Source organism: Lethenteron reissneri, chromosome 13 (assembly GCF_015708825.2).
Source record: "Lethenteron reissneri isolate LAM-NWPU_2019-01 chromosome 13, ASM1570882v1, whole genome shotgun sequence".
Classification (NCBI taxonomy): Eukaryota; Metazoa; Chordata; class Hyperoartia; order Petromyzontiformes; family Petromyzontidae; genus Lethenteron; species Lethenteron reissneri.
This window is the reverse complement of record NC_083791.1, coordinates 352,654-424,223: the sequence shown is the minus strand read 5'-3', so window position 1 is coordinate 424,223 and position 71,570 is coordinate 352,654. Positions and strand designations below refer to the sequence as shown.

The following is a 71,570-nucleotide window of genomic DNA, read 5'->3' as shown; positions in this document are numbered from 1 at the left end:
ATAGCACGTGACTCTCTCCAACCATGGACCGTATGACCGGCCACGTCTCTGATCCTTCTCTTCCATTAGCTGGTCGTAGAGCCATGGCAAGGAGTCGGTTAAGTCGCGGGCACACTCCGTGCTCTGGGATTTAAGAGGGCGCCTCTCAATCGCCACCGTTACAACACCCGCAGCGGAATGTTTCTAGCGTGTATATGTGCAAACCATTAGACGAATTCTTTCACTCAGCGCGCGTGTTACCTCATTAGCGTTGCACAGGCCAAGAATGCGCTCGACCTCGTCCGAACTGGGAAGCTAAGCAGTTTGAGCCTGCCTAGCGCTCTCCAGATTATTGCCATGGCTCAGCTCAAGCAGCCCGCCCCGATCGCTTCTCTTCTCCTGAGATGTTAACTATCTCGCCTGGTATACACGGGGTCGTGTGTTCGAGCCGGACCCTGACGCCTGCTGCTGTATATTTGTAGTGTGAATGTCTCTCTCTCTCTCTTTCCCCGTGGTCGCGTGGATTGTTTTGTCTGCGGGTCCTCCGGTTTTTTTCGCTCCACATTGAGAATCAACTTCACGCGTTTCGGGTATTTGGCTGCCAGAATTTTACAAAAGATGATAAGCCACTTCGTTGAGCCATTATTTGTGGCCATGTCGTTTCTGAAAAAGAGCGATACAGCTCTAAACAAAAACTAAACACATGTTTTTATTTTAAGAGCTAAGCCCTACGACACTGCCGAGCTCTTTGCCAGAAGCGACCTGGTTATCACAAATGATGGCATATCACGTGGAGATTTATAGCAGCAGCCAAACACTCCAAACGCGTGACGTTCATTCTAAATGTGGAGGGGGAAAACAGGAGGACCCGGAGAAAAATCCACGCGACCACGGAGAGAGAAAAAAAGACACCGTAAACTCCAAGTATACAGCGGGACTTACCTGGTCAAATAAAACAAAATGCAGCCTGGGCACTGGACTCGAGTTGCGCTCGGCCCCCGCCCCCGTTCGTGCGTCTGTCACCGCCGGCTGCGACTCGTTGCGCAGCCGTCGTGAGCGGGGAGCGTCGGAGCGATTCACACGACGCCGCACTGCTAACCCGGCGACCCGAGTTCGATTCCCGCTTAAAGGCCAACACCAGAGGCGATGATCTGAACCGGTTCTGTGCCTCCCCCTAGGTCGGCGCAGCCTCAAATGAGTACCTGGTGCAGTGTGTAAACATTGCCACTGGGAAGACAAATGCGGCCGGGCGTGGTGCTGGCCACCCACCCCCTCGGTGTGCCATGCCGGCCTTCATCGGTGCTTGCAAACAGAACGTGCCCCAACAGTCTTCTAAGGCTACAAGGGGGGTCTTTGTGTTTTCTCACAGCGCGATCTTTACACGGGGACATCTAATCATCCATGTGCGTATCATCTTCTTCCTGTAGTTGGACTTCACGTGCAAATAGAGAAGTTGCTTCAAACTCGTACGGCTGCAGATTGTTCAACACGAACAATCCTGGCACACGAGTCCCAGTGGCGTAGCGAGCGTGGGGGCAGGGAAGGCAGGGGTACCTTCCCCATCCCCCCCCCCCCCGTGGCCAAAGCTACGAATTTGGGCCCCCATGACCACCACCATGAGATTTGTTTTCAAACTGCTGTGGCAGAAAAGCAACAACTTATTTAAGACGCCGTCTAAATTATTTTGTTTTTACGAATGCTTTCACATAGAACTCTGTTTCTGGGATAGTTATTCCATTAGATACGCGTCAATTATATTGCAAAAGAGGTAATGACGGAACTGGAGTGGCTGCATTTTGCGAAGTCGGAGCGCCCCTACAGCGTTACATGTTCGAGACCGTGAGCTTAACGACGACGCGATGAGGCAAGAGGAGCCGCGATGTGTAACAGCCTCAATGTGTGACCGTGCGAGACAAATCAAATATTGGGGCCGCACTTGACCAATCTCCGCATCCCCTGAGCTGATAGTGCAGCCACTGCGCCACTGCACGAGTCACCTAAGTGTCGCGGACTCTTCTTCTGCGGAAGGATCTCATTTCGAAGGCAGTGATTCTCCTTTCCGCGTCGCCTCGACCAAGAGTCCGTGACTCGGTCGGGTGGAGCGAGCGGCTCGCAGACGGAAGGGTTGCGAGTTCAAACCCGAGATGGGGCTTCACTACGCACATCATCTCTCCGGAGTCGATACAAAAAAAAAGAAGTGCCGCTTTGTCGATAAATCTAACGAATATGCTCGCCCCCGTCGTAAGAATGTGGAAGTTCCATCACTGGCTCGGGGCTGTAAACGGGCCATGTGCGCCGACTCACTGCTCGCTTGAGCCGGGTGAATCACTCTTCTTGCGCGCGCGAGTGCGTAGCTTGGCGCCGCGGACGATGCCGCTGCCGCCGCAGCCGCCGACGCCGCTGACGCCGCGTGCTTTGACCCTGGCGCAGGGCTCCCGCTGCCGGGGCTGTTCGCGCACCCGGGGGAGCTGCCCGGGCGGCAGTGCCGGCGCCGGAAAGCCCGCACCGTCTTCTCCGACTCGCAGCTCTCGGGCCTGGAGAAGCGCTTCGAGGTGCAGCGCTACCTCTCCACGCCCGAGCGCGTCGAGCTCGCGGCCGCCCTCAGCCTCTCCGAGACCCAGGTGGGCGCCGCCGCCGCCGCTCCCCGCTCACCATCGCGATTCATCACCGTCATCATCATCGTCACCGTCATCATCATCATCACCGTCAAGATAATCGTCACCATCACCTTCATCATCACCGTCATCATCAACAACGTCACCATCATCATCACCGCTATAATCTTCATCGCCACCGTCATCGCTACCGTCATCATCATCATCACCATCATCATCGTCACCATCATCATTATCACCATCATAATTAGCGTCATCGTTATCAACGTCATCATCACCACCATCATCATCATCATCACCTTCATCATCACCGTCATTATTACCGTCATCATTATCATCACCGTCATCACCATCAGCAGCAGCCGTGGTCAATCCACTGCTGGATGAAGGCGTCCCCCCAAGCCGGAGACGTCTCTCACACCGCGGGGTGCAATGCTGTGTAATACATTTTTGTCCGTGCTCCGATCCGCGTGTAATGCGATTCCAAGCGATACCCAGCCAGGGGAGGCAGAGCCTCACTTGGCAAACTCCAATGAAAATAGCTGTTACGAAAAGTAAAAAAAAAGTTTTAAAAATATCATTTTTACACTGATCTGTATTATAAATGTCATTTATGTACGATTCCAATAATTTTTATAGTAAAAATCGCCAAATTTGCGGAGCTCCGCTGCAGATACAGGAAAATACGAGAGGTGAGGCAGCGACGAGCTCAGCCTCCCCTATGATTGCGCAACCCCTCAGTAACTGGATGGAGCGCGGGCAATAAGTGCGTGCCTGTTACTATCTCAGTATGTCACCAATGTAATGTTTGTAGACCCCTTCATTTCATGTCCTCGCCTTCCATACTCCAGGTAACTTATTTCACGTATGTGTATACAGATATTTAGGCTCGCTGGTCCCGTCATGAAACTGCAATGAAAAAGCACCAGGGGAGGCAGCTATCACATCTGCCTCACCGAGGGGGTGTGTCTAATACGCCCGCTCCGTGAGGCCACGCCCCCCGTGAGGCCACGCCCCCCTCCGTGTGGGAATCTGGCTCTGACACGAGCCAGTGCCTCCCCAGCCATTTACCTCACCGCACGTCGCTGTACCCAGCAAAGCGTCTCCCTCTCCCACAGCCAGGGGGTCGCCACCCTGCGGCTCCGGAGCCGCATGTGGCTCTTTAAGGACTGACTCGTGGCGTTATTCACGTGCATTGCGGCTCTTGGAATATTGAAATACATTCGAAAAGAAGTTACTCTTCTTGCTTTTGTGATTGCCTACCCCTGCCCATAGCGATTTGTCTCACACTTTGGTTTTTGTTCAAATTTATTTGTTCGTTAATGAGCCACTTCCAGCGATCCAGGATGGAACAATCCACCTGCGCACGAGCTGGATTGTATCGCTCCGTCTCCTCTGTCCGACGACATCCACACGACCCAAACAGCAGGCGTGCCGCGGAGCTGCGATGCTACAACGCGTGTGGCACAATTCATCTGTGTGTAGGTCGGCCCCACAGCAGGAAGGACCTGAGTTCCATTCCCGATTCGGGTGCCTCTCTGCATTGATGTATTGACTCCCCCTGTTCTGCATGGGTTTCCTCTGGGTTCTCCAGTTTCCTCCCATAGCAAAAAAAAAACCATTGGCAAAATATCAAAGAAGTGACTTATCATTACGTTTAAATGTATAGCAGCCAAATACTAAATGCGTGATTTTGATTCTAAATGTGGAGGGAAAAATTGGAGGAAGACCCGGAGAAAAATCCACGACACCACTGGGAGAAAGAGAGAACACGGAAATTCCCAAAATACAGCAGGCGTCAGGGTCGGGGTTGAACTGACAACCTCCTGCATACCAGGCGAGGTAGTTAACATCTCGCCACCGGGAGTGAGACATTCACACTCCAAATGATTAACAGGCGTCAGCGTCGGGCTGTAACCCACGACTTCGTGTATGCCAGGCGAGACTGGGTGGAATGCTGTACCGGTGTTCTCCGGCAGGTGAAGACCTGGTTCCAAAATCGGCGCATGAAGCACAAGAAGCAGATGAGGAAAGGCTCCGACGAGAAGGGCAGCAAGGAGGAGGCGGCGGCCGAAGGCAGCAGCCCCGAGCCGAGCGGCAGAGACGGCGCTGCCCCGGGCAGGGCCGAGGACGACGGCTCGCGGCTCGCGTCGGGAGCCGCGCAGAGCGAGAGGGGACCTCGGAAAGAACAGGGGGCGGAGGATGATGATGACGAGGATGAGGAGATCGAGATCGTCGAAGATGGAGAGTTCTATTCGCTACAGCATCATCCGCCCGTCCAGGGCAGTCACTAGCGCTGCTGACCGCTTGACTGCCCCGTGCAGGGGAGCCCCGCAGCCGCGTTCCACACAGCCACGGGGAAGCGGCTCGTTCTAGCAGAGATTGTCTTGACACGTCGGCTTTCGCGACCAACATCATCCATAATAGAGGTTTACAATCTGAGGTGGTAAATGTTGTTGCTTGGCTCTCCAACACACCGGTGTGCTGTACTAATAACGAATTGGCACGTTCTCTTTACTTGACAAACCTTACTAATTGGCTGTGTCGGGTGGTGGCGGGTTTAACGACACATTTATATATTTACGTGACCTAACCCCAAAAAAACTGTATTATAGAGATTGTTTTGCTTTAGTTCTAATATATTTTAACGTTATAGTTCTGCTTTGTATAACCATTGTAGTATATGGAGGCATTGTTAGTATTTATATTCTATGTGCGCGCGCGTGTGTGTGTTGTACGTTATAGGGAGCGGTGGCACAGCGATTAGCGCACTGCGCCTACGAACCTGGCGACTCTAGTTCGATTCCCGCTCACAGCCAGCATCACTGGCGATTATTTGAACGAATCCTGGGTCTCCCCTAGGTCGACTCGGCCTCAAATAAGTACCTGGTCCGGTGTGTAAAAGTCAGCACTGGGAAAAGAAAGGCGGCCGTGCGTATTACTGACCACCCACCCCCTCGTGCGCCGTGCCGGCCTTCATAGGTGCTCGCTAACAGCACTTGCTCCAACAGTCTCTTAAGGCTACACGGAGGACCTTTGTCTTTATACATGGATCTACCCGCTCCGTGTGTGGGGCGCTCGGTGGCACTTGCAGCTGAGTTTCTTGAGCGCTTGGAATGGTGGCTGGGAGAGCTTCGTGAGTCTGTGAGCATTCCTTCCACCCACACGAAACCATCATCACCAGTCATCAGCAGTCATCATTATTAACCTGTGAGTTTCATCGTGGTAACAATAGTCATGATAATTAAGCGTATTTGCTATTTTGCCGCTGTTGTTATTCTAGCGCACGGCGATCATCACGCAGCAAGGGCGCTGCTGTGTCTCACAAACACAGCCTGTGGCAGTTCCACAGTAGGGGGCGATGTTTATGCTGTGTGGTCTTGCCTAGGGCACCCCCAGTGGCAGCTGTCCCTGCGTGGCACAATGCTATCATCATGCAGCATGGGTCCTGCTGTGTCTCACAGACACAGACTGCCGTAGTTTGACAAAAGGGGGCGATGTAGTTCCTGTGTGTAATCCCAATTGAGTAATTTGCGGTGTACTTTTTTTTTGACCGGCACACAACGACCTGCTGGTTTTGAATGACGTGAGGGGGAAGGGGGGGTGTAAAACGTCTATTGTGAAGCAGACGCCGCGTATTGGTATCTTTAACACGCCCGCAGTATTAACCAGGGCGCCCTGCTAGATTCAAGCCACGAAACCTCTGCAAACAAGCGGTGAACGCGCAGCAGCTGTGGGCCGAGCCTCCGCTCAGATATCCATTCCCGCCGTCACGTGGCAGGGGGCCCCGGGTGGCCAGTGGGTGGTCACGTGGCACACCAGTTGCCCCCCACCACCACCCACCTCGTCACGGCGAAGAGGAGTCCTCTCTTCCTCCCCTGGTGCGCTTGTTCGGGTTGGACCACCACGTGTCGTTCGATCAGTTCCTGAAGAAGCTCGCAGACACGTGGAGCGCAACGTCGGACAGCGTGCAGAATAAAAGACACGGCAGCACAGCCTGGAATTCCCGTGAGTGAGAGATCGAGAGAGAGAGCGAGAGAGAGCAAGAGAGAGAGCGAGCAAGAGAGCGAGAGAGAGCAAGAGAAAGCGAGCGAGCTGTGCGGCATAACCGCGATAACCGACCAAGTCCACTCCCCTGCACTGTGGTGCCAGCAACTTCGGCCGCGATGACCTCTTGACCTTTGCGCTGCCACCACTGCGGATTCTGCGCTCCTCCTGACTCCCGTCTCAGGCACGGAGCCGGCTGTTGTTGCACTGCCACATAACGGACTGGCTCCCATCATCGACGTCGCGCGACTTTGTTGTTGGACTGGGACTCACGCGGACTCACGCGATGTTGTGGGCGTCTGGACACCCACGGTGGACTGTGCCCAGCCATGCCACGTGGCCGGGCCGAGTCGGAGGTCACCACCTCCACGGGGATTCCAGCGCACCACGTCCTATCAGATGTCGGAAACTAAGCAGACTTGAATCCGGATAGTGATTGGATGGGCGACCGCTACAATGCGTGCCAGGGTGTCAAAGGCTGCCTGCGGGCTACGTGCGGGGGCTGCGGGGGGCCGTGCAGTTAAATCCACGGCTGTGTTCTGTACTTTAACGCTCTCGAATATGCTGCCCGCCTTCACCAACTCGCACTGACCGGCGCGGGGAAGTATGGTCGAATAACCACCACGACCGCACGGTGTGGGCCAGGCCCCTCATTCAGCAGTGGATGTGGCTAAGCGGCAGTGACGGGAAATTATTATCGAGGATGATTCTTCAAAATTAGTTTTTTCTAACCCACACACACACACAGTGACCCCCCCCCCCACACACACACAGTGACCCCCCCCCCCCCCACACACAGTGACCCCCCCCCCACACACAGTAACCCCCCCCACCCACAGTGACCACCCCCACAGTGACCACCCCCCCCCACAGTGACCACCCCCCCCACAGTGACCACCCCCCCCACAGTGACCACCCCCCCCCCACAGTGACCATCCCCCCCAGTGACCACCCCCCCCCCACAGTGACCCCCCCCCCACAGTGACCACCCCCCCACAGTGACCACCCCCACAGTGACCACCCCCCCCCCACAGTGACCACCCCCACAGTGACCACCCCCAACAGTGACCACCCCACCCCCCACAGTGACCACCCCCACAGTGACCACCCCCCCCAGTGACCACCCCCCCCCACAGTGACCACCCCCCCCCCCACAGTGACCCCCCCCCCACAGTGACCACCCCCACAGTGACCACCCCCACAATGACCACCCCCCCCCCACAGTGACCACCCCCACAGTGACCACCCCCCCCCCCCACAGTGACCCCCCCCTACAGTGACGACCCCCCCACAGTGACCACCCCCACAGTGACCACCCCCCCCCACAGTGACCACCCCCCCCCCCACAGTGACCCCCCCCCCCACAGTGACCCCCCCCCACAATGACCACCCCCAACAGTGACCACCCCCAACAGTGACCACCCCCCCACACAGTGACCACCCCCCCCCACAGTGACCCCCCCCACAGTGACCCCCCCCTTACAGTGACCACCCCCCCCCCCACAGTGACCACCCCCCCCCCCACAGTGACCCCCCCCCCACAGTGACCCCCCCCCACAGTGACCCCCCCCCACAGTGACCACCCCCAACAGTGACCACCCCCAACAGTGACCACCCCCACAGTGACCACCCCCCCCCCACAGTGACCACCCCCCCCACAGTGACCCCCCCTCCCACAGTGACCCCCCCCCCCACAGTGACCACCCCTCCCCACAGTGACCCCCCCCCACAGTGACCCCCCCCCCCACAGTGACCCCCCCCCCACAGTGACCACCCCCAACAGTGACCACCCCCCCTCCACAGTGACCACCCCCCCCCACAGTGACCACCCCCAACAGTGACCACCCCCCCCACAGTGACCCCCCCCCCACAGTGACCCCCCCCCCACAGTGACCCCCCCCCACAGTGACCACCCCCCCCCCCCACAGTGACCCCCCCTCCCACAGTGACCCCCCCCCACAGTGACCACCCCCCCCCCACAGTGCCCCCCCCCCCACAGTGACCCCCCCCCACAGTGACCCCCCCCCCACAGTGACCACCCCCAACAGTGACCACCCCCAACAGTGACCACCCCCCCCCCCCACAGTGACCACCCCCCCCCCACAGTGACCCCCCCCCTACAGTGACGACCCCCCCACAGTGACCACCCCCACAGTGACCCCCCCCCCCACAGTGACCCCCCCCTACAGTGACGACCCCCCCACAGTGACCACCCCCCCCACAGTGACCACCCCCCCCCCCACAGTGACCACCCCCAACAGTGACCACCCCCAACAGTGACCACCCCCCCCCACAGTGACCACCCCCACAGTGACCACCCCCCCCCCCCACAGTGACCCCCCCCCCCACAGTGACCACCCCCACAGTGACCACCCCCACAGTGGCCACCCCCACAGTGACCCCCCCCACAGTGACCACCCCCCCCCCACAGTGACCACCCCCACAGTGACCACCCCCCCCCCCACAGTGACCCCCCCCACAGTGACCCCCCCCCCCCACAGTGACCACCCCCCCACAGTGACCACCCCCACAGTGACCACCCCCACAGTGACCCCCCCCCCCCCACAGTGACCACCCCCACAGTGACCACCCCCCCCACAGTAACCACCCCCAGTGACCACCCCCCCCCCACAGTGACCCCCCCCCCACAGTGACCACCCCCCCACAGTGACCACCCCCACAGTGGGCAGCTGTCCCCCGTGAGCGTCAAAACCAGGCCTGAGTCTGCTAGGAGGGGGACGTGGGGCTGCTGCTTCGTGTTCATCCCCGATTGAGTCATTAGCGCGGTACGTGTCGAGTTGCGGCACAGGCGCATCAAAGGCCTGCACCATTCTAATGACGTCACTGGATCTTTACCGTCCATCGTGCAGCCTACGGCGCGTATTCTACCGTCAATACCCCCGCGGTAGTGACCAGGGTGGCCGCCAGGATATAATTACGTTGACCGTTGAAAACAAAACAAAAATCTCTGCCACTGCCGAGTGAACCGCGTTCTACCCGCGTGGCGTGGCTCCGCCTGGCGTGGCTCCGCTTGGTGAGGCTCCGTCTGGCGTATGTTTGTTCAACTTCTTTCGCACCTTACGTAGCCAACCGTGCTAATCAGAGGTGCGGGAGGACAACAAACTAAACACTAAAAGCAGTTCTGAAGAAATGAGTTTTCAATCGAGATTATTAAAAAGTGCAAAGTTCCCAGTGGTGCTGCTCTCTATCCACCCACGTGGTCGTCGTGCGTGGTGACGGGCTGCTGACGTCACAGTCCGCGTGTCCGTGTTTATGCAATGGTACGAACACAACCGCGTCGCTCCACCGCTCTCCGCTGCACTTTCGGGTCTCACCGCGTGTTGTTATTGTTCGACGTTCCGCTCCACGCGGGACTCAAACCCAGAAGAAGCTCCTGGCTCGTAGAACGAAACGTCGTGGACACCATCGACGAACAGCACGCGGTGCGATGCGAAAACACGGCGGAGAACGATTTTTTTAAAGTGCTGTCGGTGATCTCGCGCTCTGGCTGACTTCCCATATGATCGCGTTCTTGACGTTCTCCGCTACTGACGACGCAATGTCCCCCATGCACGCTCGACACACGGCCGTGTCCGGCACTCGCCATGCCTTTTCATGAGCGCCAAGACGCCGGCCGCCGCGATGTCTCCACGCGAGGAGGATGACTCAATAAATCCGCGAGCTGGCTGCGAGTCACCGACGCCTCTGACGATGTCTCTGGCGATGTCTGTGTATTTCAAGGGTCACGAGTGGCGGTGAGTGCCAGATGAGCCTCAGCGTTTAACGAGAGCACTCGCCCTGCCCGTAGGGCGGGCTTGCCCTGGGTTACGGATGGAGCTCGTGGCATTCATTTAAACAAAGACAAAGATCCTCCGTGTAGCCTTAACAGACTGTTGAGGCAAGTGCTGTTAGCGAGCACATATGAAGGCCGGCACGGCACACGAGGGGGTGGGTGGCCAGCACCACGCCCGGCCGCCTTTGTCTCCCCAATCTTTGTCTGTGTCTCTCTGTGTGTGTCTCTGTGTGTGTCTGTGTGTGTCTGTGTGTGTCTCTGTGTGTGTCTCTGTGTGTGTATCTGTGTGTCTGTGTGTGTGTGTGATCCCAATGGATTGATGAGTAGGTGGTTTTGCCAATTTGGCAAAATTGGACCATGGCGCCGGGGTATTCAACCTTACTGTGCAGCGAACGGCCCCTGTTTGTGGTTCTTACACCCGCGATGATTAACCAGGGCGGCCTCTCCGAGTTCGAACCACGCATCTCTGCATCGAGCAGAGGGAACGCGCTGCCGCTGGGCCACATGACTCGACACAGACAGCGACGCGTCACGCGCGACCGCAGTAGCCCCACGTGACTCATCACCAACATCGCCTTCAGATTCAGAATCTTTATTTAGACTGGAGGAGGAATTTCATGAGCTGTCAAAAATTGTTGTCGGACTCGGCGTGGCTATCAAAATCATAATATTTATTTATACTGGAGCAATCCGAAGAGTTATAAAGCTATTTTTTTACAGATGTCCAGTAAGGAGCAGGTCGGAACGTTCCAACAACAAAAAATAAAAAATAAAACACGATAGGAGTGCAAAGTATAGGAAAGGTAAACAAATCACTTAAAATATGAAAATAAAACTGAGGTCCACTGAGCTATTAGCCTATTTTTCAGAAGCGACATGGCCACAAATGATAGCTCAACAAAGTGGCTTATCACGTGAAAATTAATAGAACATTTATCTACGTAACCTAAATGCATAAATGTGAAGGAATAAACCGGAGGACCCGGAGAGAGACGTGCAAACTCCAAATATACAGGGTCGGGATCGAATCCCTTAGGTGAATACCAGGCGAGAAAGACGATTACCTCTCCTTTTAAACCCAGATTGAACACTCATTTCCTTAGAGCTGCTCTCTTGTCTTTCATTTGTTGTCCTTCCCCTGCCCCTTCGATTAGCACGGTTGGCTACGTACGGTGCGAATGAAGTTGAACATACTGTACATACAATAGAGAAATGGACACCGCGGCTCCGATGCACTGCATCTGGAGGCGCATCGCGATGCGAATCTCCACAGCGGCAACTATCGACGGCTGTCTCCACCGGGCGCTCGACGTAACTGGGAGTGTTTGGACGGGTCGCTGGGACGACCGCGAAAGCGCTCGAAGGGAAACGCGAGGGGCGATTGGGAGCGCGTCCTGGATCCGGGGGGGGGGGCGGGTGGGGGAGAAAAGGATGGGGGGCGGGAAGAGATGGGCTCTGTTGTCTGCGTGGAGATTTTGGGAAATGACCCCGAGATTGTGTTCACCGCTCAGTGCAACACAGGGCCCTGAACGTCAAACGTGGGATGTCCCCGAAGGACGTTTCAAAGAAGCCACCACCCGATGTTGAATTCAGGCGGGAAAAGTCTCAAGGCATCGGCGCGGAGGCGGAGGAAGACAAGGAGGGGGAGGAGGAGGAGGAGGTGGGGGAGGAGGAGGAGGGGGGAGGAGGGGTGGGGGAGGAGGGGAAGGGAGCTGTATCGGTCAGAATTTGATCGGTACAATTGCCATGTGTAAACGATATCTTTTTTACACGCGGCAATCTCGTTGGGTGGTGGAGGGTTCACGACAGGCATAAAACTACCAAGTGGAAGAACCCAAAGGCAAGTTGAACCCTGCTCTGTAATATAACCAAATAATAACGTGTAATCCTTTGTCAATCCACTGCTGCATGGCCTCCCAGCGCTGTGGGGTTGTCTGACCAAGCTTCACCGCGTTGGTCAGTGTGGGTTGGCCGCGTTCCTAGCGCAGCGCGCTAACTGCAGCGCCACCGTTCCCCCCGACTTTAAAAAAAGATGCACAGTCGTAAAATGCTCGGAGAGTCGAGGTTATTTACATTTCGCAGTGAAATTTAATCTGGCGACGCGGCGGTGCCGTAGGAGACGCGAGGGCCGCCCGCCTGTGTGTCGTATCGCAGTCCCAGGGCAAAAGCAGCGTCCACGCACCCAGCCAATCTCTCTCCCGGCAATTAAACGCGTCTCGTTAATGTCGTCATTTACGGGCAATTTCCACGGCGCAAAAAAAACCTGATAAACATGGCGTAATTGGCGAATTACAGTGCAGTTATTGCGTTAATGCTGTTCACGCAGAGTAATGACGGACGGGGTGTTTGGCGGCACACACACATACACACGCACGCACGCGCGCGCGGGTGATTGAGTGAATGGCCGTGTCTGCCCGGGCATCAATAGCGAGCGGGGCTGGCCGCTCGTGTCGCAGATGGCCACAAAACCGCGCCGCCTCCTCTGATGGGGCTCAATTGCTTCCCCTTTCGCACAAAGCGCCGGCAGAAACAAAGCGAAGGGAAATTATGTTTATATGAGAAAAACACTGCAGCGGCGCTTTGAAGCTCACCCTTTCACTGGCGACATCATTGAATGCGGCTGATTATACACATTATAGACATTATGCCCGTGTGCTCCAACGAGAGATGAAATGCATAAAGGCCCTGTTGCTTTGATGGGGGGGTTCTCTCTCTCCCGTCTTTTTTCTATGTCAGCAGTGTATGCGACAATGCGGACAGAGATACAAACACTCGTCGTCGTCGTTGCTGCCTTAATGGTGAGGACCTGCCCACGGAGGCTTGTGCACGTACGTTTGACATGGACACAATTCAGGCGAGGCTAATAAGATGTATCTTTGTTCAATTGTTTTAATTCACAAAAAAAAAACATAAATATGCCTAATGCGATCCTGCGACCTGGGCGGGGGCGGGTGGGCTCAGAAAGCCGCTCTTTTTATTTCATCATCATCACCACCATCAGAATCATCACCATCCGCCCTGCTTCACGCCGCTCTACTCTCGCTGACCGTCGCCTAACGTTTTAATTTGCACACTTGTCATTTATTCAAGAAATTGCAGAAAGCGGCGAAGGGATAAATAGCCAGGGCATTTACAATTCGGGTGGAGTGCGGACTGTGTCGAGTGCGGCGCGCACGTGCCGGACGTGATCGCGGGGCGCGCCGCTGCGGGCAGTCCGCGCCCCTCCCGCCAGGGGTGCAACACGCGGCGCGACCCCAGGCGCCTCCCTGCAGCGTCGACTCAACCGAGTTCATCCGCGACGCATGGCGCCACCACGGAACGAGGCATCATCGATTAGTTAACGCGAACCTTTTTTTTTTACAAAAAAAAATTCTCCCTGAACTTTGTCAATCCGCTGCCGGATGAAGGTCTCAATAACGCCGTGCGTTTAATCACAAATCACTCGCCACTCACTGATGGTGGCCGTGGCCGAGTATATAACTCAGGTTGTCGCGTTCATAGCACAGAGCGCTTAACCACCGCGCCCCAGACAAACACCATTCCCCGTTGCGCCGCCGAGGTCGTCCATCGGGGTTAGTGTTCTCCTCCTTGAGCGGTTCTCCACGTAGCGGCCGTTCCGCGCACGTGTTCTCATTGACGGTTCAGGCGATGGCCCTTTTCCATGGCATTAACATCGAGAGGAGAGAAAGACGGAGTGCATGGTCGTCTTCAATATCAGCCGCAAACACACACGCACGTTCGTGTAAGCACTCGCACACCGTGAATACGTGCGGCTGTTGTACACTGGAATGGAACCTGTGGCCTAATCAGAGCTCTCAAAACTCAGATGCTAAGCTGGGTTGCGTCTGGATAGCGCTTGGATGGCGCTTGGATGTGTGACAACCGTGCATGAGACGTGTTGTGGGCTGCTGCTGGTGTGGTGCCGGCGAGACTACGTTGTCAGCAGAGGGCAGTGCAGATTGTTTTTGTTTCTCTCCCTCCCCATGTCTCCGAGCTCTCCCCGTGTCTGCCCGTTTCTCAGTGTTCTTCCCGTGTCTTTCAGTGTCTCCGTACTATCTGCGTGCCTTCGCGTTCTCTCCGTGTCCCCCGTGTCTCCGCACTCTCCCCGTGTCTCCGCGCCCCCTCCACGCGTGGGTGACTTTCCGAGCCTGTGTCGGGCAAAAGCACGGCACGCGGCCACCGCGAGTCTGAGTCGACAAGAAGCGATTTCTCGCCGAAAACCCTTCCGTCAATACATCCGATTGGCAATTGTGCAATACAAAGGAACGAGATCGGGGTTTTAATATCGGTGCTCATCAGCACGCCCTAATTGGCTGCGCGATTATTGACTTGGCGCGTGAAGAAGAGGCCGCCGCCATCCACCGTGCCGAGGCAGCGCGAATACCTCCACCCGGCTCGCCACTCGGCCCACGCGGACTCCCTCGCGTGTTTCTCTCCGCGTCAACAACTCGAACGTGTTAAGAACATCGATTTCGCGAGCCCGTCGCTTCTGCGATCGCGATGCTGCTCTTCACCGTCATCCGATAATCTCACCCTGATCCGGAAGAACGCGGACACTTAGAATAAACACCTCATTCGAGATCCAAACATTATCGCACCACCTCCTGGCTTTGGCATTCCTCCTCGTAGACCATCAGCCGCATCAGAACATCACCAGGCCGATGCGCAGCCATCTCCTTCATGAATGGAAAGTTCAAGACAAGGTCCAGCAGTGCGATTGTGGCCATGCAAGCCACACTATGGACCGCACAGTAAACCCACTGTGGTTAGCGCTCCTTCAACGGAGGAAAATCAAAACGACACGAACTCCCTCTCTCTCTCTGCTCATTAACATATTGCTGCTGCTGTCATCGTGCGCAAGAACAGAAGAGTCAAGCGGAGCACGGGCTTGCCGAGAGCAGCGCGGGAGTCGTGGCTATCCGGACCGCCCCCGACTCGCCACGGCCCAGGGACGCCCACAACAACTGTGCATGGAGAGAACTCCCGGTATTCGCGAGTCCGCGTGAATCCCAACATAACAAAGGCGACGTCGATGCTGGAGCCATTCATTACACAGCAACGCAATCACAGCAGGCTCCGTACCGAGTCAGCAGCCAGGAGATGCGCAGACTTCAAAATGAGTTTAAAATAAGTCATCTACTCTACATATATCTGGCCCTTCACATCGAAAATTGAACATTATTTTTGCACATCCCATCAGCCACGCGGCCATCAACGCAAGAAAACTCTGGACGGGTTCCATCAGCAGTCAGGCTCGCTTGGATCAATGCTGCAGGTAAACTTCCAGACGTTGATTATAGGCGAGGCCCCTTTCTATTAGATATGGGTACTAGTTGTACGCAAACATCTATAACTCATGACTGGCAGACTGTAATCAATCTTGGGCACGACTCGGCTCTGGGAGCTCTGGAGTTCTGGCTCAATCTAGCCGGATTAAAGCCACGCGCTTAACTTGAGCCGACTCTGAGCTCAAGATTTCCATGAGCCGAGCCATGGCCGAGCCGCTCACTCGCGCGTCTTTGGAAGAAGCGGCCGAGGTGTGGCTCCAGCCTGAGCCGCGCCGTGGGAATGCGGCCCCCCCCGAGTGGTTGCACGGCGGGAGGCGCGGGGCCGGAGAGCGTCCGGCGCCACCTGGCGGGAGAGCGGCCGCATCGCCGCCTCCGCGTGGTCGTCCCAGCAAAAATGTCTCGGGCCAGACTGCTTGCGGCTCACGCAGTGAGCAACGAGGCACCCGGCGCTCAACTTCTGTCTAGTGCTCTGCGCCAGTGACGGAAAATCTACATTGCTATGACAGGCATGAGTCTATCCGTAGGACAACCACCACTGACCTCCCCGATTAGCGCAGTTGGCTACGTACGGTGCGAACAAGGTTCAACATATATAAACAGATCACGGGCTGAGCCAACCCACTCACCAAGGAGTTGAACTCGCAACTTTCCGATTGCGATTTGCTCGCTCGACCGCTGAGCTCCCTGGCCGGGTCAATGAACACAAACTCATCGTCATCATCACGATCCGTGGGGCAGACAGCACGTAGGTATCCACTGCACATCGTGTAAGTTGTTTCCACTTTCTTCTGTCTTGTGCCAATATGCTCAAGCAGTGCTACATTTTTCTGGCACCAATCTCGTATGGCGTCAAACGCAACACATTCGTAAATAGCCCTGCCCTGGAGAGAAGGGTTTGTGTAATAGGCGACGCTTCGGGCAACGGCCCTGTTATCACGAGTTACAGAAAAGATGGTTTTACGTGAGCCGCCGCATCCAGCGTTCGCTCTCAATGTCTCGCTCGGGCCAACTGCCAAACGCAGTGAACCTCCACGGCTTCGGGACCCGAGGCTCGCTGCGAGGCCGGGGCGTTGAGATGCGCATGGGAAGGGGCCAAGACGCGACCCAATTCTGCGTCTTCATGGCTCCGACATCACTCACCCGTCTCCTCCCATAACAACAACAGCCGCCGTTCGCCACTAAGTGGCGGTGACGTCACCACGGCGCTTGTGCCAGGCCAGGTGCACTTTTAGGCCGCGTGAAGTGTCGAAGGCTCGCTGACAAGAGGTCACGGGATAGACCCAGGTGCCACGGGTTGACTGAGGTGACTGGCTGATGCACCAGCAGTGCCCTCTACTGTGCCGACTCGCTGTGTTTTATCTGCCCGTGCTCCGCTTGTTGATGTGAGCGTCGCTCCTCTACCCTCCGTTGTCGCTGGAAGGCGACTGCCTCCAACTGCCCAGTAGCAGCAGCGTCCTTCACGAGCCTCCTCCACAGAGGCCGATCTTGACACCGCTGGCACCAGCACACCGGTGGAACCATCCACCGCATCAGAACATCAACAACGGGCCGATGCGCAAATCCCATCTCCGTAATGAATCGTAAATTAAAGAAACCCCAAACCAGAGGAGTGCGATTGTGGCCATGCCACCAAAATGACTGACCACATAGTAAACTACTGTAGTCTGTGCTCCTTTAACGGAGGAGAAACAGCAAGACGAACTTTAACTCCTTAAGCCTTGTCGTCGTGACCAGCAGACCCTGGGCATTGTAGTCTAGCTCGTGAACGCATTGCTGCTGCCAACGTGGGCTACACCACGGTGACGAGATGTTAACTACCTCCCCTGGTACACAGGAGGTCGTGGGATATATCCCGACCCTGACTGCTGTATATTTGGAGCCTGTTTGTTCTCCCCGTGGTCGCGTGAATTTTCTCCAGGTTTACCCTCCACATTTAGAATCAACATCACGCGTCTAGAGTATTTGGCTGCTCTAAAAAAAATCAGCATGATAAGCCACTCTGTTGAGCGAGGCAGCTTCGGAAAAAGAGCTACACAGAGCTCAGTGGGCCTCACCTGGTAAAATAAAAACGTGATATGGAACTCGACAGAGACGCGGAATGTCGCATGGGCAGCAAAGCGCAGTGAGCGGCGGTCGTGGTGGAGGGAGGCGCTCGGAGAGGACGCGTTCAGCTACAACCATCTCTAAACTCGCAACTAGATTTATTCTAAACAGTAAGGCCCACTGAGCGATATAGCTCTTCTTCAGAAGCGACCTGGCCACAATTTACAAATGATAGCTCAACGATGTGGCTCGTCATGTGGACATTTATAGCACCAACATAATCTAAATGCGGAGGAAAAAAACCAGAAGACCCGGAGGAAAATCCACGCGGCCACTGGGGGAGCGACGCTGCAAACTCCAAATATACCGAAGACGTCAGGGTCGGGGTCGAACCCACGACCTCTTGTATACCAGGCAAGGGATTGAACATCTCGCCACGGCAGCGACCCATTGCACTTAGATGAGCTCCTTCATTATAGAACACACGCAGAGTCATGACATTACAACTCAAAGCGGGTGTATTGTATATGTACAATACATATAATAGGCGACGTTTCGTGCAATGGCCCTATTTCATTGACACGTGATGTTCGTGGTGCGTGGCGTTATGTATCCATCAGCGAGCGGGGACGTCACGTACCCGGTTGTTAGCGGTGACGTCACCGCGCCAGCTGTAAGAGTGACGTCAGGCGACCAGTTGCGAGTGGTGACGTCGCCGCACTAGCTGCAAACGTGACGTCATACTCCCAGCTGTGAGTGATGTCACCACGCCAGCTGAACAGCGACGTCATAGTACCGGTTGCGAGGTATGACGTCTCGCGCTCGGTTACCATGACGACTCCGCGTCCCCCGGTCGCGTCCGCCCAGCGTTAAGGAGCGGCGACCGAGAAGACGTCGGAGACGTGAGGAGACGTGAGGAGACGTGAGGAGACGTGAGGAGAAGTGGGAGACGTGAGGAGACGTGAGGAGACGTGAGGAGACGTGAGGAGAAGTGGGAGACGTGAGTAGAAGTGGGAGACGTGAGGAGACGTGGGGGACGTGGGAGACGTGAGAAGTGGGAGACGTGAGGAGACGTGGGAGACGTGAGGAGACGTGAGGAGAAGTGGGAGACGTGAGGAGACGTGAGAAGTGGGAGACGTGAGGAGACGTGGGGGACGTGGGAGACGTGAGAAGTGGGAGACGTGAGAAGTGGGAGACGTGAGGAGACGTGGGAGACGTGAGGAGACGTGAGGAGAAGTGGGAGACGTGAGGAGACGTGGGAGACGTGGGAGACGTGAGGAGACGTGAGGAGACGTGAGGAGACGTGGGAGACGTGAGGAGACGTGGGAGACGTGGGAGACGTGAGGAGACGTGAGGAGAAGTGGGAGACGTGAGGAGACGTGAGGAGAAGTGGGAGACGTGAGGAGACGTGAGGAGAAGTGGGAGACGTGAGGAGAAGTGGGAGACGTGAGGAGACGTGAGGAGAAGTGGGAGACGTGAGGAGACGTGAGGAGAAGTGGGAGACGTGAGGAGACGTGGGGGACGTGGGAGACGTGAGGAGAAGTGGGAGACGTGAGGAGAAGTGGGAGACGTGAGGAGACGTGGGAGACGTGAGGAGACGTGAGGAGACGTGAGGAGAAGTGGGAGACGTGAGGAGAAGTGGGAGACGTGAGGAGACGTGAGGAGAAGTGGGAGACGTGAGGAGAAGTGGGAGACGTGAGGAGACGTGGGAGACGTGGGAGACGTGAGGAGACGTGAGGAGAAGTGGGAGACGTGAGGAGAAGTGGGAGACGTGAGGAGACGTGAGGAGAAGTGGGAGACGTGAGGAGACGTGAGGAGAAGTGGGAGACGTGAGGAGAAGTGGGAGACGTGAGGAGACGTGAGGAGACGTGAGGAGACGTGGGAGACGTGAGGAGACGTGGGAGACGTGAGGAGACGTGAGGAGACGTGAGGAGAAGTGGGAGACGTGAGGAGACGTGGGAGACGTGGGAGACGTGAGGAGACGTGAGGAGAAGTGGGAGACGTGAGGAGAAGTAGGAGACGTGAGGAGACGTGAGGAGACGTGAGGAGAAGTGGGAGACGTGAGGAGACGTGAGGAGAAGTGGGAGACGTGAGGAGACGTGAGGAGACGTGAGGAGAAGTGGGAGACGTGAGGAGACGTGAGGAGAAGTGGGAGACGTGAGGAGACGTGAGGAGAAGTGGGAGACGTGAGGAGACGTGAGGAGACGTTGGGAGACGTGAGGAGACGTGAGGAGACGTGGGGGACGTGGGAGACGTGAGGAGACGTGAGGAGACGTGAGGAGAAGTGGGAGACGTGAGGAGACGTGAGGAGAAGTGGGAGACGTGAGGAGACGTGAGGAGACGTGAGGAGACGTGGGGGACGTGAGGAGAAGTGGGAGACGTGAGGAGAAGTGGGAGACGTGAGGAGACGTGAGGAGAAGTGGGAGACGTGAGGAGACGTGAGGAGACGTGAGGAGACGTGGGGGACGTGAGGAGACGTGAGGAGACGTGAGGAGACGTGAGGAGACGTGGGGGACGTGGGAGACGTGAGGAGACGTGAGGAGACGTGGGGGACGTGGGAGACGTGAGGAGACGTGAGGAGACGTGAGGAGACGTGAGGAGACGTGAGGAGAAGTGGGAGACGTGAGGAGACGTGAGGAGACGTGGGAGACGTGAGGAGACGTGGGAGACGTGGGAGACGTGAGGAGACGTGAGGAGACGTGGGAGACGTGAGGAGAAGTGGGAGACGTGAGGAGACGTGAGGAGACGTGGGGGACGTGGGAGACGTGAGGAGAAGTGGGAGACGTGGGGGACGTGGGAGACGTGAGGAGAAGTGGGAGACGTGAGGAGACGTGAGGAGAAGTGGGGGACGTGAGGAGACGTGAGGAGACGTGAGGAGAAGTGGGAGACGTGAGGAGAAGTGGGAGACGTGAGGAGACGTGAGGAGACGTGAGGAGAAGTGGGAGACGTGAGGAGACGTGGGGGACGTGGGAGACGTGAGGAGACGTGAGGAGACGTGAGGAGACGTGAGGAGAAGTGGGAGACGTGAGGAGAAGTGGGAGACGTGAGGAGAAGTGGGAGACGTGAGGAGACGTGGGGGACGTGGGAGACGTGAGGAGAAGTGGGAGACGTGGGAGACGTGAGGAGACGTGAGGAGACGTGAGGAGAAGTGGGAGACGTGAGGAGACGTGAGGAGACGGAGGAGAAGTGGGAGACGTGAGGAGACGTGAGGAGAAGTGGGAGACGTGAGGAGACGTGAGGAGAAGTGGGAGACGTGAGGAGACGTGAGGAGACGTGAGGAGACGTGGGGGACGTGAGGAGAAGTGGGAGACGTGAGGAGAAGTGGGAGACGTGAGGAGACGTGAGGAGAAGTGGGAGACGTGAGGAGACGTGAGGAGACGTGAGGAGACGTGGGGGACGTGAGGAGACGTGAGGAGACGTGAGGAGACGTGAGGAGACGTGGGGGACGTGGGAGACGTGAGGAGACGTGAGGAGACGTGGGGGACGTGGGAGACGTGAGGAGACGTGAGGAGACGTGAGGAGACGTGAGGAGAAGTGGGAGACGTGAGGAGACGTGAGGAGACGTGGGAGATGTGAGGAGACGTGGGAGACGTGGGAGACGTGAGGAGACGTGAGGAGACGTGGGAGACGTGAGGAGAAGTGGGAGACGTGAGGAGACGTGAGGAGACGTGGGGGACGTGGGAGACGTGAGGAGAAGTGGGAGACGTGGGGGACGTGGGAGACGTGAGGAGAAGTGGGAGACGTGAGGAGACGTGAGGAGAAGTGGGGGACGTGAGGAGACGTGAGGAGACGTGAGGAGAAGTGGGAGACGTGAGGAGACGTGAGGAGAAGTGGGAGACGTGAGGAGACGTGAGGAGACGTGAGGAGAAGTGGGAGACGTGAGGAGACGTGGGGGACGTGGGAGACGTGAGGAGACGTGAGGAGACGTGAGGAGACGTGAGGAGAAGTGGGAGACGTGAGGAGAAGTGGGAGACGTGAGGAGAAGTGGGAGACGTGAGGAGACGTGGGGGACGTGGGAGACGTGAGGAGAAGTGGGAGACGTGAGGAGACGTGGGAGACGTGGGAGACGTGAGGAGACGTGAGGAGACGTGAGGAGAAGTGGGAGACGTGAGGAGACGTGAGGAGACGTGAGGAGAAGTGGGAGACGTGAGGAGACGTGAGGAGAAGTGGGAGACGTGAGGAGAAGTGGGAGACGTGAGGAGACGTGAGGAGAAGTGGAGACGTGAGGAGACGTGAGGAGACGTGAGGAGAAGTGGGAGACGTGAGGAGACGTGAGGAGAAGTGGGAGACGTGAGGAGAAGTGGGAGACGTGAGGAGACGTGAGGAGACGTGAGGAGACGTGGGGGACGTGGGAGACGTGAGGAGACGTGAGGAGACGTGAGGAGACGTGAGGAGACGTGGGGGACGTGGGAGACGTGAGGAGACGTGAGGAGACGTGGGGGACGTGAGGAGACGTGAGGAGACGTGAGGAGACGTGGGGGACGTGGGAGACGTGAGGAGACGTGAGGAGACGTGAGGAGACGTGGGGGGACGTGGGGGACGTGGGAGACGTGAGGAGACGTGGGAGACGTGAGGGACGTGGGAGACGTGAGGAGAAGTGGGAGACGTGGGGGACGTGGGAGACGTGAGGAGAAGTGGGAGACGTGAGGAGACGTGAGGAGAAGTGGGGGACGTGAGGAGACGTGAGGAGACGTGAGGAGACGTGAGGAGACGTGAGGAGACGTGGGGGGACGTGGGAGACGTGAGGAGACGTGAGGAGACGTGAGGAGACGTGGGAGACGTGAGGAGACGTGAGGAGACGTGGGGGACGTGGGAGACGTGAGGAGACGTGAGAAGACGTGGGGGACGTGAGGAGACGTGAGGAGACGTGAGGAGACGTGGGGGACGTGGGAGACGTGAGGAGACGTGAGGAGACGTGAGGAGACGTGGGGGGACGTGGGGGACGTGGGAGACGTGAGGAGACGTGGGAGACGTGAGGGACGTGGGAGACGTGAGGAGAAGTGGGAGACGTGGGGGACGTGGGAGACGTGAGGAGAAGTGGGAGACGTGAGGAGACGTGAGGAGAAGTGGGGGACGTGAGGAGACGTGAGGAGACGTGAGGAGACGTGAGGAGACGTGAGGAGACGTGGGGGGACGTGGGAGACGTGAGGAGACGTGAGGAGACGTGAGGAGACGTGGGAGACGTGAGGAGACGTGAGGAGACGTGGGGGGACGTGGGGGACGTGGGAGACGTGAGGAGACGTGGGAGACGTGGGGGACGTGAGGAGACGTGAGGAGACGTGGGGGGACGTGAGGAGACGTGGGGGACGTGAGGAGACGTGGGGGACGTGGGGGACGTGGGAGACGTGAGGAGACGTGAGGAGACGTGAGGAGACGTGGGAGACGTGAGGAGACGTGAGGAGACGTGGGAGACGTGAGGAGACGTGAGGAGACGTGGGAGACGTGAGGAGACGTGAGGAGAAGTGGGAGACGTGAGGAGACGTGAGGAGAAGTGGGAGACGTGAGGAGACGTGAGGAGACGTGGGGAACGTGGGAGACGTGAGGAGACGTGAGGAGACGTGAGGAGACGTGGGGGACGTGGGAGACGTGAGGAGACGTGAGGAGACGTGAGGGGACGTGGGAGACGTGGGAGACGTGAGGAGACGTGAGGAGACGTGAGGAGACGTGGGGGACGTGAGGAGACGTGGGAGACGTGAGGAGACGTGAGGAGACGTGGGGGACGTGAGGAGACGTGAGGAGACGTGAGGAGACGTGGGGGACGTGAGGAGACGTGGGAGACGTGAGGAGACGTGAGGAGACGTGGGGGACGTGAGGAGACGTGAGGAGACGTGAGGAGACGTGGGGGACGTGGGGGGACGTGGGGGGACGTGGGAGACGTGAGGATACGTGAGGAGACGTGGGAGACGTGGGGGATGTGAGGAGACATGAGGAGACGTGAGGAGACGTGGGAGACGTGGGAGACGTGGGGGATGTGAGGAGACGTGAGGAGACGTGAGGAGACGTGAGGAGACGTGAGGAGACGTGAGGAGAAGTGGGAGACGTGAGGAGACGTGGGAGACGTGAGGAGACGTGAGGAGACGTGGGAGACGTGAGGAGACGTTAGGAGACGTGGGAGACGTGGGGGATGTGAGGAGACGTGAGGAGACGTGAGGAGACGTGAGGAGACGTGGGGGACGTGGGGGGACGTGGGGGGACGTGGGGGACGTGGGAGACGTGAGGAGACGTGAGGAGACGTGGGAGACGTGGGAGACGTGGGGGATGTGAGGAGACGTGAGGAGACGTGGGAGACGTGGGGGACGTGAGGGACGTGAGGAGACGTGAGGAGACGTGAGGAGACGTGGGGGACGTGAGGAGACGTGGGAGACGTGAGGGGACGTGAGGAGACGTGAGGAGACGTGAGGAGACGTGAGGAGACGTGAGGAGACGTGAGGAGACGTGGAAGACGTGAGGGGACGTGAGGAGACGTGGGAGACGTGAGGAGACGTGGGGGACGTGGGAGACGTGAGGGGACGTGGGGGACGTGGGAGACGTGAGGAGACGTGGGAGACGTGAGGAGACGTGGGAGACGTGAGGAGACGTGGGGGACGTGGGAGACGTGAGGGGACGTGGGAGACGTGGGGGACGTGGGGGACGTGAGGAGACGTGGGGGACGTGGGAGACGTGGGGGACGTGGGGGACGTGGGAGACGTGGGAGACGTGGGGGACGTGGGGGACGTGGGAGACGTGAGGGGACGTGGGAGACGTGGGGAGACGTGAGGGGACGTGGGAGACGTGAGGGGACGTGAGGAGACGTGGGAGACGTGGGGGACGTGGGGGACGTGGGGGACGTGGGGGGACGTGGGGGACGTGTGGGACGTGGGAGACGTGAGGGACGTGGGGGACGTGGGAGACGTGAGGGACGTGGGGGACGTGGGGGACGTGGGGGACGTGGGGGACGTGGGGGACGTGAGGGACGTGGGGACGTGGGGGACGTGGGGACGTGGGGGGACGTGGGGGACGAGAGGGACGTGGGAGACGTGAGGGGATGTGAGGGACGTGGGGAGACGTGAGGGGACGTGGGAGACGTGAGGGGACGTGGGAGACGTGAGGGGACGTGGGAGACGTGAGGGGACGTGGGAGACGTGAGGGGACGTGGGAGACGTGGGGAGACGTGAGGGGACGTGGGAGACGTGAGGGGACGTGGGAGACGTGAGGGGACGTGGGAGACGTGAGGGGACGTGGGAGACGTGGGGAGACGTGGGGGACGTGGGAGACGTGAGGGGACATGGGAGACGTGGGGGACGTGGGAGACGTGAGGGGACGTGGGAGACGTGGGGGACGTGGGAGACGTGGGGGACGTGAGGAGACGTGAGGAGACGTGGGGGACGTGGGAGACGTGGGGGACGTGGGGGGACGTGAGGAGACGTGAGGAGACGTGAGGGACGTGAGGGACGTGAGGGGACGTGAGGAGACGTGGGGGACGTGGGAGACGTGGGGGACGTGAGGAGACGTGAGGAGACGTGAGGGACGTGAGGGACGTGAGGGACGTGAGGGACGTGAGGGACGTGAGGGACGTGAGGGACGTGAGGGACGTGAGGGACGTGAGGGACGTGAGGGACGTGAGGGACGTGAGGGACGTGAGGGGACGTGAGGGGACGTGGGGGATGTGAGGGGACGTGGGGGACGTGGGAGACGTGGGAGACGTGGGGGACGTGAGGAGACGTGAGGAGACGTGAGGAGACGTGAGGAGACGTGGGGGATGTGAGGGGACGTGGGGGACGTGGGAGACGTGGGGGACGTGAGAGTGGTGTGAGAGGGAGTGCGAGCGGAGTCGGGAGAGAGGAGAGAGTGGAGTGAGTGAGTGAATGGGAGAGAGGAGAGAGTGAGTGAGTGGAGTGAGTGAATGGTAGAGAGGAGAGAGTGAGTGAATGGGAGAGAGAGAGAGTGAGTGAGTGGAGTGAGTGAATGGGAGAGAGGAGAGAGAGAGAGTGAGTGAGTGGAGTGAGTGAATGGGAGAGAGGAGAGAGTGAGTGAATGGGAGAGAGAGAGAGAGTGAGTGGAGTGAGTGAATGGGAGAGAGGAGAGAGAGAGTGAGTGAGTGAGAGAGTGGGTGAGTGAATGGGAGAGAGGAGAGAGTGAGTGAATGGGAGAGAGAGAAAGTGAGTGAGTGGAGTGAGTGAATGGGAGAGAGGAGAGAGAGAGAGAGTGAGTGAGTGGAGTGAGTGAATGGGAGAGAGGAGAGAGTGAGTGAATGGGAGAGAGAGAGAGTGAGTGGAGTGAGTGAATGGGAGAGAGGAGAGAGAGAGTGAGTGAGTGAGAGAGTGGGTGAGTGAATGGGAGAGAGGAGAGAGTGAGTGAATGGGAGAGAGAAAAAGTGAGTGAGTGGAGTGAGTGAATGGGAGAGAGGAGAGAGTGAGTGAATGGGAGAGAGGAGAGAGTGAGTGAGTGGAGTGAGTGAATGGGAGAGAGGAGAGAGTGAGTGAGTGGAGTGAGTGAGTGATTGGGAGAGAGGAGAGAGAGAGTGAGTGAGTGGAGTGAGTGAATGGGAGAGAGGAGAGAGTGAGTGAGAGGAGTGAGTGAGTGATTGGGAGAGAGGAGAGAGTAAGTGGAGTGAGTGAGCGAGTGACGGGCGAGGGTGAGGAGTGGTAGGTGAGTGTGAGTAGAGCGGTGAGGAGGAGGTGTGGGGTGGAGTGAGACGCTCCCTCCAGTCTATCATCAACGTATTCGACCAGGATATTTATCAGTTAAACATGTCGGCTTTTGCGACCAATATTATTCATAAGGGTTTTTGGGTTAGATCGCGTAAGTATAAATGTGTCGTAACCCTCCACAACATTTATCATTTACTCTCCAACACACCGGTGGGCTGAAGTAGTAACTAATTGGCGCGTTGTTTTCGTGACAAACCTCACTGGCTGTGTCGGGTGGTGGAGGGTTACGACACATTTATACTTACGCGATCTAACCCAAAAACCTTTATTGTGAACAGGATATTTATCTCCACCGCCGTATCATCTGTCAGGAGATCTTCCAGAATTATCTATCGGATCCACCTGGAGGAGATCAGTGAGGCGCCCTCGAGCCGGGAGCCATGGGAGCCATGGTGAGCGCTGTCTCGACGCCTCCCCGGGGAGGGCCCTCGTGTCAAGAGCCGAGTGGCCACGCCGTCTGCAGTATGACGAAATCGGCGTTCAGCGCTCCCGTGGTTACCGTGGTGGCGAGATGTTAACTCCCTCGCCTGGTATGCAGGGGGTCGTGGATTCGATCCCGACCCTGACGCCTGCTCAGTGGCGGCTCCTGCAAAATCTCTCAGAGGGGGCAAATGTCTGGATGATTGATAAGGATAAGGTCCACCCATGCAATGGATAAATTAACAGCTTAAGCATTTAAAGGCAACTTCACTTCTTTAATATTAATGCAAAATAAAGTGACTCTTACAATACATCTTGTTTGTTTCTATACTCACTATTATTACAATCCACTCAGTTTCTTTTATTAAAGATTCCACTAGGTGGCGACAAATAATATTGTTGGATGAAACGTGCTTACGTATGATAACGTAAGCACGTTAGTGCGAGCCCTCCCGGAAGCCATAGAGAATACATTGCAGCGCCCGCCGTTCGAAAAAAAAACATCTTTGAATGTAAGTCTATGGGAACACTCTGGGCGATTCTCAGCCGGAGTGAAATCGCCCAAAAAGAGGCGGTACTTCACAGAACGTAGCATGACGCTGATTGGACTATATCCAGAGGCACAGTAACGGCTCGCGAAACTCTGTGGTTGAATGACATTGGTGGTGCGTCGCCCAATCGCCCTAATGAAGAAACCGCCCCTGCGCCTGCTGTATATTTGGTGTTTGCGTGTCTTTCTCCCCGTGGTCGTGTGGATTTTTCTCCGGATCCTGCGGTTTTTTTCCCTCCACATTTAGAATGAACATCATGCTTTTAGAGTATTTGTGGCCAGGTCACTTCTGAAAAATAGCTATACAGCTCAGTGGGCCTTACCTGGTAAAATGTAAATAGGTAGTTATTCTGCATTGTCCCAGCCTGTGGTAAATCTTCTGAGGACAGAGACGTTTCTCTCGATCTGGGTTTCAAACGTCTCCATGTCTTCTCCATGTTCACCTTGTCATCGACATTCTCATCTGTTCTCCCTTTCGCACCCTTTACTCACTCTGTTACACAATGAGCAACTTTATAAAATTAACTTCACAGATGTGGGGACATTTTATACCTTGGGCCGGGATAAATGAGTTGGTGAGCCGATTTATACCAACATTTCCTAATTAGGAACTGTTGGTATAAACATTGTGGAGAAGTGACAGCACTTGCCTTGTGTGTGTGTGTGGTGACTGTGCAGGATAATGAAGAATTGAGGCTGACGACTGAGGAAGAGCTGTTGTTGAGCACGGCATTCGACGAAGATTTGCACATTAGCCTGTCGCGGTCTTACGAGTCGGACGTGGAGAACCTTCAAGAAAGGAAATACCAAGAGGAGCTCCTCAAGAGAATTAACTTCAACCAGCGGCAGCTCAACCACAAACGCATCGCGGGCTCGAGCCAGTCTCGCGAGTCGGCGAGCAGCACTGACTCGGGCAGCAATGCCCTCCCTCCGCTACCGTACGTGGAACACATGCACGGCGACGACCCGGGGAGCGGGCGCGCAGCGTGTGGAGGGCACGGAGTTCGTGGGGGACATGGAGCTCATGGTGGGGGGCACGGAGCTCGTGTAGACGTAAACGCGCTGCTCCAGAGGGATAGCTTGGATTACGCGTCTGGCGAGGAGGAATCCACCACGGACACCGACGCAGAGGAGCAAGCCGTGGTGGGATTCGTGGATGGCGGCGCTGATGACATTTCCGAAGACGGCTTGGGATTTGAAAACGACTTCATCAGAGACGCCTCGACGCCCTTGCAGAGAAATCACGATTCTGTGCACCTGAGCGAGTCCCAAGGAGACACGTCGGAGTTCGGCTCCAGTGATGAGATTATGCCGCGCAGCGCGAATCCCGATGGGCAAAACGAACACGCAAGAAAAATGCGCGGTGCACATTTGGGACCAACTGAGAAAGTGGCCAGTTTTAGTAAAGTTAAGTTTGCGGAGTCCGAGTTAAAATATAGTTTATCCGTGGACGAGAACCAGCAGCAGCAGGTGGCTCAGAGGCTGGGCACCCCATACCACGCAGAGCACAAGGAGGAGGCACGGGTAATCGAGCGTCACGAAGGACCGGAAGATCCGAGAGATCGTCGACATCAGAAGAGAGAGGTCGCAAGGAACTCGAGGAATAAGCTGCCTGAGATCGTACGTGACGGGGAACCCCGCAGGGAGAAGGAGCATTTGCTTGTGGAAGAACACACGGCAGAGGAGAGCGATGAATATTATCTCAACGGAGTGAAGCAAGATCCCTTGCCCAGTGCTCCGAGACGGAAAAGGAATCGATCCAAACCGCCGGAGCGTATGGCCGTGACAGATCAAGGGAGGCATGACAAGTCAGTGGAATTCCCGTCCAGGACAGGCATCGCAGCAAGGGATGTAGAGAGCTCGAGACGGGTCACACTTAAGCATCGTTCAAAAATACCCGTACTGATGCCTGAACATCGGGATCACAGTGAAGGAGAAGAATATGAATCCCTTCATTCTGCAATGCAAGAAGAGTACAACAATATGCTGCTACGTGCAGCAGCGCAGAAGCCACCAGGTGATGGTTTTGCAGAGCATCCTAAACAAATCCATTCCTTACACAGAAACAATGAGGCCACTGCACAATCAGCAGTGCACGACAAAGAGCAGACAGACGATCGTGACCAGGTTACAATTAGAGATAAGACGGTGAACCCAGCACCACCTCATTTTTCGGAACAAAGGAAGGACATCTTGGAGGCGAACAAACAGAATCTTGGGAGGAGGCCTCAGAAGCAGTCCTCGTACCTGCAGATGCACCGGAGACAGTGCGGAGACCCCGCAAAGCGTGTAAGCCTCTGAGCCGCGAGCTCGTTGCATTTACGGTTTTTGTTCTCTTACTCATACTCTTAGGAGTATGAATCCTTGCAGTCACGAAAGCTTCAAATCTAGAATTTTGTTCTCTTGTTAGAATCCAGGCATCTGCCCGCAATGGAAGTCGAGTTTTTTTTTTAGTTCGGTGAATGGATGGCCTCAGCGTAGAAACCAAAACCGTCATATGCCGAGTACTGTAACTTCCAGTGCTAAGATATAGAGTATAAGTACTTACATATATAACACGTAGGCTTTTGCGACAAATATCCATAATAAAGGTTTTTTGGGTTAGACCACGTAAATATACATGTTATGGGTTTAATCTCAAACACACCGGTGTGCTGAAGTAACTAATTGGCACATTTTGTTTATGTGACAAACCTTACTGATTGGCCGTGTTGAGTGATGGTGGGAAGAGGAGTACCTTTAAATACTCTTTGGTTCTTTAAATACACATTTGTCGTTAACCCACCACCACAACCTTTTGCAGATTGTGGTGGTGGGTTTACGACATTTATATTTACGCGTTCTAACCCAAAAACCTTTATTATGGACTTAGATATATATATATTTTATTAATCGTACCAGGTGGCTGAACGGCAGAGTGAGTGGTTCGCACTCGGAAGGTACAGTATATGAATCCCTGTAAGTAAAAATCCTGGAGGGACGATGTCAACCCCCAACCACTCTGTGGGAAAGTTCACAGTAATTGTCCTATGGACAATCTTGCCCCTGCCATAGGAATGGCTCAGAGTTGTTTACAGAAGATAAGCACCAATGCCACAATGCTCATTTGAGCAGCAGGAAACCACTCTGACTTTTAAGAACGGCTTCTATATCACAGTAGTGATATTCATCGTTGCATCGTATGTATTATTTAATTTAATTTGAGTGGGTCAGTCATTCCGGTGAATGCTTGTCCTTCGAGATGTTAACTCCCTCGCCTGGCATACAGGAGGGCGTGGGTTCAATCCCGACCCTGACGCCTGTATATTTGGAGTTTGTGTGTCTCTTCCCGTGGTCGCATGGATTTTTATCCGGGTCCTCTGGTTTTTCGCTCTACATTTTTAATCAACATGCGTTTAGAGAATTTGGACACTATACATTTTCATGTGATAAGCCACTTCGTTTGGATATCGTTTGTGGGCCTTACCTGGTAAAATAAAAGTAGTTTTAAGTAGTTTCGTTTTCACGTTCTAATTTTTCTTTGAAATTGGACCAAACAGAAACTTCTGTGGAAAAGGCAGGAGGAGCAAAGCGCCGCCACCACCACGGCGCTTCGTAGCATCCACAGCGATGCCCAGGAGGAGGCCGAGTTCCCATCTCCCGGCGCCTTCCCCGTGCACAGGTGAGGAGGCAGTCTCCGTGAGGGCACAGAGAGTGGACGCCGTGCGGCTCCTACGGCTGCGCTTGTTTGTTTATACATTTTTAATTATTGTAAATTTCCACATGATAAGCAACTTCGTTGAGCTATCATTTGTGGCCAGGTCGCTTCTGAAAAAGAAGCTAATAGCTCAGTGGGCGTGACCTGGTAAACAAAAAAATAGTTTACTTAAATTTTTGAGTGATTTGTTTACCTTTCCTATACCCTGCGCTCCTATCGTGTTTTTGTATTGTTTGTTGTTGTAACGTTCTAACCTGCCCCTAGCGACGGCCCAAGCACTCCCAGTTTCCTTCGAGCGCCCGGTGGAGAAAGCCGTCGTTAGTTACCGATTTGGAGATTCGCATCGCGATGCGCCTCCAGATGCAGTGCATCGGAGCCGCGGTGTCCATTTCTATATTGTATGTACAGTATGTTCAACTTCATTCGCACCGTACGTAGCCAACCGTGCTAATCGAAGGGGCGGGGGAAGGACAACAAATGAAAGACAAAAGAGCAGCTCTAAGGAAATGAGTGTTCAATCTGGGCTTAAAAGGAGAGGTAATCGTCTTTCTCGCCTGGTATTCACCTAAGGGATTCGATCCCGACCCTGTATATTTGGAGTTTGCACGTCTCTCTCCGGGTCCTCCGGTTTATTCCTCCACATTTATGCATTTAGGTTACGTAGATAAATTTGCTATTAATTTTCACGTGATAAGCCACTTTGTTGAGCTATCATTTGTGGCCATGTCGCTTCTGAAAAATAGCTAATAGCTCAGTGGACCTCAGTTTTATTTTCATATTTTAAGTGATTTGTTTACCTTTCCTATACTTTGCACTCCTATCGTGTTTTTGTATTGTTTGTTGTTGGAACGTTCCGACTTGCTACTACTGGACATCTGTGAAAAATAGCTTTATAGCTCTTCGGATTGCTCCAGTATAAATAAATATTATGATTCTGATAGCCACGCCGAGTCCGAGAACAATTTTTCAGAACGATCCTGCATTGGGTTTTTCTTGTAAGATATCAGCCACCAATTAATGATGAGTTGTGTTTATTATACATGTGGTGAGGAAACCGGAGCACCCGATTAATCCGGATGCTGTACCGCCTTCTCCTGGCGAGCCATGGCATGGCACCTCCTCGACGCGCACGGGAAGGGAGTTTCACAACGTCTATGTGTGTGGTGATCCACCAACCCTCACTGCTGCTTCCGCACAGCGCTGGATCACAGCAGCCATGTGCAGCAGCATCGCCACCACTGATGCCCCCCGCCCTGAGTGACAAAGCAGGAGAAATTAAAAACAAGGCGTGGACCAATCACTTTCAAAGACAATGCATAAATTATCAGAGTATGTTTTTTGTTTGCATTCTGACCACAAGTATTTTGGTTAATGCAGACATGATTCCTTGTAAAAGGTTTCATTTTGGTGTTTTAACGTCTTAACACCTGTTTTGTTGCCAGGAAAAAGGGGAAAATTATTCTCAATGTGGCTAAAGTCGTGTCTTGTATATACAGTTTGTTGAACTTATTTCACACCGTACGTAGCCAACCGTGCTAATCAGAGGTGCAGGGAAAGGACAACAAACTAAACACAAGAAGCAGTTCTAAAGAAATTAGTTTTCAATCGAGATTTCTTGGGTGACATTCAAGCAACGTCCGCGTCCTACTGCGGGTATTTTAAAAGTTAACCCCCGCTTAACAAGTGTTGCGTTACTTTTAAATTATCAAAGCACCACATAATCTGTATTTGAAATGCTGTTATTTGAATACAATAATATTGTACATATCGTGTTCTGTTATAAACGTAGTGGGGAATTCCTCCAATCCAGATCAGCAAATTTTGTATTAAGTGCATTTTAATCATATTATCTGCAAATTCCATTTCCTCTTATCCGCGTGTTATTTTCGCTAAAAACACCAACGAGAGGATGAATTTGCCGATCACCTCTTGTTATCGGTGAAACATCGGATGAATTTGGCTGTGAATAACAGTACTGTTGGTGAACTGCTTGAGGAATGGAGATAATATGGGATGTGGCTCGGATGGCTGCACGAGAGAGGATCTCAACTGCACTTGTCCAATGGAAGGTTATGAGTTCAAATCTCGGTTGGCATTTGACTCAAATTATCATCTCTTCTAGGAGCACCTGTGGTTGTTGTATGTGGGAGATAACTTTGCCTTGCGATGTTGTTCTTACAAACAGGAAGCCGGAGAGTACGAACCAACATTACAACTTCTCCCAACTTCTCCCAAGCAACGCCGATGGAAGACACCAGTTTCCAGGACAGCTTCCTGCTCAGAGCCACCGCGCAGTGGCCACACGTTCCTCGCCGGCCGACGAAATCCATGCCGGTATGAACCCCGCGCTGCAGTATCGCCAGTGGGGCGACGCGAGCGCCGAACTTGGGCAAATCCCCATCGGTTTGCAGCACCGTCCTCTCTACGGGCCCATGCAAGGGGTGTTTCTGGACAATGCCGGTCACGCTTATACCTACTCGCAAGTTCCTGGCTACGTACCTGGGCAACCCGTGTTCCCGTTTGTAGCGCACGACGAGACGTGGCCGTCGAACCCGTCGAGGGACGTTCAGCCTCGGGGAACAGCGTTAGACGCCGGAGGGGAACTGTGGACACACGGCACCACAGGGGGCGCGTGGCCAGGTAGAGCAAGAATCTTGCATCCTGTGCCGTACGATGCCCTCCCCGACTGGGACGCGCCCTGCCTGGCTGAGCAGCAGCAGCATGAGGATCTGGCTCTCCACGCGCGGACGTCGCCGCTCGTAACGCGCTGCAACTCGGACGGATGTTTGGACAGACTGCAGACGCAGCTGAAAAACTATAAGGTAAGTGCGCCGTGTTACGATTGTATCGAAGTTACAATTTGGTTGATTTTTGGCTTAGGCCACGTAATGATCTGGCAAAATTTTGTTGTGAGACCCTCCGCTGCCAAATATATTAAATTGTCACGTACACAAGCGTTTAGTGCCCCTATTATTGTTTCAGCTCACAACCAAATTTTGCAAATAGATACGATGTCTTGCTCAAAACTGTGTCAAGCAGAATAACCGTGTGACCTGACTGGACTTGTGTTTTTCATAAAAGTTTTGTTTTTCTACAACACTTGCATTATCAAAAACAATATACATCTCGGCAACAAAACAGGTGTTAAGATGTTAAAACACCAAACTGAAACCTTTTACAAGGAATCATGTCTGCATTAACCACAATGCTTGTGGTCAGAATGCAAACAAAAAACATGCTCTGTTAATATATGCATTGTCCTTGAAACTGATTGATCCACACCAGAGACAGCTTTCTTTTGAGCCTCATCTCAAACGGTGTTAGACCAGAGGACGTGTTTTAACATCTTAACACCTGTTTTGTTGCCAAAAAAAGGGGGAAAACCCTATTATCATATTTTGGTACTGGCAAAGGAGGTCCCATGAAATATACATCTCACTAATCCCATCTATAGTCAGTGTTCAATATATTCCATAGGTTGCTGCTCAATTCGTGTATTTTTATAACCAGTACTGAGGCAGGAAGGTTAAAAAGGGGTGGGGGTGGTTAGGTAGGGGGGGTGGTTAAAGTATAAACTTTGTTACCAGGTAAGACGTACTGAGCTGTAATGCTCTTTTTCAGAAACGACCTGGCCACAAATGATAGCTCAACTAAGTGGTTTATCATGTGAAAATGAATAGCAGCTAAATACTCTTAAACGCATGTTTCTAAATGTGGAGGGAAAAACCGGAAGACGCGAAGAAAAATCCACTCGACCGCAGAGAGAGAGACATGCAAACTCCAAATTTACAGGTGTCAGGGGCGGGATCAAACCCAGACCTCCTGTATACTAAGCGAGGTAGTTAACATATCACCACCGCGGCAGTTAGGTATGGGGGGTGGTTAGGTATGGGGGGGTGTTGAGTATGGGGGGTGGGGGTGGTTGAGTATGGCTAGGGGATAAGCTGCGTGAGGAGGGCATCAGGCTAGGAGCTAATTGTCTCTGCGGTCCAGCCATCATACACTTCCAACGTGCCGGTCAAGCCACCAGACGCAATCTCAAATGTGGAGTTCCCACTGCAAGAGATTCTCAACGTCACTGGGAGATAAACGAGCTGTTTATTGAGTTTGTCTCAGGTCGTCCAACAGCGCCTGATATAGCAATGTAATGGGGTATAAAGACTATCAGCTTGTATTATATCAAAATGTTCGTGACAGGAATGGAATAAAATGCTATGTCCATGACTCACACATCTGATGTTTGCTTTCAGGAATATACACTTCAGGATTATAAAAACCTCAATCAAGACATTAAACTGGGAGGCCTTGGGCCAGATTGCACCTCTGTTAAAAAAAAGGTTTGTTTATCAAATAATTTATTTTGGCACTTCCATATCATCACCGTCCATCTAACATTGGTATAGAGTCTCTAGACCCACATCCCGCAAGCTTACCAAGCGGCCAAACAGCCTAATGTAGAACCACAGAGCTTGGGCAATAGTTGATAGCTCCGGTTCTGTGCGCATTACAATGTCCATGATTGACGCCACTATATATAATTAAACATAATATTAATTGCATGTAACTTTACAGTGAATGCGAAATGAATATCACTGTGTACACACTATTTTGGAGATGTAAAAGGGATTTGTATTAAGTTCTGATAATTTCCACTGGCTGTTCTAATCACTGAGATGATTGATATTTTCTCCACTGATTGTTATGCTTTTATGTTCAATCCAACGGTTTAATGTCCTTACAATTATATTTTATCAGATTAAGGTGGGCTGTCTGGGGGCTGTCGGGGGGTCCGACACAGGTGCCATGGTGGCACGATGTTAACTACCTCGCCTGGTATACAGGAGATTGTGGGTTCGATCCCAACCATGACGCCTGCTGTAAATTTGGAGTTTGCGTGTTCTCCCCGTGGTCACGTTGATTTTTCTCCGGGTCCTCTGGTTTTTTTCCTTCACATTTAGAATCAACATGCGTTTAGAGTAATTGGTTATCAATTTGCACGTGATAATCCACTCCGTTGAGCTATCATTTGTGGGTAGGTCGCTTCTAAAAAAAGAGCTATACAGCTTAGTGGGCCTTACCTGGTAAAATAAGAAAAAAGTTAATATATGCTCCGATAAATATGTAGTGAGTTAAACTGAGTCGCAGACGTACTCTTGGAGGCAACACATTTATTTACCACCAACACACGGGGTAACTGCCCCTTAACAGGATAACAACCTATGGTGGTGACCACCAGGCTAACTACACTAATTACAACGTAACTGCTACAACGGACCAGGTCCAACAGCTCGGCTCCAGGTCCATGTGTGTGAGACTTGTAGAACGTAGGACATAGACGAAGGTTTCTTCAGGATGAACAACAGAGCCTGTCCCTCTGGAGGACCCGGCTTATATTCTCTGCAGCGTGGCCGGCTCCGCCCTTGGCCACGACTACCTTCCAGAATCCTCGAGCAGGATCTGGACCTCAACACGTGACCTACCCCGAGCCCCACTTGGGGCCCCTTTGTAGACTTAACCGGTCACGTGTCCTCTGGGGTCAACTAGAGTGTCACGGCCTTTAGTAATCCCATTTCCATGGCCGGCACTCCCACACCCTATCCTGTAGGGGCCGGCACTGCACGCCAAGCGTGGTGACATCCAGCGCTATCGATCAGCGCTCACCGAGCCCCTCTAGGGCCAGTACTGCACCCACATCCTAGTGGTGTCCGCGATGTGAATACACCGCACGCCATGCCTCTCTAGGGCCGGCATTATTACAAATACAAGGCTTGATAGTTAAAAAATATATCACAATGTACATTTTTATCCAGGAAAGCCTTCAGGGGCCACATGCCCAGCCACGTCTCGGCTCTGGCTTGGCTGTGAACTCAGCTCGGTAATAATTGGCGTGTGAATTTCCATTTAAAGCTTTCGTGACTGCAGGGATTCATCTTCTTGGTTCTTTTGGTAAAGTCACGTAGAAGGGAAATAATAAAATAATAAAAATAAAACATAATAAAATACAATTCTCACGACGTTTCGGCCACAACGCAAGCAGCCGTCCTCACATCTGGCCACATGGCCGGCCTGCTCTAGACCAATTCCTCGACCACATCAATTCCATACACCCAGCCATCAGATTCACTATGGAAGTCGAAAAAGGTGGCAAGCTACCTTTTTTGGATGTCCTAATTAAAAGGAGACCTGATGGCTCAATGAGCCACTCTGTCTACAAGAAAGCTACCCATACGGATGCTTACCTAAAACCGGATTCCCACCACCATCCATCCCAGAAGAATTCCCTCATCAAGACTCTACACCATGAAGCCCAATGCATCTCTGACCAGGAACACATTGCCAGTGAACTCAAGCACGTACGCCAAGCTCTTAAGGCTAATGGTTACTCCAACTACACAATCCGCAAAGCCATCACTCCAACCATCAAGAAGGATCCGGTTGAGGAGCCATTCAAAACCATCACCTTACCCTACATTGCGGGCGTCACAAAAAAGATCTCCAAAATCCTGAATAAACACAAGATCCAGGTCCGATTCAACACAGTACATAAAATCCGTGATCTGGTCCCGCCTGTAAAAGATGTGGTTCCAGACATACAGTACCCTGGCATCTACAAACTAAGTTGCCTATGTGGTAGCAGTTACATTGGAGAAACCAAACGACATGTCTCGGACCGCATCCGTGAACATAAAGCAGACCTGAAACACAGTAGGACAAACACCTCAGCCGTGGCAGATCACTGTTACAATTCAGTGGGCTCACATGACATTGACTTCTCCAAGACAGAGGTTCTCTGCAAGCCATCTGGCTACCATGAGAGATTCGTTCATGAGGCGATCCAAATATACAAACACAGAGACAATTTCAACCGAGAAGATAGATTCTGGCTCAGCAATCATTGGAAGGACGTAATAAACCATTTCGGATCTTAACTGATTGTGTTCACGTTTACAGTGATTTTCAGACCGCAGTCCACTCACTGGCATTGACTATATATCTTTTGTATTCTCCGCAGGGAATGGAGTCTTTGCTCCGCTGCAAGTCCCCTTACCACCACTCTCCCATTGACATATTTCGTTGCTTCCTCTTAGTACATTTCACGCGACGGTCAATGGTATAGTGTTTAGCAGATTGTATAATAATAAATAGTATAAAAGTGTAATGTTTAATATAATGTATAAGGTAATATATAGTATCGTAATTGTATAGTGAATATACAGCAGTGTGGTATACAGTAGGGTGGGTAGAATAATACATAGTGTAATATTACAATGTATAGTCTAAGGTATAGGGTGGTATATAGTAATGCAGTATATAATTTAATGTTGGGTTTGTCTATGGCAGTATATAGTACGGGGTAGATCCGTGTGATGTAAGGAAAAAGTTTAGCTGGAGGCATATATTTTTGGGACATAGAATTGTAATGTATGACTTACTGTTAGGAGCTCAGCTTATTGGAGAGTATATTTAGTATATTGATGATTATGGATGTAGTTTATATTTTAGTTTTTTACGTGGTGGTTTGCTGCTGCAGCCCCTTACTATTAAAATTCCTTCCCTTTATTACTGCTAACCCTACCTCCTCCCTTTTTTGCTGCTAATCCTACATAACGCAGGGGCATGACTTTGAGACCCCCCCCCACCTCCTACGCATTCCACAAGTAGTGACTAATCCCATATCTGCATTTTCCATAAATATGCTAAATTCCTCTGTTGATATGCAAATTCCTTTGTCAAGGCGCCCTTCCTCCCCTAACCCAGCTTAAATATACGCTGCCAAGCTTGGTGGTGTTCATTTAGACGCCGTCTTTCCGATAGACCTGTTCTTCACCTGACGGCTGCTTGCGTTGTGACTGAAACGTCGTGACAATTGTATTTGATTGTTTTATTTTTATTATTTAATTATTTCCTTCTACGTGACTTTACCGAAAGAACCAAGAAGATGAATCGGCGTGTGGTTAGACGCTCGTGCGCGTCACTATTTATTTGGCTGTCAGATGGAGGGTTTTGCGACAGAAATTTGACTGGATCATTGCATGGCCTAACCCTGACATTTTTTTGGAATCGGAATATCGGCTGTGAAACCACCTCTACGTGCTACTCTACAATCGCTCAATTTGGTCGCGAGATTTGAAAAAGCAGCGACTTTAGGTATGTGCGTACAAATCCATCAGCAAGCCTCGCGTGCACTACACACACAACCAATGCATTTATTGTGTATTTTGTTGCAGTTGGAGAAAATCAGGAAGCAACAGAATTATGCAAAACTTGTACAGGAGCAGAACCGCTCGCTGCTCGGGAGGCGAGGAACAAGGGCCCCAGTGCACCCCACCTCGGCGCCGGAGGGCGACAGCAAGTCCCGCAGAGAGCAGGTGACACCACGTCCTCCACTCTCGCGGCACACGCCGCTAGGGGCGCCGCGGTGGCGTGATGTTAACTACCTCGCCTGGTATGCAGGTCGTGGGTTCGATTCCAACCCTCACACCTGCATATTTTGAGTTTGTATGTTCTCTCTGCGGTCAAGTGGATTTTTCTCTGGGTCCGGTTTTCCCTCCACATTTAGAATCAACATGCGTTTAGAGTCTTTGCTGCTATAAATGTCCACGTGATAAGCCACTTCGTTGAGCTATCATTCGTGATCGCCAGGTCACTTCTGGAAAAGAGCTACGTAGCTCAGTGGGCCTTACCTGGGCAGATAAAAAAGGCATACTTTTTAATGAGCCACGCTGCACAGTACGATGCACGTGGTGACACCCGATTCCCCGTGCGTTGTGTCGCAGGCGCTGGAGTACGCGCGCAACGTGCCCCGGCCCCGCTACAGAGAGGCACGCGGGGAAGCGTCTGCTCCCCACGGGGAGCGGCGCGACTCCCCCACCAGTTCGACGGCACTCGACCCCATGCAGGCACTGTTGGACGACCTGAGACAACGCCACGAGCAGGACAAGCAAGCCGTTGCGGCCTTCAGACTGCACGCGCCCTGACGACGCCCTGATGCCTGGATGGGCGCCCCAACTCACGCACTGTCATGTGGTCTAAATCGTCGTAATTCGTGGTGGTGGCGACACTCGTGCCTCACAGCAACAAGGGTTCGAATATTTCAAAAGCCGCAATGCATGTGAATACGAGACGGTCCTTAATAAATAGCGTGACAAAGCAGTCCTTAAAGAGTCGCACGTGGCTCCAGAGCCACAGGTTGCCGACCCCTGGCCTGGGAGCTGCCAAACGACAAAGCCGACCGAGATCAATGTGTGTGGTGTTCTCCGTTTATTGCTGTACATCCGTCATCTCGGGGCGGTAGGGTGGTGGCACCGTGACACTCGTGCCTCAGCAAAAATGGGCTTGAATTCAATTCCTGACTCTGGCGCCTGTCTGCGTGGAGTTTTATTGTTTTGAACGTTGTGCATGGGTTACTTCCCAGAGCTAAAACAATATCCCAATGCAAATAAATGCCTGTAAATTACTCAGTTGGGATTACACAGCAGTTATAGTGCCCTCTGCTGCAAAAATGTTGGTCTGACCCTCCTGAAAGAGTCCAAGACTCGGCAAGGCTCTAGTGGATAAGCAAGCGAATTCAACGAAAGCCACCACCACTTCTTACAATCCTGAAATCTACAAATCCATCTCGGACGCATTCCATTCCTTAACTGCTACTCTGGTGTTCTTTACTAATGTCCATCGTCCCTTCAAGCAATATTTCCAGCCTAAGCCCTCTCACTTTTCTTAGCAGTTTCGATGGTGCCACTAACCTATGTATGTTCTCGAATCCGTGTGTTCTTGTCTCTATATAATTTCAAGCGTGCATCTCTCCACGCTTCTTTGCGCCCTTTTCAGTTTACTTTTGGTCGCCTACACTTCCACGCCTGAATGTTCAAAATGTTCAACCTAGGTCTACTCTTAGATAATCTAAAAGTAACTTACTTGCATTACACACTTCCTCAAGTGGGTATTTTAACATGATTACACATTTTTAAACGTGTTATATTCTTACACGTAGGAATGTGGGGTACGTGGAGTGAAAAGGCATGAGGATTGCACGACCCAAGGGCCACAGCTGTGAGGTTGAGCTGGAGAGGGGCGATGCGGTGATCAAAGCAGTACCGGTCCCTCACCCCTCCCAACACCGCTTCCCCCACCCCAGTCTCCTTTGTTCCATTCTGAGTCTATTAGGCTTAGGGCACGAGTGACTTAAATTATCCACTTCAGGTTTTTTTTACTTTTAAACAGTTTCCTAAATTTTAATTTATAATCAAGTTACTAAATACTGTGCTTTTAAAACGTCCAGGTGGCTCATCGTCCCGCTGTATACCGACCGCAGCCACCGCTGTTGATGGTACAGATGGTGCCGTGGTGCCATGGTACCGCAACAAATCAATAGCCGCATGAGGGTGGACACGCATGGGGGGTGAACACAAAACTGCCGAGTCAAGGCAAGACCTTCAGACATCACGAGGGTGGAGAGTGGCACTGCCAGTGTAAATATGAAATGGGAGTTTCCATTTCCCCATTATTGTAGAACGCGTGGGGTTTGCGGAGGCTTGGAAACATTGCAGGGTTGACGCTGAGAGCCGTCGCTGCAAAACGTCCAGACCTGATGACCGATGTCCAAGGGTCTAATATCACCACATGAAGGCGTTCGCATTGACTCAACTGTGGGTTTATGTGAATGCAATAGAACACAATTTATAATAATTTCTCATTTCATTCTCAGTGACGTATAAGTGGTCACAGGAATCATCACTAGATCTGCGAGGTCAGTACTTGCAGGTCACAGGATTTTGTGTGAATTTCAGTATATATCCGTGATGGCATTTCCCATAGCAATACCGGTAAGTTTGGTTTTATCCAATAAATGATGCGATGGCTCAGCATTGGTTTGGACAGATTTCAATGATTGTGGGATGGACAAGCATTCTGGTTACACTGACGATGATTAATCAAACTGAACATGTCGAGGGAGTGAGAAGGGATGACTCTCCATGACATCACAGCGATACACTCCGCTACTCCTGATGCGGTTACTTGGCTTGACCAACTGAATGTGTAATTGTAGTTGTTGCTCTGCATCTACATCAGCCATACGAAAGAATACTCTCTTGGTCTGCCCGCAATGTTAACAGGACAAGAAACTCGGGGTCGACTTGAGCATGTTCATGACCTGAGCTCTGCTGCTCGCACTTGGGTCCCTGAGCGCCTGGGATCGCGTTGTGAAATGTGCAGGCGACATCAGATTGAGACCTTTGTGAGAACCTTCCTCATACAGACGGGAGCCGTCTGCACTGAGCGTGTTCTGTTGAAACATCTGTAGTTGAAACATTTGTAGTTGTGTTACAAGTGAATTAGAATGTGGCTGTCGACAGAACACCATCAGAATGTGAATGTTCACACAAAAAGACTTGAGGCCCATATTCTCTGTCTCAGCTCAGCCGGCTCTGAGCAAGATCATAGATCAGGATTTCCATGGGCCGAGCCGCTCATTGCAAATTTGGAAGCAACTGAGTGGCTCAAGCCTAAGCCGAGCCACGTGAGGCTGTTAAAGACTCGTCTCTGCACAAAGTTGAAGGTGACAGGTTAAGGAATTTAAGAAATATGGAAAAGAGCAAGGGTCGCCGATACTGCTGTGAGAGCAAAGGGAATAACAGTGGAATTGGGCAGGACACATCATGAGACAACTGACGAGTGATGAGAGAAACGAAACTCGGGAATGGAGATGGAGAGAATGGAGAAGCGGAAGAAGAGAGCGGGAGAGATGGCCGAGTGTCCACGAGTTCACTAGGAAGCGCCCGCACGCATGTGTTAAGGCCGGTGTGCGTAGCAAGGGCAGTCGCATTCGTCATCACGTTGCGAATGCACACGAATGGAATGTGATTCGGTCTCACAAGCATCCTGACTTGTCGATGAGTGACGGCTCCCTCGGTGTTGAGCGAAGCCCTGGCCTAACAGGACACCTGCTTTACTGGGAGCGCAGTTCTTTTGGCAAGCTTGGGCTACGATCGTGGCGGCAGAGTTTGAGGGCTACGCTGCGCCGATGACTCCTCGTGAGAATGAAGCGGCGAAAAAATATGAGTGATTGCAAGGGAGTGGCGGCTGATGTCCAGCGTGGAGGGGTGAGAGTGAGCAATCTGTTGAAGAGCGGGAGGCGGAGGAGTGGGGCTCATCACACCAAGTGCCGAGACAGCTTTAGCGGGAAGTTCTCTGTGATGAGGTGGTCATCTTGCAGGATGATGACGATGTTCACTTCAAACTCTGTGAACAGACGTACAGACAAAGACAAAGATGCCCCACATAGCCTTAGAAGACTGTAGGAGCAAGTGCTGTTAGCGAGCGCCTATGAAAGCCAGTAAGCCACACGAGGGGGAGTGGCCAACACCACGCCTAGCCGCCTTTGTCTTCCAAGTAGCGATGTTTACACACCACAGAAGGTACTTATTTGAGGCTGAGTCGACCTAGGGGAGGCCTAGGACTGGTTCAGATAATCGTCACTGGTGTTGGCCATGAGCAGGAATCGAACTCGGGTCGCCGGGTTCGCTCTCCATAGGCGTACAGACGCACACACACGTATCTATCTGAAGCATCAAATTACCCACGAGTGGGTTATTGCATCGCAGGACCATGAGACGGCGAGGGCTTGAGGCCTTCACCCAGCAGTGGATTAACCATGGCTAATGGTGATGCATAAAGTATAGAAAGTAAAACCAACGTTTTTTTGCTTCATGCTATTTTAGTCAAAAGTACTCCCCCCCCCCCCCCCCGCAAATTTTGACATTTTGTTCATGCAATTTATTCACAAGATTCTGATCACAGAGGCCAAATGGGCTTCCACCAGCTGAGCACAGGTTCAAAGCGTTAAGCAGCCAGCAATAAAGAGCACTTTCAGAGTTGTAATAGATAACAGTTAATATTATTTGGGTCTTTCGGTAAAGCCACGTAGATAGAAAAAATAATCAAAATAATAACAATATCATGACGTTTTGATCGCAACACAAGCAATCGTCTTCAGGTGAAAAAAGAGGGGGAAATCTGCCGAGGCAGGCTGTTTACAAAGGTTTAGAGATGGCGGGGCAGCTAATGTTAATATAGGAGAGAGGTCTCCGTAACCTGCAGTAGGTCTACACCAATCAAAGAGCTGTTTACAAATGGTTTAGAGATGGGCGGGGCAGCTAATGCCAATGTGGGGGAGGTCTCCGTAATCTGCTCTAGGTCTACACCAATCAAAGAGCTGTTTACAAATGGTTTAGAGATGGGCGGGGCAGCTAATGCCAATGTGGGGGAGGTACTACGGAGCTGTGGGGGGTGGCCATTGTATTGTGAGAGATTAGCATGTCAATGTAAGAAATTTGAAGTTCGGCGAGAGCTTGGACAGCGCAGTGGCCACATGGAGGTGGAAAAGAATGGCAAGCCGCCATTTACTAACACAGCTAACGGTGGCTGTGTTAGTGAATGTGTAAGGGATCTGCGAGCACCCCTCACGCACACGTACCACGCAGACATGAAATCTCCGCACTCAGTATAACACGCACCAATCACACGCACAGGAATACACTAGACGGGGGTCAAGGGTTAAAGGGCACTGACGTCACCCGGACCAGGCGTGCGAGGCGAGGATGTGTATTGGGAATGAGGGCGGAAATGGAGGGTTTAAAAGGGGCTGTGAGACGCGTGTTCGGGGTTGGTTTTGGAACGAGTGTGGCTGTGGGTTGAAGAATAAACCAGTGCGTAAACCAGTCTCTGACTCCTCTTCAAATGTAACTCAGAGAGTCGAAAATAACTGCTAGGTAGGATAGGAACATCACAGCCAGTTATGACCTAAACTGGTTAATCACGTCCTTCCAACGATTGCTCAGTTTGTACCCATCTTCTCGGTTGAAATTGTGTCTGTGTTTATATATCTGGATGGCTTCATGAACGAATCTTTGATAGCCAGTGGGTTTGCAGAGTACCTTCATCTTAAAATAATGATCAGCCACGGCTGAGGTATTGGTCCTACCGTGTTTCAGATCTACCTTATGTTCACAGACCCGGTCCCCAATGTAACTGCTGCCGCAGACACAGCTTTGTTTGTAGACACCGGGGTATTGCATGTTGGGGATCGCATCCTTCACAAAAGGGTTCAAATCACGAATTTTATGTACTGTGTTGAATCATACCTGGATCTTGTTTGCTCATGATTTTGGAAATATTTTTGGTGACCCCTGCTATGTATGGCAAGGTGATGGTTTTGATTGGGTCCTCAGATGGTTCTCTCCCCACGGTTGGGTTGATAGCTTTACGGATTGTGTAGTCCGAATATACATTATTCTTGAGGGCTTGGTGTACGTGCTCCAGTTCACTGGCTAGGTGGTGATGGTCAGAAATACAATGAGCTCTGGTGTAGAGTTTTGATGAGGGAATTATTCTCGGATGGATGGTGGTGGGAGTCAGGTTTTAGGTAGGCATCCGTATGGGTGGCTTTCCTGTAGACAGTGTCCCATTGAGCCATCAGGTCTCTTTTCGATTAAAACATCCAAGAATGGTAACTTGCCATCCTTTTACACCTCCATGGTGAATTTGATAGCTGGGTGCATGGAATTGATGCCGTTGAAGAATTGGTCCAGAGCTGGTAGGCCACGTGGCCAGATGACGAACGTGTCATCTACGTATCTCTTCCACAAGGAAGGACATAGGGTGGATGCCTGGATAGCATCTGTCTCAAATTTCTCCATGAAAACATTGGCTACTACTGGAGATAAGGGCGAACCCATTGGGGTACCTTCAACTTGTTTGTAGAATGTTCCATTCCAGGTGAAGTAAGTGTTGGCGAGGCAGTGTCTAACCAGGGCTGGTACATCAGCATTCAATCCTTGTTGGACCAAATCTTTAATTATTGCAATGGTGTCAGGCACAGGAACTTTGGTAAACAAAGATACCACATCTAAACTGGCAAGCAAATCACCTGGAGATAGTGAAATGTCCTTAATGGAAGATATCAAGTGAGCTGAGTAAAGCTGAGGTGGTCTTACCAGTGAATGGTTGCAAGGTCTCAGACAGAAATGTTCCCCTTCTCTTTTCACCTCAAGACGATTGCTTGTGTTGCGATCAAAACGTCGTGATATTGTTATTATTTTGATTATTTTTTCTACGTACAGTAAAACCTTGGATTGCAAGTAACTTGGTCTGCGAGTGTTTTGCAAGACGAGCAAAATTTGTACTTGCATATTAATTCGATAAACGAGCGAGGTCTTGCAATACGAGTACTGTAGTACGTACAGTATACGCTTTGTCTGCCGAGTGTCACGTGATCACCACTGAGCCGATGGTTCTTCTCTTTCCCTCGCTGCGGGATTGTGGGTAATCGTCTCCCATGCTCGGTCTCAGTCGGCGTGCCTCACTCGTATAGTCAACATTCGTGCGAGCGTATACTGTTTACTATAGTGTTGTGACCACGTGTGTGTGCGTAAAGCATTTTTTTATTTTGTTTCCAAGTGTAGTGACTGTTCTTTAGTAACTGTACTGCAAGTGAAAGTCCTCCTACACAATAACCCTCCTCTCCTCTCTCATCTCCCTCACACCAGCCACGATTAAATGTAATTAATACATTTGATTACTTTATATTAAATTTAAATAATAAAAATAGAAAAAGGTATTTTGTATTAATCATTTTTATATGAATACAGTATTTTTGGGTTGTGGAACGAATCATCTGGGTTTCCATTATTTCTTATGGGGAAATTCGCTTTGATATACGAGTGCTTTGGATTATGAACACGTTTCCGTAACGAATTATGCTCGCAAGCCATGGTTTTACTGTACGTGGCTTTACCGAAAGACCCAAAGAATATGAATTCCTGCAGTCATAAAAGCTTTAAATCAAGATATAACAGTTGATGTGTATATTAAATTGAGCAAGGTTATTATAAGACCTTGGGAAAGACGATAGGGAATTCCAACATGGAGCAGTGCGAGGGAATAAGCAGTAAGAGAAGCATGGTGACCTGCAGTGTGGCGGTGGTGGAACATGGTGTGCCACGGTGGCGAGATGTTAACTACCTCGCCTGGTATACAGGAGGTCATGGGTTTGATCCTCACCCTGATGCATGTATATTTGGAGTTTGCATGTTCTCCCCTTGGTCGTGTTGATTTTTCTCCAGGTCCTCCGGTTTTTCCCTCCACATTTAGAATCAACATTACGTATTTGGCTGCTATAAATTTACACATTATAGGCCAATCTTGATTTGAAGCTTTTGTGTCTGCAGGAATCTATACTCTTTGGTAGAAAAATGAAAATATATATATATATCACGACATTTCGATCGCAACACAAGCGGTCGTCCTCGGGCGGAATTTTTTTTATAATAATCCAGCAGTGGAACTGCTGAACCAGGAAGAACACAGCGAGAGAGCTGTTACAACAAGAGGTTATATATGTTGGCCAAGGGCAAGCAGCCGGGTGCGAGCTGGAAAGGAATTCCATCCCTGCACGCAAGCACGTAAGTTGTGTTAATGGGGGAGATTAGTTAGAGAGAGATTAGCGAGAGATTAACATGAAATTAGCTTCCGTCGCCGCATAAGATTATCGTCCCCGCATATGCACACAGCAGCAGTGTTAATGGGAGATTAGCACTATGTTGATGGGAGAGATTAGGCAGAGAGATTAGGGAGATTAGCAAGTTAATGTCATGTCTATGTGTAACACATTTCACTGTCGACAGATGATTTGCTTGTCAGTTTCGATGTAGTCTCTCTGTTCACCAAGGTACCTGTACCTGACACCATAGCAATCATAGAAGACTTGATTCAACAGGGACTGAATCCTGATGTACCAACTTTGGCCATACCTATACTTGCTTAATCTGGAATGTTACATTCCACAAACAAAATGAAGGTACCCGTATGGGTTCTCCCTAATCACCAGTGGTAGCGAATGTTTCATGGAGAAATTTGAAACAGATGCCATCCTGACATCCACCCTACGTCCTTCCCTGTGGAAGAGATATGTAGATGACACTTTCGTCATCTGGCCACATGGCCAGCCAGCACTGAACCATTTTTTCAACCACATCAATTCCATACACCCATCCATCAAATTCACCATGGACGTGGAACATGATGGCAAGCTACCATTCCTGGATGTTTTGCTCGAGAAGAGGCCTGATAGCTCGTTGGGACATTCCGTCTACAGAAAAGCCACCCACACGGATTCTTATCTAAAGCCCGATTCTCACCACCATCCGGCCCAGAAGAATTCCCGCGCCACCTAGCCAGTGAACTGGAACATGTACAGCAAGCCTTCAAGATGAATGGATACTCAAACCGCACAATCTGCAAAGCTGCATCCCCAACAACCATCTGAGGACCCAATCAAAACCATCACCTTGCCATACATAGCAGGTGTTACCAAAGGGATTTCTAAAATCTTAAACAAACACAAGATCCAGGTCCGATTCAATACAGTACACAAAATCCGTGATTTGATCCCATCTGTGAAGAATGTCATTCCTGACATACAATACCCTGGTGTCTACAAACATTGGGGAAACGAAACACGTCTCGGACCGTGTTCACGAACACAAGGCAGATTTGAAACACGGCAGAACCAATACCTCTGCCGTGGCTGATCATTGTTATAACGCAATAGGCTCGCACGATATTGTTTTTTCCGAGACCAATGTACTCTGCAAACCTTTAACCGAGAAGATGGTATAAGCTGAGCAATCATTGGAAGGACGTTATTAACCAAGCAAAGTCGTAACTTGCTGTGGTGCTTCCATTCTTCCTGCCGTTTTGCTGTTATCTCCAACCCTCTGAGTTGCATTGCCCTGTTAGGTGCCTCTGCATTAACGGGCTGGGGTCTCACCAACATGGCCACCTCTGTTCCCTTAGCCTCGATGTATCGATGGTTCTGGCTGTGTGATGTGGTTTGTGTCTCACTGGCGTGACCACCGTTGCGGTGGTTCTCTCGCGCTTGTCTCTCACAGTGCAGTTGGCAGCGCCGCAGCTTGTGTTACACATAGACATGACATTAACTTGCTAATCTCCCTGCCTAATCTCTCCCATCAACATAGTGCTAATCTCCCATTAACACTGCTGCTGTGCGCATATGCGGGGACGATACTCTTATGCGGCGACGGAAGCTCATTTCATGTTAATCTCTCTCGCTAATCTCTCTCCCTAATCTCCCCCATTAACACAACTGACATGCTTGTGTACGGGGATGGAATTCCTTTCCAGCTCGGACCCCGCCTGCTTGCCCTTGGCCAACATATATAATGTCTTGTTGTAACAGCTCTCTCGCTGTGTTCTTCCTGGTTCAGCAGTTCCACTGCAGGATTATTTAATTATTTATCCCGCCTGAGGGCAACCGCTTGTGTTGTGATCGAAACGATGTGATATATTATTTTTTATTTTGTTTTTCTACCTACGTGACTTTACTGAAGGTACCAAAGAGTACATTATAGGCCATTTCGTTGAGCTATCATTTGTGGCCAGGTAGTTTCTGAAAAAGAGCTGTATATAGCTCAGTGGTCCTTACTTGGTAAAATAAAAACTAGTTTACTCGCCTTTTGCCCGTCCAAGGACGGGTGTATTGCAGTAAATCTGAAACTTGCAAGCGAAAAGCAGACCACGACATGATATTCATGAATATTAATGAGGGGGAGGGTGCTCCATGTGGAGTGACGTCACCTAATCATGATTATTAATGAGGGGGAGGTCCATGTCTAGGACGTAACCTGTTCATGATTCATCTTCTTGATTCTTTCGGTAAAGTCACATGGAATTGAAATAATATTTTATTTTATTATTTCAATTCTACGTGACTTTACCGAAAGAACCAAGAAGATGAATCCCTACAGTCACAAAAGCTTTAAATCGAAACTGTTCATGATTATTAATGAGGGGGGCTGGTCGACGTGGAGTGACGTCACTGCACAGACATTCTTGGCTCATTATAGTAGATAATAATGGGGGGGGTGTCCATTTGGAGGATGTCACCTACTCATGAATATTAATGAGGGGGGCTGGTCGATGTGGAATGACGTCACGAGGATTAAGGATAGACATTCCTGGGTGATTATAGTCGGCACAGTGGTACCTTGGTATACGTCGTTAATTCGTTCCAGAAAGTAGGACTTATACCGAAAATGACGTATACCAAACTAATTTTTTCCCATAAGAAATAAAGGGAAAGGAAATAATCCGTTCCAGAGTATAAGAAATGATATTTTATATGGCATATAATACATTAATGGGGTTGTATAAAATAATTTAGACACTACTTATTACTAGAATGCATACATTAATTACAATAAATCCATAAATAAAAATAAATTGATATAAAAATAAAATTTAACATCACTTTACCTTGCCGAGAGGAGTTGAATGAATTCGTAAAAAAATTACGTTAAAATAACAAAAAACACGTGAAAATTCACAGAGAGTTATAGCAAGGGTTGTGCACTGAACGAGATCTACAGGCAGACTGAGGAGCGGCGCTTTGTTTCAGTCGTGAACGGGGTATACGCGGGTACGCGGTGACTCATCCCGACCCATACAAGTTCTAGCAAGCGCGTCGTATCCCAAGCAAGACGTCGTATCCCAAGACATTTTTTCTCTCCTCAAAACACGACGTACAGAGATACCTCGGTTCACGAACGCTTTTGTTTACGAACAACTCGGTTCACGAACAGAAAAGTTCATAAAAAATATGCTCCGGTTCACGAACTCCGCTTCGGTTCACGAACAGGAGCCGCGGCCATTTTAATGCTATTTCCAGGCTGTCACATGGTCGTGACTTCCTGGAGGAAGATCGTGGAGAGAAGAAGAGACACAGAAAGAAGTACTGTGAGTACTGTGAAGACAGTTTCAGTGACTTTTTGCTTTTTGGTGTGCTTTTTAGCACATACAGTACTGTACTGTACTACTGTACTGTACTGTACAATACTGTACTTACTGTATTGTACAGTTCACCCGTTTGAGTGCTTACTGAAGTCATCTCAAGCAAGGTTAGTGTTCTCTCTTTATACATTACTATACTGTACAGTACTAATGTGTATTGTAATTTGTTTCATATTTTTGTGCTTCAAAAACCAAAAAAAAAGGTCAGAACGGATTAACCGGATTTACATTGAACCCTATGGGAAAATGTGCCTCGGTTCACGACCAATTCGGTTCGCGACCAGAGTCAGTTCACGAATTAAGTTCGTGAACCGAGGTATCACTGTATACCAAATTCGACGTATTCCAAAGCGGTCGTATACCGAGGTATGACTGTATGTGATAGTGTGGACTCAAATTAACCGTCTTTCTGCCGTAGCAGTCACGGCGTCCATCACTAGGTGGCCACACTGCATACAGGAGGACGTCCAACGGAGAGTAGGACTGCATGCGCCAGATTTGAGGCATTGTGTCACCGTGGCTGAAATAACCAACCACTCATGACATTCCACCACAGTGGACAAGGCACATGGGAGTTGGGTCGCTGACCAGCGCAGGAGGCGGCCTGGTGGTGACACGCTTGCTTCGCAGTAACAAGTTCCTGGGTTTGATTAGGGTGGGGTGTCTCTCTGCGTGGAGTTTGTATGTTCTCTCCCCCTGTTCTGCACGGGTTTCCTCCGGCTTCCACAGATTAATTCCACCGTAGCTACCTCTGATTAACATGGTTGGCTATTTACGGTGCGAAAAAAATTCAACGTACATACAACTAAAATAAAAAGCCTACGATGTAACTGGTATTGGTCAAACATCCCAAAGCTGAAAAATTACATCAGAATTACAGCAACAACGGCCCCTACTGAGAAAAACTTGTCAGGAACCTCCTGAGAGTCTTGAGACTCGTTGAGGCTTTCCTGGGTAAAGAAGTGGTGTAGTAGTGATAATAGTAGTAGTCGTAGTAGCTCTCACCGATTTTAAAGTTGGTGGTCTGCAGCGTGGGGCAGGTGAAGAGGCGTGGGAAGACCATATGGATGGGGATGGCGACTCCCCGGCACACGTCTCCCTCGGCGATCTGCAGGTTCTGGATCTCGGTGGCGTCGCGCGCGTAGCCCTCGGCACAGCCTGTGGGGGGAGCGGGGGCGCCGCGATAGCACGACGCGACAGCACGCCCCTCTCTCAACTCCCTCACGCGCTGGCACATCGCGCGGCACGCGACGCAAAAAACACAAGACAGGGTGAGGTGTGATCGCGGGAGACGCGCGGCCGTCAGAACGGGCAGCCTCACCGCAGGTCTCCACGCGCACCAGCTGCACATCGATGCTCTTGAGGGGGAGGTCGCAGTGCTCCACCAGCAGTTCCCCACACAGCGGCCGCGTCACCTCGCAGTTGGTGGTGTTCAGGCAGCCCTTGATCAGGAAGTTGGGCAGGGAACTCTTCTGCGAGGCGATATGTTGCACCTCTTTGGGGACGATAACAACTTTACGCTGCGGTACAGATGCCGCTGATGCGGTGAAACGGTTAGCAGCGCGCTGCACTCCAACGGTTCTATTTCGTCTCCAGGTGAGTTTCTGAAATTCGCACGCCTCTGTCCACCCACCCAGCAGTCTAAATGGAGGTGGTGGAACAGCGTGAGGAGTGGGACTGGACTCTTCACGAGGAGCGCTGTAAAGCGTCCGTCATGCAATCAACTGCAGTCATGAGGGTGACTCTAGATCAGGGGTCGGCAACCAAAATAACAATAGGAACCATTTTTTTCGAATTCGGTAAAAAAATTCAATATTTCAAGAGCCGCCAATGCATGTCAATACGAGACGGTGGTCCTTAATAAGCCACAGGCGGCTCTGGAGCCGCAGGTTGCTCTCGATGGAGTGTGAGGAGGGTGGGTGGGTGGTTAAATAGAGCTGCAAGATGGAGGAGGAATCCACACTATCTGGTTCTTTCGGTAAAGTCACGTAGATAGAAAAAATAATAAAAGAAAACGCGACGTTTTGATCGCAACACAAGCGTCCGTCTTCAGGTGAAAAAAAATTATCTGCTGTTGTGGCTTTATATCAAGCTTTATAAAGCCACAACAGCAGATCATTTCTTCTCACCTGAAGACGGACGCGTGTGTTGCGACCGAAACATCGTGCTTTCTTTTATTATTTTTTCTACCTACGTGACTTTACCGAAAGAGCCAGAGAATATGAATTCCCGCAGTCACGAAAGCTTCAAATCAAGATGGAGGAGGAACTTCATCATCGCCATTAGAGCGTCGCTCTCACCACTTTGAGCTTCTGCAGGGATGCGGGGGTGATGGCGAACTTGACGATCGTGTCCAGCGTGGGCTCCGGCTGAGCCTACGATGCACAACAGAAATACAAGGGCCGGAAGCATACAGCAGAAGGAACGCCTGTGCCTCAAAGCAACAAGTGCCTGGGTTAAATTCCCAACTCGGGCACGGTTCTATGTGGAGCATGTTCTCTCCCCCTGTTCTGCATAGGTTTCCTCCACGTTCCACAGATTCATCCCATAGCTGCCGCCGATTAGCACTGCTGGCGATGTACAGGGCGAAAGAAGTTCAACATACATCCAGCTAAAAAAATCCTGCAATGTACCTGGTATTGGCCAAACATCCCAATGCTGAAAATATACCTGCAAATTACTCTTTTGGGATAAGACGCAGCAGCAGCATCAGGCGCTCCTGCGAAAAATTGGTAGGACGGTCCTAAAAAAGAGTCTTAAGACTCAGTGAGGCTTTCCAGAGTAAAATAAGCATAAATAAATATCCAATCGCTTCTGACCGGAGTGTGAACGATGAACTCGCAGGTTTTGTGAACGTCCTTGTTGAGCAGCGATCGCTTCATCTCACAGCGCAAAGTGTACTGCAGAGACATGCACAAAGACAAGCACAGAGACAAAGATCCCCCATATTGCATTAACAGACTGCTGGGGAAATTGCTGTTAGTGAGCACCTATGAATACTGGAACAATACACCCGGGGTGGGTAGCCAACACAAAGCTGTACCGCCAATGTCTCCCTAATGGAAAGGTTTACACACCACACCAGGTAATCATTTTAGGCTGAGTCGACTCAGGGAAGGCCCATGACCGGTTCAGATAATTGTCACTGATGTTGGCTGTGAGCGGAAATAGAACTCGGGTGGCCAGGTTTGTCGCGTAATGCGCTAACCACTGCACTACCGCTCCCCATAGATACGCATAGACACACGCAGAGAAAGGCACAGAGACACGCACACCACCGGAAACAGGTGTGCCGTGTTCCCGAGCGGTCAGTGGCATTACGTAACCATTGCCCGCGACGGCTTTGTCCGTGTCCGAGCCGAGCAGTTGCACAACAAAGATGTGCCTGGCCCACGTCCCTTGTCCGGTTAGTCCAGGGGGGGTTGGCAACCTGTGGCTCCGGAGCTGCATGCGGTTCTTTAAGGACTGCAGTGCTGCTCTTGAAATAGAGGTTTTTAAATCCTTTATATTAAGTTCACTTGCTTGCTTAGGACCGTGCAAATCTTTCGGTCGTTTTTTAACCCACTTCCCGTGATCCAATCGAGCTGACATTTTGCACAGACTCGTTGTGCGTGACAATTTATTTTCGTGAAAAAATGTTTCCAAAATTTTACACTTTTTAGGAAAAAATATTATATTTAATTACCAATTGCTTAATGCTGCCATGCAATCATCTGACCCATAGGTGGCAGCCATCTCAAGCCAGAGGACGAGAGGACTCTAGCCGCCACGCATATAAAGGATTTATAGTGAAAAACTTTGTTTTTACGGGTTATACTTGTTTTATTACCAAATTAGAAATAAAGGCTCTGCTTGTTATTTTGGTTGCCGACCCTTGACCTTCGGATATCAGTTTACCATGGGCAATGGTAGGCAACCTGAAGCTCATTTAGGATTGTTTCGTGACAATATTTATTAAGGACCATCTTGTATTCACATGCATTGCGGCCCTTGAAATGTTGAGGTTTTTTTTGACCGAATTCACAAAAAATGGCTCTTCTTGTTATTTTGGTTGCTGACCCCTGGATTAGCTCCACCCTCCACCCACGTCATCGGGATCGTAACGACCGATCGTAACTCGCGAACGTGTCCTGTGATTAAATATGTCAATGACAAATCGCCGGCTGGATCGACGCTTGGAAGTCGAAGTCCATCTCATCTCCAAAGCAACCAGTTGCAGACACGTCACCAAACAAGCATGTTCTGTTGCAATGCAACCGAGCTGTGTGAGCGATCGCTCAGGTGTGGGCCCGGCATCACGGACGTACGGACGCACGCAAGCAGCAAACCCCTACAGCGGGTGTGCGTGCACGTGTAGTGACATAAGAGGGGAGGGGCTGCTGGGGGCTCTGGGACCCTAGGCAACCCAGACGCTTAAGCCCCTTGGCGCCAGGCGCTAGGTTCCCAGGCAACCCAGATGCTTAAGCCCCTTGGCGCCACCAACGGGGGGGGCTGTGTGTGCTCTGTGGGATATCTGGGGGCGCACACAACCCCACCCCTCGTTGGGGACGAGGCATAAAAGGGCAGCTCCCTGGACAATCGAGGCCAGTTGTAGCTCAAGACCCAAGACCCAAGACCAGCCATCTCAGGTACCTGGGACGATGTGAGGACCAGTGGTGGGACTCTGGAACTCCCGGCTCTATGTCCTTGTGAGGGCGAGTTCCAGAGCGTAGCCAGAGTAGTGTATCTAGGCTGTGTACCTATGTAGTGGGTTCGAATTAGGTGCACACACACGCAACTTGGAGGCAACACTATTTATTAAACGGTAAGTAATATAACACTGTACATGAGGTGGTGACCACCTTCCTCAACTCACTAACACTCTGGAACGCGACACAGACTGGACCAGGCAGGCAACGGCCTGCCTGGCCCAGGACGACGACTCGGGACTTGACGACCAATGATGTCTTCACTTCGGAGTACAGTACAACAGCCTTGCTCTGCGTTTACACCACGCTTATATCTGCTTTGGCGTGGCCGGCTCCGCCCAGGCGTGGCCGGCTCTGTCCAGGCCACGCCTCCCTTCCCAGGCCACACCTCCCTTCCCCCACCTCTGGGAAGGTCCGGATCCCTCCACCACGTGACCCCCCAGGCACCCCCTTGGGGCCCCCAGCCCTCGTACGGGCCGACACAGTAGTGACCGTTCTGTCACTACATCACCCCCCCCTGTATAAACACACAGCCGTCCCCGGCTGTAACACAACTGTGAACATCGAAAAGGTGTGCCTCCGAACCAGCAACATCAATAAATGACCGGCGTCTGATAAGAAATACAATCACATAATATATACAGAATCGACGAGGGTAAAAGGAAGGAAACCGCATAGAAAATGGGGAATTAACAACAAATATACATTAAAACTGGCTAACCCACTTACGCTCCAGCACAGCCCCCCCCCCCCCCCCCCCGTTAGAATCACGCATGCAATGACAGTCACCCGTTACCACCCCACCGCCTTTCCGACGTGGCGTCACAACCAGTAGCACGCGTCGGCCATATCGGGCGGGGGAATTTTCATGTTACCACCCCACCGCCTTTCCGACGCGGCGTCACAACCAGCAGCACGCGTCGGCCATATCGGTGGGATTTTAACCCAGTCTCTCTCCAAGACTCGCATCGCAGCATATAGCTGTACCGACCGAGCTGAGACGACCCAGTCTCTCTCCAAGACTCGCATCGCAGCATATAGCTGTACCGACCAAGCTGAGACGACCCAGTCTCTCTCCAAGACTCGCATCGCAGCATATAGCTGTACCGACCGAGCTGAGACGACCCATCGTTCACTCACTGCACAACATGCACCCTAACAACTGAGGGATACAGTCCCAACGTAACAGGACAACTCCACCTGAACCTTACGAATCTCCAGCCCACTGTTTCAACGCGCCTCGGAGGGTCTCAACCTCCGAGCCGTCAGGTCAAGCTGTCAGCCATAGCATGACGGGACCACAGTCCCTGAGCCATGTGAGCGCACAGCCCACAAGGCTAGACAAGCCACAGAGTGTCTCGATCTCCGGGCTGTCAGGTCAAGCCATCAGACACAGCATGATGGGACCACACTCTCCGAGCCATGTGAGCGCACAGCCCACTAGGCTAGACAAGCCACGGAGTGTCTCGATCTCCGGGCTGTCAGGTCAAGCCGTCAGACACAGCATGACGGGACCACACTCTCCGAGCCATGTGAGCGCACAGCCCACTAGGCTAGACAAGCCACGGAGTGTCTCGATCTCCGGGCTGTCAGGTCAAGCCGTCAGCCATTGCATGACGGGACCACACTCTCCGAGCCATGTGAGCACACAGCCCACTAGGCTAGACATACCACGGAGTGTTTCAATCTCCGGGCTGTCAGGTCAAGCCGTCAGCCATAGCATGACGGGACCACAACGTTCATGTTAGACACGCAACACTCACTGGGCCATCCTGGTCAGGATCTGCGCCCCAAGATTAGTGACAGCCAGCACCACAATTCCAAATCCCTGGCAGCATGTCACCATCGCAATTTAACACCATCACAACACATACAATTTGAATTATGATCCCCCACAGAACTGATCCAATGGCGAACAGGTACGCACAATTTGTGACGATCCCGAATATTCAATGGTCACAACAATACACCTCACATCCCGTATCCGTACACATCATCTCCGAGACTCGCATTGCAGCATGCAGCTGTACCAACCGAGTGGAGAGAGCAACGCAATTTGACGGCAATTAACGGAAACGCACCCCCGATCCATGTAGAACACAAGGAGCATTCCCGCACAAAAGACATCATCTGTGCAACAACGGACAGGAACCAACCAGTGAGTTTGAACAAACCGAACCTGTCATTTCAAAATCCCCTTCAACATTAACCATGGGACTCAGGGCATTCGAATCTTGAGAGCAAAAAAACTATACACAAACCCCAAGAATCGCCGAATTGATTAATACAGTATATGCAGTATACGAAGTTCGTACAGTCAATCATTTGGCGCAATGCTCCATCCAGTCCCCACATGGCAACACACACAATCAATACTCCAGACAATCCGTACATAGTAAATAATCACAAGCAAGTACCCAACATTCCATACACTGTTAACAATTCCAAGCAAAGCTCCATACGGTCTGTACCTTGGCAACAATGATGATCAAAGTTTCTTACAGTTACACGTGAACAATCACGAGCGAAACTCCATACAGTATACACAATAACAATGGCGATTTCGCAACAAAACGATGTAACAACACGAGTCCTTAACACGGCAACCTACAGGATATCAACGGAGCTCGGGACACCAACAACGAATTAATCATTAACTACACCCAGAAGATACCGATCTCGACGCCGTATTTAACAACGCCGTTACAAGCAGACACCCGCATGGAAGCCGCGTCAGTTTATGACGCAACACAACCGGACAAACACGCTCCGCAACCCAGCGAGTTAAAAAAAACACCCGCGATCGCAACCGGGCACACGCAAGATGGGTGAAGTTATTATTATTTTTCTTGGGGCCGGGTGCTTGTCATGTCACGACTCGCCTGGCAAACTGTGAATAGCGGAGGGCGGCAAGGTGGAGCACTGGAACGGCCCGAAGAATCTTTCATGGTGAACACGGCCTGCTCTTGCGAACCCATCCACCTCTCGCGCTCGAGCAGAAGGCTGGAACTCCCCCTCTGCAGGCGTTGATGTCGGCGGGAGCGGCATTTCGGCAGCAGGAGCGGCGTTTTGGCGGGAACCGCGCCCCGACCAGTCCTCGAGTTGGCGGGAGCGGCGTTTTGGCGGGAACCGCGCCCCGACCAGCCCTCGAGTTGGCGGGAGCGGCGTTTTGGCGGGAACCGCGCCCCGACCAGCCCTCGAGTTGGCGGGAGCGGCGTTTTGGCGGGAACCGCGCCACGATCAGCCGCCGAGTTGGCGGCCCCACCGCGTGGCCCGCATGCCCGGGCCTCCCCCCGCCAGCCACCGCAGAGACGACGGTGTCCTCTCCCCGCGGCTCCATCGCTCCGTTCCCTATGGCGGCGAAGCAGCGGTGCGATGCCAGTCCCGCCGCTCCGCGTGCAGCGCCATCTCTCTCTCTCTCTGTCACCGGGGCTGCCATCCCCGGGGCTGTCCGAAGGATGGTCGTCACACCATCCCCGTCGTACGAAGGCGTCCAGATGAGGTTTGTCTTTGTTTTTCGTGTGCCCATTTTACTTCCCTAGGATAACACCTAGCAATATTTATATTTCCACAACTTCTGACGCCAAATGTAGTGGGTTCGAATTAGGTGCACACACACGCAACTTGGAGGCAACACTATTTATTAAACGGTAAGTAATATAACACTGTACATGAGGTGGTGACCACCTTCCTCAACTCACTAACACTCTGGAACGCGACACAGACTGGACCAGGCAGGCAACGGCCTGCCTGGCCCAGGACGACGACTCGGGACTTGACGACCAATGATGTCTTCACTTCGGAGTACAGTACAACAGCCTTGCTCTGCGTTCACACCACGCTTATATCTGCTTTGGCGTGGCCGGCGCCGCCCAGACGTGGCCGGCTCTGTCCAGGCCACGCCTCCCTTCCCAGGCCACGCCTCCCTTCCCCCACCTCTGGGAAGGTCCGGATCCCTCCACCACGTGACCCCCCAGGCACCCCCTTGGGGCCCCCAGCCCTCGTACGGGCCAACACAGTAGTGACCGTTCTGTCACTACACCTAGGCTGCGTACCTAGGCTGTAACAGAGTATCAGGACTGTTGGAGTGTTGGATTGTAATAAAGAAATTACCTCTACAAGTGTCTCCGGAACCCATTACACACGTACGAGCGCTGCGTACCTGGATGTTGACGTAGACTCCGTGGTAGGTCTCGAACAGGACCTTGCTGCTGCCGCTGGCTTTCAGAGGGAACTGGAAGGGTATCTCCGTGCGCCCTGATGGCAGTTTCCCCGGCTTCACTACCTCCATGGAACTGCTGACGAGCTGCACGGGCTGTGAAGAAACATCGACGGCAACGAATCCCGTGAACAGACGCGGGGGCGGTGTCGAACGTGCGATGGCGCAGCCTGACCGGTTTGAGCGGAGCGCTGTGATGTGACGCTATCAACTATAAACGAAAGACATACAGTACCCTGGCGTCTACAAACTAAGTTGCCTCTGTGGTAGCAGTTACATTGGAGAAACCAAACGACATGTCTCGGACCGCATCCGTGAACATAAGGCAGACCTGAAACACGGTAGGACAAACACCTCAGCCGTGGCAGATCACTGTTACAATTCAGTGGGCTCACATGACATTGACTTCTCCAAGACAGAGGTTCTCTGCAAGCCATCTGGCTATCATGAGAGATTCGTTCATGAGGCGATCCACATATACAAACACAGAGACAATTTCAACCGAGAAGATGGATTCTGGCTTAGCAATCATTGGAAGGACGTAATAAACCATTTCGGATCTTAACTGATTGTGTTCACGTTTACGGTGACTTTCAGACCACGTTCCACTCACTGGCATGGTGCAGTGTGCAGAGTAATGTATGGTGTCGTAATTGTACAGTAAACATATAGCAGTATGATACACATTAGGGTGGGTAGAATAATACATAGTGTTATATTAAAATGGATAAGGCAGCAACTGCAGCAGCAGCAGCAAGTGCAGCAGCAGCAGCAAGTGCAGCAGCAGCAGCAAGTGCAGCAGCAGCAACTGCAGCAGCAGCAGCAACTGCAGCAGCAGCAGCAACTGCTGCAGCAGCAGCAACTGCTGCAGCAGCAGTAACTGCAGCTCCCTTTGATGCTGTTAATCCTGCATAATGCACATGCATATGCAGTACTAATCACATTCCTGCATTTCCCATAAATATGCTAAATTCCTTTTGATATGCAAATTCCTTTGTCAATGCGCCCAGCTTATATATATGCTCCAAGCTCGTGTGCTGTTTCATTCAGACTCTGTCGCCTCGACGGACCTGGTTTTCACCTGAGGACGGCTGCTTGCGTTGTGGCCGAAACGTCGTGAGAATTGTTTTATTATGTTTTATTTTTATTATTTTATTACTTCCCTTCTACGTGACTTTACCGAAAGAACCAAGAAGATATAAACGAAACTTTACACTTTACCAGGCAAGGCCCACTGAGCTATATGATTCTTATTCAGAAGTGACCTGGCCACAAATGAAAGCACAATGAAGTGGCTTATCACGCGCAAATTTATAGCAGCCAATACTCTAAACACGTGATGTTGATTCTAAATGTGGAGGGAATAACCAAAGGACCCGGACAAAAATCGACGCAACCATGGGGAGCACATGCAAGCTCCAAATATGCAGGTGTAGGGTCGGGATCGAACCCAGGACCTCCTGCATACCAGGCGAGGGAGATAACATCTCGCCACCACAGTGCCCCTAGGAAGGCAGCAGCGTGTTAGATGGGCCGCTGCTGGAACCCGTGGCAGCCAAGCGAGGGAACGAGGCTGACCGTGGAGGTGGAGCGAGAGATGGAATTAGTCGGTGTGCGGGTGCCGGATGGATTATTGCATCGCGGAATCTTGAGAGGAAGCGGTGGTGTAGTGGTGAGCGTGCTGCACTATGAACCCAGTGACCCGAGTTTAATTCCTGCTCACGGCCATAACCAGTGACAATTATCTAAACCAGTCCTGGGCCTCCCCTAGGTCAACTCAGCCACCCACCTCCTCGTGTACCATGCCGGCCTTCATAGGTGCTCGCTAACAGCACTTGCCCCTACAGTCTGCGAAGGCGTTGTCTTTTGTGACATTGCGGGATCGTGAGAGATGGTGGCAGCTTGGGAGGCCTTCACCTCATAGTGGATTGACCATGGCCGATGATGATGATGATGACTTGACAATGATGACGATGATGGTGACGACAGTGAGGACGATGATGATGATTAATAATGGATTTGAAGGCAGAGCCGTGGGTTGGGAGCGCGGCGGTGGCGGTGGTAGTGGTGGCGGCGGCAGCGACAGCGGTGGTGGCCCTGGTGGTGGCGATGTTGGTGGTGGCGGTGTCGTTGGCACTGGTGGTGGTGGCAGTGGTGGTGGTGGCGGCGTCGAAGTTGGCAGCAGAGGTGGCGGTAGTGGTCGTGGTGATAGTGGTGACGGTAGTGGTGGCACCGGTGACAGCGGTGGTGGCAACGTGCACCTTGGCGGAGTTGTAGAACGCCTCGAAGACGCCCACGCTCTTGGAGCTGAGCTGCAGCGTGACCGTGCCCTCGAGCGCGAGGGAGATGCCCTGGTGCTGGACGGTGTCTCTGCCCTGGATTACCACGAGCCCCGACACCGTCTCCTGCTCCGCGTGCACGCGCACACTCTCCGTTTGACTAGCTATCACACTGCTGTGACGCGGCTCTTAGAGGACGTCTACCGTGGAGATGGAGCGATGGAATGAGTTCGCGTGCAGGTGCTGCGTGGATTACTACACCACGGGATCGTGAGGGACAGCTTTCAGAGGTCTTCATCCAGCAGTGAATATATCATTGCCGATTATAAAAAGATGATCAGATGGCAACAATGATGATGTTTATGATGAAATGAGATGACGATGTGAAGAGGTGAAGAAGTGAGAGCGCCTCACCCCATCGTAGTAGACCTTGTTTGCACGCTTCAGTTTGATGTCCACGGCCACCGCCATCGCCCACACTCAGCTCCACAGCTCTGAGAAACACATGGGCAATCCACAAATCAGAGGTGTGGACTCGAGTCATGTGACTTGGACTCGAGTCAGACTCGAGTCATGAATTTGATGACTTCAGACTCGACTTGGACTTGCATAACAATGACTTTGTCCCACCTCTGAGGTGTGGACTCGAGTCATGTGACTTGGACTCGAGTCAGACTCGAGTCATGAATTTGATGACTTCAGACTCGACTTGGACTTGCATAACAATGACTTTGTCCCACCTCTGCCACAAATACACTGTAAACCTGTCTGATGGAAATCAATTCCACAAGAAACATAGTGCCTTGACATTTAGGGAGGGATGTACTTCAGGGAAAACCTAATTCCACCTCATTTCAAAGCTACGACCATCATATCTCCGGGGTCGATAAAAAATATCACTTTATGTGGGGTGAAGTCAGCAGTGGCTATAAAATGCATAGGCTTGTGGAATGTGGAATTTCGACCACTGGATCATCACTTTTAACAAGATGGGCACCAATGCCTCAATCTTTGAGGAAATTGGTGGCTGGGTGGGTTGGTGGCTGGGTGGGTGGGTTGATGGGTGACACGGGCGGTGGTGGCGCACGCCTGTAATCGAGCACTGTGGAGGCGAGGGTTGGTGGATGGCACAAATCCTGTGAATATCCCTTCCAATAGGCGTCGAGGTTCCATACCCTGGCTCGCCATGAGATGGCGGTACGGCAAGTGGACTAATCGCCTTCTCAAAGGGTTGCCCCCCTCACGCGCGTGGGGTATCTCCGGATGCTACGGCTTCCTCCCCACGTGTATGATAAACATAACTCGTCAATACGGCAATTGCCTGAAAATATCTCAACATAAAAACCCAACGCAGGAGTCTCTGCGAGCCAGCGCATCTCTCCCGGACGAACAGAAGACGTGTCCCCTCCTCACCCTCACTCACAGTAGCACTCACAGCACCTCACCCCCTCACTCACCCACCCTCAGTCCCTCACCCTCTCACTCACCCTGTCACTCACCCTCTCTCACCCTCACCCGGCCACTCACCCGGTCACTCACCCTCTCACTCACCCTCACTCACAGCAGCACTCACCCACCTCACCCCCTCACTCACCCACCCTCAGTCCCTCACCCTCTCACCCTGTCACTCACCCTCTCTCACTCACCCTCTCACTCACCCTCACCTGTCACTCGCCCGGTCACTCACCCGGTCACTCACCCTCTCACTCACCCTCACTCACAGCAGCACTCACCCCACCTCACCCTCACTCACCCACCCTCAGTCCCTCACCCACGCTCACTCACCCCATCTCATCCTCTCTAACTCACCCCGTCACCCTTTCACTGTCATTCAAGCACAGTCCCTCTCATGCTCTCTGCCTTTCTCACCCTTGCCCTCAGCCTCACATCCTCACTTCCTCACCCTCACTCACCCTCTCACTCACCCTCTCTCACCCTCACTCACCCTCTCTCACCCCCTTTCTCACTCAACCTCACTCACCGTCACCCCCTCTCACTCACCCCACTCTCTCAACCTCACTCACCCCTCTAACCCTCCCACTCACCCTCTCACTCACTCACCCTCACCCCCTCTCACTCACCCACTCACCCTGTCACCCTGTCACTCACCCTCTCACTCACCCTGTAACTCAACCTGTCACTCACACTCTCACTCTCACTCACCCTCACCCACTCATCCTGTCACTCACCCTCACCCACTCACCTTCTCACTCACCCTGTCACACACCCTCTCACTCTCACCCTCACTCTCACTCACCCTGTCACTTACCCTCTCTCTCACTCACTCACCCCCTCACTCACCCACCCTCACTCATCACACCCACTCGCCCTCTCACTCACTCACACTCACCCTCACCCACTCACCCTCTCACTCACTCACCCTGTCACTCACCAACTCACTCACACTCACCCTGTCACTCACACTCTCACTCTCTCTCACCCTCTCACTCACTCACACTCACCCTCACTCACCCTGTCACTCACCCTGACTCACACTCACCCTCTCACTCGCCCTCACTCACCCACTCACACTCACCCTCACTCACTCACCCTGTCACTCACCCTGACTCACACTCACCTTGACTCACACTCACCCTCTCACTCACCCACTCACCCTCTCACTCACTTACCCTCTCACTCACCTTCCCACTCATCCTGTCACTCACCCTGACTCACACTCACCCACTCACTCACCCTCTCACTCACACTCACCCTCTCACCCTCTCACTCACCCTCTCACTCACCCTCACTCACCCACTCACCCTCTCACTCACCCACTCACTCACCCTCTCACTCACCCTCTCACCCTCTCACTCACCCTCTCACCCTCTCACTCACCCTCTCACTCACCCGCTCACCCACTCACCCTCTCACTCACCCACACTCACCACTCACCCTGTCTCTCTCTCACCCAAACTCACCCTCACTCACTCACCCACTCACCCACACTCACCCTGTCTCTCACCCTCACTCACTCACCCACACTCACCCTGTCTCTCTCTCTCTCACCCACACTCACCCTCACTCACTCACTCACCCACACTCACCCTGTCTCTCTCTCTCTCTCTCACCCACACTCACCCACACTCACCCTGTCTCTCTCTCTCTCACCCACACTCACCCTGTTTCTCTCTCTCTGTCCCCGTCTCTCTCTTTGGGTCGCTCGCGAGGAGAGGGAAGCGGCGCCTCGACCACGTGACGGAGCCCGGGTGCGCGTTCGGAAACTCCATTCACGCGCCCTCCACCGTAATCTCTGGACTATGAGACGCATTTAGATCTTTAAAACAAATATTCGCGCGTGAGCGGCCAAACTTGTATAACTTTGTTGGGCGCCTTTTCTCATACAATAGTTGTGTGCCTAACCTGATTCGTGTTGCTTCATTGGCAGCTGGCACGAGTGTGACGCCGTGCGTCTCACCGCTCCATTGTTCCCTCTATTGTGGTGAATACGGTGATTCCCCGGGGTGCGTACAGAAACACCACTCGCATGGAAAACCATTCACTCCAGCGGCGCAGGCTGCGGCACGGGTACCGTGCAGGGGGAAAAAAACAAAAGGGTCAGCAGCCTCCTGTCGGGTAATAATGCTTCTCTACATCAGAGACACACACACTCACACAGATACCCACACAGAGAGACCCACACTCACACAGAGAGACCCACACACTCACACAGAGACACTCACACAGAGACACACACAGAGATCCACAGACTCACACAGAGATCCACACAAAGATCCACAGACTCACATAGAGACCCACACAGAGAGACCCACACTCACACAGAGAGACCCACACACTCACACAGAGACTCACACAGAGACCCACACAGAGACCCACACTCACACAGAGAGACCCACACTCACACACAGAGACCCACACACTCACACAGAGACCCACACAGAGAGACCCACACTCACACAGAGAGACCCACACACTCACACAGAGACCCACACTCACACACAGAGACCCACACACTCACACAGAGACCCACACAGAGAGACCCACACTCACACAGAGAGACCCACACACTCACACAGAGACCCACACTCACACACAGAGACCCACACACTCACACAGAGACCCACACAGAGAGACCCACACTCACACAGAGAGACCCACACACTCACACAGAGACTCACACAGAGACCCACACAGAGACCCACACTCACACAGAGAGACCCACACTCACACACAGAGACCCACACACTCACACAGAGACCCACACAGAGAGACCCACACTCACACAGAGAGACCCACACACTCACACAGAGACCCACACTCACACACAGAGACCCACACACTCACACAGAGACCCACACAGAGAGACCCACACTCACACAGAGAGACCCACACACTCACACAGAGAGGCCCACACACTCACACAGAGACCCACAGACACACACAGAGACCCACACACTCACACATAGACCCACAGACTCACACAGAGACCCACACACTCACACAGAGACCCGCAAATTCACACAGAGAGACCCACACACTCACACAGAGACCCACACACTCACACAGAGACCCACACACTCACACAGAGGTCCACAGACTCACACAGAGACCCACACACTCACACAGAGACCCACAAACTCACACAGAGAGACCCACACACTCACACAGAGACCCACAGACTCACACACAGACCCACAGACTCACCAGAGACCCACAGACTCACACAGAGGCCCACATACTCACACAGAGACCCACAGAGGCCCACATACTCACACAGAGACCCACAGAGACCCACAGACTCACACAGAGGTCCACAGACTCACACAGAGACCCACAGACTCACACAGAGGTCCACATACTCACACAGAGACCCACATACGCACACAGAGACCCATATACCCACACAGAGACCCATAGACTCACGCAGAGACCCACATACTCCCACAGAAACCCAGACTCACACAGGGACCCGCAGGCTCACACAGATCTACAGACGAGCACAAAGACACACGGACTCGCACAAATACGAACTCACACAGACTGGAAAATGGAACACCCGGATCACTACAAACAGAGATGAAAACTCTGGTTTGTGAACGTCTGGCAACGTCTCCTCGAATAATAAAGCCCTTGCAACCACAGCGATAGCTGCGTGTCTCCGTATCATGTCCAGGTCCAACTTCTAAACGATCCACTGACTCTCCTGTATTACAATGTGTGTATATTTTATTTTACGATGTTCACCTGTTGAAGGAGGGAACTGGAAGCAGGAGGTGTTCTGTGTTGGTTTTTGCGTTAGTGCTGTGCACGGCGAGCATAGGCACGGTTCACGTTCAGTCACCCACATAGCTCCACAGTAGCCATGAAGGTTGGGTTTTCCCCACTGCTTCAGATGTAGATGACAATGCGTGTTACTCACTGACGTCACACGCAAGGAATGTAAGTTTAATCTCGCCCCTGGCCCTGCTTGGCCCCGAACACATGCCGTTAGGCTGGCGCAGGGGTCGGCAACCTGCGGCTCCGGAGCCGCGTGCGGCGGCTCTTCAGGGACTGCTTCGGAGCGTCATTTATGAAGGACCACCGTCTCGTATTCACCACATGCATTGCGGCCTTTTACCGAATTCGAAAAAAAAATGACTGTCCTTGTTAGTTTGGTTGCCGACCCCTGGGGTTGCACATCGTGGTTTGGTTTCTGGCTTCGCGCCACAGATCGCCGGTGGAGAAGCCACCCCCAGCCGCGAGGGCCCCGTGCCAGACTCGGCCGAGAGGCGCCAGCGGGAAAGAGGCATCGGACAACAACCCACGGGGCCACGGACGGTGATCGCCACCACCACAATGGGAGGCACAAACAACCCTGCCCGATATCGGGCTGGGCGAGCGCCGTGCGTATTTATGGTGCAGCAAACACGAGTCGGCGGCATTCTTGCTTTTAACGAGACGCACCGGGGAGCCGTAAACGCTGCACTTTTACGGCTCGTGGCGAGTCGCTCGCACCGCCCCGGCGACCGGAGCCACGTGGACGCTTCGTGCCGAGTCCGGACGAGGGCTCACGGCCGCTGGGGCAGACTTGAGAAGTGCCTTCGAACGCGCGCCGGCGTTAAAACCCGGTCACGGTCGCTCTTTTATGACTCGTCGTGCACAAAAGTGTCCCCCGTTAATGATTTGAGCTGAGCGGCTGCGTTGCGAAGGCCGACTTCTCTACCTAGCCTTTCAAATACTTCGCCGCCTTTTTGCTTCTGATCGTAAAAAAATTAAGCATCGCTCGTCTATAGCGGCCCACCTACAAGCGAGGCTCGAGCCGCGTCACACTTGACACTAAGGTTTATGCGGCCACTATTAACGGTTCATGGTTTATTTTCTTTGGGTTGGACTGCGCCATGATCTGGTCGTAATTATGGTGTTGGTGAACCCCTTTGAACTCCCCGACAAAGACAAACAAATTAAATTCTCACGCCGTGTACACGCGATCAGCGCCCCCGTGGTTACCGTGGTGGCGAGATGTTAACTACCTCGCCTGGTGCACAGAAGGTCGTGGGTTTGATCTCTACCCTGATGCCTGTATATTTGGAGTTTGCGTGTCTCTCCGTGGTCGCGTGGATTTTTCTCCGAGTCTTCCGGTTTTTCTCTCCAGATTTAGAATCAACATCACGCGTTCAGAGTATTTGGATGCAATAAATGTCCACATGATAAGCCATGTAATTATTTCTGATAAAATTAAAAATAGTTTAAGTTTAAACATTTTAGCAATTATTCACGTGCAATTACGCAGATGTAGTATGAAGCCAAAGCGTGAAACAGGATAACCTTTGGTTCTTTCGGTAAAGTCACGTAGGGGAAAATAAAAAATAAAAATTCTAAATAAGAATTAAAAAATATATATATATAAATCACTAAATTAAATCACGACGTTTCGGAAGCAACACAAGCTTCCATCATCAGGTGGGACAACCACAGCAAGAAACAAATTACTGTAGTGGGCAAAGAGAGCTGTTTGTGACAAGCGATTATCACAGGACCCTGCGGGGTGGGCTGGTAGGAATAACACTTAGTACCGGTACAGGGATATCGACCGGGTATAGAGGAGTAAAAGACAAAATTACTGTATTCTAGTGTAACGTAATTAAAAGTGTTTGTTTTGACAAGAAACGCTGTAAGATTTAAAGACCCCTCACCACCAGCCCCCACCACCAGCCCCCACCACCTTCTGCACTAGGCCTCGCGAAGCCTGCCGCACTAGGCCTTGCGAAGCCTGCCGCACTAGGCCTCGCGCCGTGCTTTTCGTGCACAAATAAGGTGATTAAATGTATCTCGTCTCTGTGTTAATAAATGTTTCTTGTCTCTGTGTTAAAAAAACGTGCTGCGTTTCAAGAAAGTATTTTTTTTTAAATAAACGTGCTGCGTTTCATCTCTGTGTTAATAAGCCTGCCGCACTAGGCCTCGCGAAGCCTGCCGCACTAGGCCTTGCGAAGCCTGCCGCACTAGGCCTCGCGCCGTGCTTTTCGTGCACAAATAAGGTGATTAAATGTATCTCGTCTCTGTGTTAATAAATGTTTCTTGTCTCTGTGTTAAAAAAACGTGCTGCGTTTCAAGAAAGTATTTTTTTTTAAATAAACGTGCTGCGTTTCATCTCTGTGTTAATAAGCCTGCCGCACTAGGCCTCGCGAAGCCTGCCGCACTAGGCCTCGCGCCGTGCTTTTCGTGCACAAATAAGGCGATTAAATGTATCTCGTCTGTGTGTTAATAAATGTTTCTTGTCTCTGTGTTAAAAAAACGTGCTGCGTTTCAGTAAAGTAAATTTTTTTTAAATAAACGTGCTGCGTTTCATCTCTGTGTTAATAAGCCTGCCGCACTAGGCCTCGCGAAGCCTGCCGCACTAGGCCTCGCGCCGTGCTTTTCGTGCACAAATAAGGCTATTAAATGTATCTCGTCTCTGTGTTAATAAATGTTTCTTGTCTCTGTGTTAAAAAAACGTGCTGCGTTTCAGTAAAGTTTTTTTTTTTAAATAAACGTGCTGCGTTTCATCTCTGTGTTAATAAGCCTGCCGCACTAGGCCTCGCGAAGCCTGCCGCACTAGGCCTCGCGCCGTGCTTTTCGTGCACAAATAAGGCGATTAAATGTATCTCGTCTCTGTGTTAATAAATGTTTCTTGTCTCTGTGTTAAAAAAAAACGTGCTGCGTTTCAGTAAAGTAATTTTTTAAATAAACGTGCTGCGTTTCAGTAAAGTAATTTTGAAGCAAAGTTTAAAGTTTTGCCGTGAGGCGCCGGAAGCGACGGCCATCTTGTTTAATTCACATATCGCAGGGGGAGCGGGCGGCCATCTTGTCGGACAGGGTCATGCCAAGTGTTTTCAGAAGGGGGCGATGTTGATACACGGACGGACGGACAAACGCGGACGGACGGACGGACAAACGCGGACGGACGGACGGACAAACGCGGACGGACGGACACATTAATCTATTGGTGGTCTGGTCCACTTCGTTCCTACCAGTATAAGGTGTAGTGACATAGAACGGTCACTACTGTGGCGGCCCGTACGAGGGCTGGGGGCCCTTAAGGGGGTGCCTGGGGGGTCACGTGGTGGAGGGACCCGGACCTTCCCAGAGGTGGGGGAAGGGAGGCGTGGCCTGGGAAGGGAGGCGTGGCCTGGACTGAGCCAGCCACGCCAGAGCAGATATAAGCGTGGTGTGAACACAGATCGAGGCTGTTGTACTCCAAAGTGAAGACATCATCGGTCCTCAAGTCCCGGGCAACGGCCTGCCTGGTCCAGTCTGTGTCGTGTTCCAGAGTGTTAGTGAGTTGAGGAAGGTGGTCACCACCTCATGTACAGTGTTATATTACTTACCGTTTAATAAATAGTGTTGCCTCCAAGCTGCGTGTGTGTGCACCTAATTCGAACCCACTACAAAGGTAAGAGGGGGGGAGGAGCCAGGGAGGAGGGATGCAGAGGGCGGGGGGTGTGGAGTAGGGGGGGGTGAAGCTGTTGTTTTACTGTAGCCCCGAAGCAATTAGGATATTACCATGTTACTGGTAGGAACGAAGTGAACCAGCCTACAATAGATTATATCGTCCGTCCGATGTCCGATTCGGTGTAGCAACATCGCCCCCTACTGCAAACACTTGGCATGACCCTACAAAAACCTTTAGACTCAGTGAGGCTTTCCTGGCTAAACAAGTGTAACATTCCCTTATAATTCCCTGAGATAGCTTTTAATTAAAACATTGAAATTAATTAGGCTTTCCTGGCTAAACAAGTGTAACATTCCCTTATAATTCCCTGAGATAGCTTTTAATTAAAACATTTAAATTAAAAATTAACTCACAGCGGCCTAAAGCCTACAGCTAGGCCTAAAGCCTAGAACTAGGCCTCAAACTCTCCCTTCGTATCGTACCCCCGCGTGTGTGAAAGGGAGTTAATGTTTAACAATGTTACATTC

The 71,570-nt window shown here is 52.2% G+C and overlaps 3 protein-coding genes across 9 annotated transcripts; 2 read left to right on the top strand and 1 right to left on the bottom strand.

The window, feature by feature from the left end:
- The first annotated feature begins 1,806 nt into the window (after positions 1-1,806).
- BSX (brain specific homeobox) lies at positions 1,807-5,478 on the top strand. Its single transcript, XM_061550784.1, has 3 exons — positions 1,807-1,818; positions 2,334-2,600; positions 4,574-5,478. The coding sequence occupies exons 1-3, from the start codon at positions 1,807-1,809 to the stop codon at positions 4,886-4,888; spliced, it is 594 nt and encodes a 197-aa protein (XP_061406768.1). The 3' UTR covers positions 4,889-5,478.
- Positions 5,479-18,610: 13,132 nt separating this feature from the next.
- JHY (junctional cadherin complex regulator) lies at positions 18,611-41,985 on the top strand. 7 transcript variants are annotated; one of them, XM_061550819.1, is made up of 9 exons: positions 18,612-18,765; positions 26,734-26,847; positions 28,104-29,714; positions 30,965-31,086; positions 33,308-33,456; positions 33,649-33,944; positions 35,373-35,459; positions 39,351-39,491; positions 39,900-41,985. In XM_061550819.1, the coding sequence occupies exons 2-9, from the start codon at positions 26,836-26,838 to the stop codon at positions 40,098-40,100; spliced, it is 2,619 nt and encodes an 872-aa protein (XP_061406803.1). In that variant the 5' UTR covers positions 18,612-18,765; positions 26,734-26,835; the 3' UTR covers positions 40,101-41,985. The 7 variants fall into 7 exon arrangements, with proteins under 7 accessions (XP_061406802.1, XP_061406803.1, XP_061406799.1 ...); XM_061550815.1 differs by having other exon boundaries at positions 26,767-26,847; positions 33,308-33,944; XM_061550814.1 differs by having other exon boundaries at positions 33,308-33,944.
- On the bottom strand, positions 40,369-65,437 carry VPS26C (VPS26 endosomal protein sorting factor C). Its single transcript, XM_061550821.1, has 9 exons — positions 65,296-65,437; positions 62,589-62,668; positions 62,157-62,300; positions 59,839-59,991; positions 53,808-53,888; positions 53,289-53,363; positions 52,310-52,460; positions 51,994-52,146; positions 40,369-43,362 (listed from the first exon to the last, which is right to left on the bottom strand). Exons 2-9 carry the CDS (start codon positions 62,643-62,645, stop codon positions 43,274-43,276), a joined length of 903 nt encoding a protein of 300 aa, XP_061406805.1. The 5' UTR covers positions 62,646-62,668; positions 65,296-65,437; the 3' UTR covers positions 40,369-43,273.
- Positions 65,438-71,570: the final 6,133 nt, after the last annotated feature.

Excerpts from the sequence above, each read along its gene's own strand:
- BSX (XM_061550784.1), top strand. Across the intron at positions 2,601-4,573 it reads TCAGCCTCTCCGAGACCCAG|GTGAAGACCTGGTTCCAAAA; the intron begins GTGGGCGCCGCC and ends GTTCTCCGGCAG.
- JHY (XM_061550815.1), top strand. Across the intron at positions 29,715-30,964 it reads GCGGAGACCCCGCAAAGCGT|AAACTTCTGTGGAAAAGGCA; the intron begins GTAAGCCTCTGA and ends TGGACCAAACAG. Across the intron at positions 39,492-39,899 it reads GCAAGTCCCGCAGAGAGCAG|GCGCTGGAGTACGCGCGCAA; the intron begins GTGACACCACGT and ends GTTGTGTCGCAG.
- VPS26C (XM_061550821.1), bottom strand. The coding sequence starts at position 62,645 with ATGGCGGTGGCCGTGGACATCAAACTGAAGCGTGCAAACAAGGTCTAC. Across the intron at positions 62,301-62,588 it reads ACAAGGTCTACTACGATGGG|GAGACGGTGTCGGGGCTCGT; the intron begins GTGAGGCGCTCT and ends CACGCGGAGCAG. Across the intron at positions 53,364-53,807 it reads AGTTCATCGTTCACACTCCG|GCTCAGCCGGAGCCCACGCT; the intron begins GTCAGAAGCGAT and ends TGTGCATCGTAG.